This window comes from Papaver somniferum, chromosome 2 (genome assembly GCF_003573695.1).
Source record: "Papaver somniferum cultivar HN1 chromosome 2, ASM357369v1, whole genome shotgun sequence".
NCBI classification, from domain to species: Eukaryota; Viridiplantae; Streptophyta; class Magnoliopsida; order Ranunculales; family Papaveraceae; genus Papaver; species Papaver somniferum.
The window spans coordinates 82,296,942-82,369,030 of record NC_039359.1 but is presented as its reverse complement, the minus strand read 5'-3'; the positions used below and the strand labels follow the sequence as shown (position 1 = coordinate 82,369,030).

Here is a 72,089-nt window from a genome sequence, read left to right as displayed (position 1 = left end):
CATCTTCGCATCTCGCAGCTCAGAGTCACAGAACATCAAGACTCGATGCATTCGCCTCACACCCTAGCACCCGAGCCCTACCACCTAACCAAACACGCCCCCTACCCCAAACACAGTCGAGCCTCTCCTCCATCTTCTCCACAGCAGAGAACCACCGTACACCACCACCTTCTCCACCTCTGCCACCAACTCACTGCCACCACCACACCTCCACCATCATCACCCTATCACCCAACAACCAAAACCCATCTCACCCCTAGCCCTCTAGTTCCCTATTTTCTCATTTTTTCACGCTTCTCTTCCTGAAACCCTAGGCGTGAAAAAATTGATAAATTAGGTAACCTAGAGTTGCAATTAGAGCATGGGAATGGAGTAGGAGCAATTACAAAGCATGGGTCGACGATTTCAAGGACCAATTTCACAGAAATTAGGTAAACCTAATTCAACTGATTTTTGGGAAGAACCCTAATTTTGTATTTAGGGAAATTTTGTTGTGGACTATATATATGGGTGTGGGTATGATGTAAAAAACATGTTGGGATTAGCCTACATCCAGAACTTCCAAGTTCTGTTAATGTGTTATGCTTATGTTCATATTCCTGTTAATGTGTTAGCCTGTATCAGTTCATTTTCCTGTTAATGTGTTATGCTTATGTTCATATTCCTGTTATGCTTATGCCCAAGTTCTGTTAATGTGTTAGCCTGTATCAGTTCAGTTTCACATTCATGTTATGCTTGTTTCCTGTTAATGTGCAATGTCCTGTTATTTATGTTCATGTTATGTTAATTGTTAATGCCTGTTACTTGTGTCCTGTTAATGCTTGATTTCATTCCTGTTGATGTTTGTTAAATGTTCCTGTTGTGTTTAATGTATTGTTACATTTGAAGGAATGCTAGGTTAGATACATCTGTGAAGCTTTGAACTAATTGTGCAATGGCAAGAAATCAGTGCTCATAGCAAGCTGATTTTCTTGCCATTCTTGTTGTATGCTTAGGTTGTAGTGTTGATTGTGCATTGGGAGAAACTAGTGCTTATAGCAAGCTAGTTCTCTTCCATTCTTTTAGTATACCTCTTGTTTGCCTGTATGCTGCCTTAGTATTGCTTCATGTCAGTTTCTCCACAACCCTGCCCTTGGCCTTAGGTCTTGGTTCATTCTTGTGTTGTTTTCTGTTGCTTTTGCTTTGTTTTGCTTTTGTTCACTGATTGTTTTGTTTTTGCTGTTTAGTTTTCATTTGTTTTCTTCCTTGTTTTTGCCCTGTGCAGTCTTAACTGCTTATGCTTACTTCTTTTGGCTTGCTGCTTGTACATTCTGTTGCGTGTGCATTCTGTTTTGCCTTTCATTCCCCTGCAGCACTTGTGCTGCTTTTGTGCATTGCCTTCCCTGCTGCCAAGCTGCAGCTGCCTTTCTCTTCTACTGCAGCACTTGTGCTGCTTTGCTTTTTCTATTGCTGCTGCCACTCCTTGCCCTGTAGATGCTGTTGCCTCCTGCATCTGAGCCTCTGCAGCTGCTGCTGCCAATCCACTTCTGTGACTGTTGCATTGCTGCTGCTTGCTTTGCTCTCCAAGGCTCACTTCACAACTGAGTCCAAGGCCCTAAGCCCAATTCACAGTTGAACTGTTGAGCCCAAAGCTCAAATCAGTTCACTGAAACAAAGCCCAGCTTTCAAAGATCAAGCCCAGTTTCTAAAACAAAGCCCAATTACTGTGAAAGACCATTTCACTGTTAAGGTGAAATTGAGCCCAAAGCTCAATCAAAGGACCAAAGCCCATTTGCACTTCAAAGATAACTGAGCCCAAGCTCAGTTCATTTTATCTTTAACAAACTCACTAAGCCCAATTCATTCAAAGGGCATTCAAACCCATTAGCACTCAAAGCCCAATCTAAGCCAAAAGGCTTCTAAGCCCAAAGCAAACTAGGAACCCAATTAGCTAAAACGCTTCCAAAACACACCCGATCTCTGTGGATCGACCCGTACTTGCACGAGCTACAACCGACGACCGTGCACTTGCGGTTATAATTTGTAGGACCTTTTAGAAGCCTACCAAGTTTTTGGCGCCGTTGCCGGGGATAATTTTTAGGACTTTCCGGGGCCCAACAAGTTTTTGGCGCCGCTGGGGATTGGTGCTGTGTTTTTCTGTGTTTTGTTTTATTAGCTATTTTTGCATTTCACTGCATAGCATTTGCATTTGCATCTGCTTCACTTCATTTGTGTGGACCTGCTGTTCTGAACTGTTTTTCCTCTGCTGGGACGCCACCAAGGAAAGAACCAAGCCCAACTGGGTTTTTGCAACAATATCAGAGCAGCTGGGCTGTGCTTAAAAGGTAACCCATTTAAGAGAACCCGAATTGTGGGCTTCCAATTTTTTAATTGTGGGCATGTAATATTAAATCCAATTTTTGGGCTTCTCTTATTTTCTGTTGGGTTTGTAATAATTTTTGTGGGCTTGTTTAAATTCTTTCATTGGACTTGTATTTTGGACTCTGGGTTTAAACCCAGCTGAGCTTGTAACCGATTGTGGGCTTGCTTCCACTCAAGAGTGGACCTCGAAACCAAAGTTTTAAAACAAACGTCGGGCCTTAACCAACTGGGCCAAATTAAACTTTCAAAATTAAAACTTAGTGTTTCGTGGGCCGCAGCCTTTCCATTCCATTAGAGGACAAACAGGGCTTGCCATTCAAAAACCAAAATTTTCCAAAAAAAAAAAAAAAAAAATATTTTTCTCTCATTTCAGTCCAATTTTAGTGTTTTGAAACTTTCCATGTCTCTACACTTTTTCTTCTGGGTTGATCCTCAACTCTTTAGATTGTTAGTGTATGGTGAATTTTTTGTATATAATCCAGTAGATAAAAATTTTTTTTTAAAAAAAAAAAAACCCTTTTGTTCCTTTTGTATATATTTTGCTAATCCAATATGATCTCGGCTGAAATATGTTGGATTTTTGCCTTGAATAACGGAGTTTTAATTCTGCTTTCGCCGAAATCGGGTATTCTCTCTCCTTTTACTCTACTCAGCATGTCCCTTTCCATATGTTGCATCTTAATTTTTTCCATATTTTGAAACATTGAGGACAATGTTTAGTTTAGGTTTGGGGGTATAGAGTAGATACCATGATAATATGCTATAATTGAAAACGAACTCCTTCTTATTTTTGAAAAAATTGAAAAATTTCAAAAAAAAAAAAATTAAAAAATTAAAAAATCATAAAAATGGAGCTCATTTACCTTGAAATGTTGACTCTTGTGCAAATATGTAATTATTAGGAGTCTTAGTCTAGATATTTAGGCACCCTGATTCTAGCACAATTCACATAGTGATAAGAAATTTGCACGCGCACGATCTACCAATACATGTATGGCCTCGATCTTCAAGGTGTTGGATAGGAAGTTACGATTGCCAATCACTTTAGAATACTGAACGAAACTTGACTAGCTTGTTCTTTGGTTGGTTGGGATAGAAGGTGGAGGTTACATTAAGAAAGACAACCATCGAATTTAACTGGGTGCATCAAAAAGGGCTACCTCTTGCAAAGTGTCATGTAATCTTTTGTTTCCTTTTGTATATGTATCAAAAGTGTTTCCTTGTTGAAAAAAAAAAAAAAAAAAAAAAAAAACGATGTTTATATTCAAAAAAAAAAAAAAAAAAAGAGAAAAAAATATCAGAAAAATACAAAAAAAATCAAGTATTCCATCATCTCTTGTTCCAAAAATAAAAAGAGAATAGTCAATGTAAATAAGAGTCATGTAAAGAGTTATTTTGTTGTTTTTTGTAATAAGCAAGGAGGGTGTATGTCATTGATGTACAACGCGAGCAATTGTGAAATACCTCCAACTCATTCACAATTCTCGTAAAGTCCGGACAGCTAGCTAGATTTCGACCTCAGTTCTTAGCCTGAGAAACTATCTCTTGGTGATTAGTAGTCATGACTTCAGATCTTTCTTTACACATGTGTAGATACACTTTACACTCTTATCACATGTCTTTTTTTGTTATCAGTGCTAGAATTGTGCCTTCGATAGCTAGATTGACATCTCCATTTTGCTGTGAGCTTTAACTGTTTTGCACATGTCACGTTTGATGGAATCTGAGCTTATTTTGTCCTTAGGTTTTGTAGGCACACCTCTGGTAAACCTTCACGAGACTTCAACTCGTCCACTAGGGACACTTAGTGGTTTAAAAGGCTTAGTGCATACGCTAAATGCATTCGAGAGACCAGCGACAGTGGTATAGTTAGGATTTCCCTAGTTTTGTTTTACTTGAGGACAAGTAAAATTCAGGTTTGGGGGTATTTGATGAGTGCCAAATATTGTATATATTTATCCCTTTTTGTTGGCATTTTAACTCATCTTTTGATCATTAATTCTACATTTTATCCCATATTCTGTATTTTCATTGTTTTCAAGAATAAATATTTTTATTAATTAATTCTGCATTTTTAGGTAATAAATAAAGTTCGGATGAGTCGCGGAGCGAAAAGAGCAGAAAAGTAGTGAAAAGCCGGGAGAAATTACGCAAGGAAGCCGCGAAGAATGGTGCGCACAACCTCATTTTCTACACACAAAAGCGCCTCCGTTCTCAGCCGTCAGATCAGTTCCCAGAAGCATCCGATGGTCGCTCCTTCATAGAGCATCAAAATCTGAAGTCTCTGCCGAGCACCACAGCGCTGAAATTCCAAGCCTTCAGATTAGATGGTGGTTGAATCCAACGGTCGCTCCATTGCTGTTCATCAAAGTTTGATATCTCCGCCTAACACTACAACACCTAACTCCATCTGGCATCGTTGATTTTGTTGTATCATATAATCTAGCGGTCGCTACAAGCTTTCCTCCGCATCACCGTCCGATCTACCTACCATCTTCGCATCTCGCAGCTCAGAGTCACAGAACATCAAGACGATGCATTCGCCTCACACCCTAGCACCCGAGCCCTACCACCTAACCAAACACGCCCCCTACCCCAAACACAGTCGAGCCTCTCCTCCATCTTCTCCACAGCAGAGAACCACCGTACACCCCACCTTCTCCACCTCTGCCACCAACTCACTGCCACCACCACACCTCCACCATCATCACCCTATCACCCAACAACCAAAACCCATCTCACCCCTAGCCCTCTAGTTCCCTATTTTCTCATTTTTTCACGCTTCTCTTCCTGAAACCCTAGGCGTGAAAAAATTGATAAATTAGGTAACCTAGAGTTGCAATTAGAGCATGGGAATGGAGTAGGAGCAATTACAAAGCATGGGTCGACGATTTCAAGGACCAATTTCACAGAAATTAGGTAAACCTAATTCAACTGATTTTTGGGGAAGAACCCTAATTTTGTATTTAGGGAAATTTTGTTGTGGACTATATATATGGGTGTGGGTATGATGTAAAAAAATGTTGGGATTAGCCTACATCCAGAACTTCCAAGTTCTGTTAATGTGTTATGCTTATGTTCATATTCCTGTTAATGTGTTAGCCTGTATCAGTTCATTTTCCTGTTAATGTGTTATGCTTATGTTCATATTCCTGTTATGCTTATGCCCAAGTTCTGTTAATGTGTTAGCCTGTATCAGTTCAGTTTCACATTCATGTTATGCTTGTTTCCTGTTAATGTGCAATGTCCTGTTATTTATGTTCATGTTATGTTAATTGTTAATGCCTGTTACTTGTGTCCTGTTAATGCTTGATTTCATTCCTGTTGATGTTTGTTAAATGTTCCTGTTGTGTTTAATGTATTGTTACATTTGAAGGAATGCTAGGTTAGATACATCTGTGAAGCTTTGAACTAATGTGCAATGGCAAGAAATCAGTGCTCATAGCAAGCTGATTTTCTTGCCATTCTTGTTGTATGCTTAGGTTGTAGTGTTGATTGTGCATTGGGAGAAACTAGTGCTTATAGCAAGCTAGTTCTCTTCCATTCTTTTAGTATACCTCCTGTTTGCCTGTATGCTGCCTTAGTATTGCTTCATGTCAGTTTCCCAACAACCCTGCCCTTGGCCTTAGGTCTTGGTTCATTCTTGTGTTGTTTTTGTTGCTTTTGCTTTGTTTTGCTTTTGTTCACTGATTGTTTTGTTTTTGTGCTGTTTAGTTTTCATTTGTTTTCTTCCTTGTTTTTGCCCTGTGCAGTCTTAACTGCTTATGCTTACTTCTTTTGGCTTGCTGCTTGTACATTCTGTTGCGTGTGCATTCTGTTTTGCCTTTCATTCCCCTGCAGCACTTGTGCTGCTTTTGTGCATTGCCTTCCCTGCTGCTGCCAAGCTGCAGCTGCCTTTCTCTTCTACTGCAGCACTTGTGCTGCTTTGCTTTTTCTATTGCTGCTGCCACTCCTTGCCCTGTAGCTGCTGTTGCCTCCTGCATCTGAGCCTCTGCAGCTGCTGCTGCCAATCCACTTCTGTGACTGTTGCATTGCTGCTGCTTGCTTTGCTCTCCAAGGCTCACTTCACAACTGAGTCCAAGGCCCTAAGCCCAATTCACAGTTGAACTGTTGAGCCCAAAGCTCAAATCAGTTCACTGAAACAAAGCCCAGCTTTCAAAGATCAAGCCCAGTTTCTAAAACAAAGCCCAATTACTGTGAAAGACCATTTCACTGTTAAGGTGAAATTGAGCCCAAAGCTCAATCAAAGGACCAAAGCCCATTTGCACTTCAAAGATAACTGAGCCCAAGCTCAGTTCATTTTATCTTTAACAAACTCACTAAGCCCAATTCATTCAAAGGGCATTCAAACCCATTAGCACTCAAAGCCCAATCTAAGCCAAAAGGCTTCTAAGCCCAAAGCAAACTAGGAACCCAATTAGCTAAAACGCTTCCAAAACACACCCGATCTCTGTGGATCGACCCGTACTTGCACGAGCTACAACCGACGACCGTGCACTTGCGGTTATAATTTGTAGGACCTTTTAGAAGCCTACCAAGTTTTTGGCGCCGTTGCCGGGGATAATTTTTAGGACTTTCCGGGGCCCAACAGCCACCTAACGTATGGCCACTTTTGGCCCAATGCCAAGCACTAATTTTGGCCGAACCTAAACTATGCCAAAACCCTAGTTTTGTCCGCCCCCAAACAACGCCAAAATCCTAGCTCGGTCGCGCCCAAACTACTCGTGGCAATGTCTTGGATGCGATGCTAACTCTTGGTCACGACACCAACTTGGATATAAACCCCAAATCATTTGGACACGTCACACGTAGCAACATGCTACACGTTTTCCACGAAAACACTCGAGAAACCAAAACATGTCATAAACTGGGGGATGCTCATCAGGTTATTTCTCTGGCGGTTTACAGCGTGCGGTGTACACTACGCCCGTTACAGGAAAGTGTCATAAGGGTGAGGCGGTTAGTAAATACAAGAAGTAATGGTGAAACGTTTCCTTCATTATGGAAACATCAATTCCAGGCGTTACCCGTTACCATTTTCTTCCATTTACTCAATCGTTTCCACTTCTTACGAGACCAGGGTACGTTTCGTTGCGATTTGTATAAATAGGTCTCACATATTTCCACCAAATACAAGTTTTGGTCAGGAGAATACAAAACTTAGAAATCACTTGTTAGCTTTCCACTTTCTGGTACAAGTCGTCAAACAACTACTCTTCCCGAATCAACTATTCTGGTCTCAACACTCTCTTCGCTTCCCTCCCTAGACCAACCCTTCTCCTTCACTTTGTGATCAAAGCAAGTCTGGAACGACCATTTCTTGGTCTAGGCCGGATTTGTACATATTGATCTCTCGAATCAAAGTACTCCCTTGCAGGTACATTGTTTAGGGTTTAAACTCGTCTCACCCACACACTCAAAATTATCGAAATCAGCAGAAACCGTTTTCACCCAAAACACTTATATACTTCTCCACTGTTTTGTGACCTATTTTTTCTTCTATTACGATCTTCCAATTAAACTTATATCCTCCACATATTCATTTTCTTCTCTAGAGTTTTCAGAATGATGGAGAATGATTTTATCAACATCTCAAAGTTCTAATGCTGCATTCCTAAACTTAGCAGCAATATCAGTAACCAAACTCTCATTTGCATCCACTATAACACTCGAAAAACTTGATTATTCAGATGAATATGCTTCTTTGAGATTATACTTCTATAACAGTCTAATCCTAGTAAATTACAGGACTGATTTGATTTCTGAGAGATATTTATACAAAATACCCATGATTGAAAATTCCTGAATAAATATATGCCTTTTCTTCGGAGTAATTTTCTGAAATAGTTTTAGAAAGTGGATAACTGTGGTTGGACGAAATAAGGAAAATAACAAGTTTCAGAAATACTTTGTCACAAATTTTTTGAATTTTGAATTTACAGGCAATTAATGCGGCCTTTCCTGTACCGTGCTTTTTCTTAGTTGAAATGGTAATGGAGTTTTCCCATCAGGACTCTCGTGACAATCTCTATACACCCATATGCTTCCATAAGCTCCATAACAACATTAGCAAACAATGAAATCACAACCGTAAACATGGTAAACACCATTTGAGACAATACTGACTGCAAACACATCGGGAAATAAAAATGAAATTAGTTAGACATAATCAAAGACAAACAAACTTAAAAACTTTGCAAGACTAGTTTTAAGAGAACAAAGAACCCAAACAAGTTAAATCGTTTAAACACTTCTTAAAAAAGATTGAGAAATTAAAAACAGTTTTAAATCATAACCAGAGACTTAAATTGAAATCACAAAAGATGAGATAGAGGTACTGAGTTGACTCCCCAGGCAACGCGGTCCAGGGACTATTCCATATTCATTTTTTTTTTGGGTCATGTTTACAATGGAATGAAATTTTGATGGTTTTTCTAGTTGCAATATAAAAACTAGTTAGTTCCCATGTTATCACCAGGGTTGCCATGTTACTCTGACGTCCAATCATCCTCAAATGTCTCCATGTGGACTCACTATAGTAATAGTATAGTTTTTAAGTGTTAGCAAATGATTTGAAGAACAAAAAAGAAGTAAAATAAACAAAAAAAAAAAGAAAAAAGAAAAATAAAATTAAAGAATGTGATACACTTTCTTGATACAAGTTAAAGGATATGCCATTCATCCCATTTGTTCACATTATATGCGACATTATGGAAGCCGCGGGCTTAGGATTTCTCCACCTATATGAGCTCTTAAGCACATTCTGTACTCGATTTCTTTGCGGCTTGATTTTCCGCCATGAAGCAAATTCGGAAATTATTCCGCTCAAGCGGTTTTTTTATCGTTAGAAAAGTGCTATCACCTTTTTGTTTTTGTTTTGTTGTCGAGGCCAAACAATATTAAATTGGTCACGGTCTTAAGGCTTCATATCCCATCACATGAAAGCACAAAAGGTGAATTGGTATGAGTTTGGTACTATATTTAATGCAAGTATTGAATAAGAAATAGTATGCATCAATCATCAGTTAGAACAGATGGTACAAAGACAAAATCAAACATAATACCAATGAGTTGTATTTTAGCATTTGTCGACATCCAAACGTCGGCAACCAAAGAAAAAGCCGATAAGATGAATCAGTCCAAGACTCCAGTGAATTTTAAGTTTTATATCAGTTCATCACTTCAAGCAAAACAGCTCATTTTGAACCATTTTCTTGTAAAACCTTCTTCTCTTTTTTCAAGACGAGGCTATTTTGCTGTAAACTTAGGATAAACATAATATTTTCCATGAGCAAGTTGTGGTGGCAACATTTAGATTTAGCTGATAATGATCTAATGCCCCACCCACAACATGTCCATATCAATGGAATTTAATCATGTGCAGTGTTTATATAACATCCACAATAATCGTTGTCAATGACGAGTCTGAAAAAAAGATTTTGTCGCTATTGACCTTCTTATCAAAAGAAAAGAGAAGAAAAAAAAAAAAATTTCTATTGAGCTTGACTAACAACTACAGACACTGTACTTTGATCGTCGTACATAGTCGTTAACTCGATTTAAGCAGCTCAAACATTTATGATCTAGCATGTTGCTCAAGCATTGTTAAAATAACAACATCATAATAAACTGTTGTGAAAAATGTTAGTAGATTAAAAATGCTCAAAACGCACGTGAACAAAAATGATTACGTCGGTCTATTTTAATTATTTTGCCAAGTTATGCTTGCTCTTTCTTTTTCTTTATTTAATTACGAAAATTCTATTGTTGAAATTCGCAAAATTACAACAAAGATTAATCGAAACTGACTAAGACCAACCACAATTAAGTAAAAGAAACCTGAACTAACCCAACAATTATCTTCCCTTTATTCATTCTTGCACCCTTCTTGGAAAGCTTATCAACAGAGAAATTTATTTCACTTTAACTGTGACGAAATACTATACTCAAAGCATTCATAATTTTGCATCATCTTGTTTCGGCAAACCAAGGGATAATTTTCCTTGAACAGACAATAGAACAAGGATATTTTCCTTTGAACAAACAATAAAATTGTCTTAGAACCAAAAGTAAAACACACGTTGTGATAATGATGTGAAACATCCCGTTTCCCAGCACATATCAAAGTCATAACTTCATTTTTAACTACAAGTTACCCCTAAATAACCAGCAGAAGTACTCCAGGAAAGCACCTTTATGATCTTTTCTAACAAATCCAAAGCCAGCCATATCAGGATTAATTGTATAGAAACATTAGGTTTCTTAGTTTGGGTCAATTTTCCGTATTAACATGGGTTACATAAATTTACCATGGCTTCCTAATTGTGATGGTTTCGTAATCCAAGGAAACTAATACTTGGGAATAAAGTTTGTGACTCCTATATAAGGAGGTCTAGGCTACGTGTTTAATCGTGGAATTCATTCCACCTCTTTGGGGTATTATGTGAGGGACTATTAATGATGGAATGAGTACATCGTTATGGTTCTTATGGAGTGTTTATCGATATTTAGAGATATGTCATTATGGAGTATTCGTATGAAGTTATTGGTAGAAAAATCTTATTTGAGGAGAAGATCATCTTGGTGGTGCTGGAGTAAACTATTAGTGTTGAGCAGAAGACTTCCATAATAATTTATGTCAGGGTGTTTGCAGAGAAGATTGTCTCATAGTGGTAGATAATGTGGTAAACATCATCTCATATAAGGGAAGACTATACTTTAGAGTTATAGAGCCTTTGTAAGAATTTCTTGTATTCGATCATATTGTGGTGAGTTTATGGATTGGTTAGTCTTGTGTGATTTCAGTTAGTGATTGATAGACGCATTTATGTGTCTAATTTGTCCTCAATGTTCCGTATTGTTAGTACTCGATTTCGTACTTATTATGGTGTTTTGTGTGTTTGTAGGTATTTTTTGGGAAATAAATATTGTTGGAAAATTCAGCTCGAAAAGTTGCTCAGAGCACCCCTGGAGGACAATTGTTATTCGGACTCTCACTATTGGTTAAGGGGAACCTCAGTTCGACACCTGCTATTCGCACCCCAGTTCAGGATAGGGGACACCCCTTTTTTCTTCAGTTTGAAAACGTGTTTTGGCGGGAAATATTGGCAGTGAAGAACATAATTTTGATTCGATTTCTAGACATCTTAGGAAGAGATTCAATGGTTGTTATTCATGGGGATGACTTTATGGAGTGTAACAGACATGGTATTATTGATATTTTCGGTTAAAATTGGCTACAATCTCGTGTGGAAGAAAACAGAGGAGTGAACAAAACACGGTTTTTCTGGTGGATGTGGCGTGAAGATATCAGCCCTGCACGGGTATACAGCCTTGTAAACATATTTTGGAGCGTGTAAGGAGTGCGTTTGGATCAAATCAAGGCTCGAAAGTTAAAAAACAAGTAAGAAAATATTCCCGAGAATATTTTCCTTAATGTCGAGTAATGAAGAATCATTCGCAGTTATGAAGGAGAGTTCTTGTGCATGACAGACTATAAAAGGTGTAGAGGATCAGTAGAACAGGGGACGAAGAGTTTGGGAGATTTTAGAGTAACAAGAGAGGAGATTCTCAAAACTGAAGTTTCCAAAAACGGGGATCTCAAAAGAAGAGTCTTCGAGCTCCCCGCCTTCACAAGAAGAACTACTAGGTTTGTCACTAATCAAACGACCTAGAGTGTTTCTTTTCGAAGCCCGTTTAAAAACTTCGGGCATACACTAGAAAAAGAAAATCAAAAATAAAAGTCCTAAAAAGGAAGAGATGTTCTATGCAAACACAAACAAGGCTGACTCCACCACAACAAACTTACTGATTTCTAGCAAACAAAAAGCTTGATGGCTCCACTTAGATTGTTTCTAGACCAGCTTCTAATCCTTCGAACGGGAATTCGTTACAATTTAAGCAAACCCCTCTGGAATCAATCCGAGTTAAAGTAAGTTGAATAGAGGCGAGGGAAGCTCGGTGGAGCTTTGATACCCAAGTCCTCACCGGTATTACAAGGCGCCGCAGTCACGCATTCAACTTACAGAAACCGTCAAGAACTTCGAAGTATGCTTAAAAGAGTAACCAATATTTTTCGAATGACTTTCCTGTTAAGCTCGTTACCTTATCGGTCTCGTTCTAGACCGAACAGTGCGAACAATAAAAGGACCCGTCCACCAAGAACGTAACTTCCCAGGGAAAAGATGCAAGCGGGTATCACACAGAAGAACTTTTTGACCTGGACAAAATGACTTTCTTAAGATATTTCTATCATGCACAAGTTTCATTTTGTTCTTATACTCCTTAGCATTATCGTATGCATCTCTACGAATCCCTTCCAACTCATTGAGCTGGAGTTTCCTATGGACTCCTGCCTTGTCGAGTGAAAAATTTAGCTGCTTAATAGCCCAATAATCTCTATGTTCTAACTCAACAGGTAAGTGACATGCCTTGCCATAAACAATCCGATAAGGCGACATTTCAATGGGGGTCTTAAACGCAGTACGGTAAGCCCATAAGGCATCAGTAAGCCTAGACGACCAGTCTTTCCGATTAGGATTAACTGTTTTCTCTAATGTACGTTTTATCTCCCTATTGGAAACTTCTACCTGACCACTAGTATGTGGATGATACGGGGTAGCCACCTTATGTGTAATACCATATTTTTTCATCAAAAGCCTAAAAAGTCCATTACAAAAGTTCTACCCTCCATCACTAATTATAGCTCGCGGTGTACCAAAACGTGTAAGTATATTATTTTTCAAGAACTCAATCACAACCCTATGGTCATTGGTTTTACACGCAGCCGCCTCAATCCACTTAGAGACATAGTCTACAACGACAAGGATGTATAAGTTACCAAAAGAATTAGGATACGGACCCATAAAGTCAATACCCCACACGTCAAAGACCTCCACAACTAAAATAGGGTTCAAGGGCATCATGTTCCTACGGGAAATGGTTCCTAATTTCTGGCAACGTTCACAAGTCACACAATAACTGTGGGAGTCTTTAAACAACGAAGGCCAATAGAATCCACACTGAAATATCTTAGCAACAGTTTTCTTAGCACTATAGTGACCCCTACAAGCATGATCATGACAAAAGAACATAATACTGGACTGGTCACTCTCAGGTATACATCTCCCAATAATCTGGTCTGGACAATACTAATAAAGGTCATCCCAAAAGAAGTGCTTAACCTCAGCTAAAAACCTAGAACGATCTTGTTTACCCCAATGTTGGGGCATTCAACCAGTAACAAGATAGTTCACTATATTCGCATACCAAGGTAATTGGGTAACAAAGAACAATTGTTCATCAGGAAATATATCCCTTATAGGAAGGGAATCATCAGGGGAACTAACAACTAGCCTAGACAAGTGGTCTCTACAACATTTTCGGCACCCTTTTTGTCTCTAATGTCTGGAAAAAACTCTTGCAACAAAAGGATCCACCTAATAAATCTAGGTTTTGTATCCTACTTAGACAAAAGATATTTCAAATAAGCATGATCAGTATATATGATGATCTTAGAACCTAAGAGATAGGGTCTAAACTTGTCTAAGGAAAACACAATGGCTAACAGTTCCTTCTCGGTAGTGGTATAGTTCAACTGGGCATCATTCAGAGTTTTGCTAGCATAGCAAATCACATGAAATAATTTGTTTTCTCGATGACCTAGCACAATACCAATAGCATAATCTGAAGCATCACACATGATCTCAAAGGGTAGGTTCCAGTTGAGTGCCTGGACTATGGGGGCAGTAGTGAGTAAATTCTTAAGCTTCTCAAAAGCCTCTAAACAAGCATCATCAAAGACAAACTTAACATCTTTTGTAAGAAAATTTCAAAGAGGTCTAGAAATTAGGCTAAAATCCTTAATGAATCGATGATAAAAACCTGCATGCCCTAAGAATGACCTAATATCTCTTACGGTTTTTGGGACCTGTAAAGTCTTAATAAGGTCAACTTTGGATTTATCTACCTCTATACCCTTAGAAGATACGATATGCCCTAAAACAATTCCTGAACGAACCATGAAGTGACATTTCTCCCAATTAAGCACTAAATTCTTTTCCTTACACCTAGTCAATACTAGTGACAAATGATGCAAGCACTCATCGAAAGACGAACCAAACACTGAAAAATCATCCATAAAGACTTCTAAGAACCGTTCTACCATGTCAGAAAATATGCTCATCATGCAACGCTGAAAAGTCGTAGGGGAATTACAAAGCCCGAAAGGCATGCGTCTATACGCAAAGGTACCAAAGTGACAGGTAAAAGTGGTTTTCTCCTGGTTTTCTGGGGCAATAACGATCTGATTATATCTAGAGTAGCCATCTAAAAAGTAGTAGTGACTATGTCCAGCTAATCTCTCTAGCATCTGGTCGATGAAGGGAAGGGGAAAGTGGTCCTTCCTAGTGACCTTGTTCAATTTCATATAGTCAATACAAACACGCAAACCCGTGGTCACTCGGGTCGGGATTAACTCATTGTTATCATTCTGGACTACAGTAATACCGGATTTCTTGGGTACAACCTGAACGGGGATGACCCACTTATTGTCTGAAATGGGGTAGATAATGCCTGCATCTAACAACTTAAGGACCTCGTTTTGAACTACCTATTTCATATTAGGGTTTAGTCGACGTTGAATCTCCCTAGAAGGTTTGGTATCACTCTCTAAATAGATCTGATGCATACAAACAGTGGGACTTATACCGTTAATGTCAGCTATGGTCCACCCTAAAGCTTCCTTGTTGTTTTGAAGAACGGTTACTATCCTACTTTCCTGGTCACTATCCAAGACGGAAGAAATAATCACAGGTAAAGTCTCAGATGGGCCTAAAAACATATATTTCAGGGAATCTGGCAATGGTTTTAGGTCCAACTTAGGAGGCTCTTCTAATGAAGGAACTAGGGTAGACTTAGAAACTGGTAGTGATTCGAACTTAGGTTTCCATCCATTACTAGTATCTAACAAAGGGGTTGAATCTAACAAAGCATTCACCTCATTAATCACATTATCATCATCAAAATCAATCCCAAAGTGATCTAGGCATTTCTCTAATGGATATCCTAACAAAGTGTTTGGTAATGACTCCTCGACTAATGTTCCTATCATGTTCACCTCTTCTATGTTCGAGTCATCTAGTTCATAGGGTAGCTTACTAATATTAAAAATGTTCAACTCAATAGTCATATTAACAAAAGACAACTTCATAATACCATTACGACAGTTAATGATCGCATTGAATGTAGCTAAAAACGGGAGACCTAAAATTACCGGTATCTGGTTCTCTGGGTCAGGGACAGGTTAGGTATCTAGGATAACAAAATCCACTAGATAAATAAAATTGTCAACCTCTATGAGAACATCCTCGATCACACCACGAGGAATTTTAACGGACCTATCATCTAACTGAAGTGTCATCTGGGTAGATTTCATCTCACCAAGTCCTATCTTAAGGTACACATGATATGGTAGTAAGTTCACACTAGCTCCTAAGTCAAGCAACGCTTTCTCAACGCGGTATTTACCTATTGTGCAAGAAATGGTAGGGGACCCTGGGTTTTTATAATTAGGAGTAGTGGTATTCTGAATAATAGAACTCACCTGACTAGCTAGAAAGGCTTTCTTCTGGACATTAAGCTTTCGCTTTCGCGTACACGTATCCTTGAGAAACGTGGAATAAGAGGGAATCTGCTTAACTGCATCTAGTAGTGGAAGGTTCATAGTTACCTGCTTAAAGACCTCTAATATATCATTAAAATTGGACTCCCTCTTAGTTGGAACTAGCAGCTGTGGGAATGGGGCTCTAGGGACAAAGCCGGGCTCAATATGACCCTCATTGGTCTCTTTAGAGACTCTATCAGTCTCCTAAGTTTCTGGTTCAGAAGGGTGAACTACAGCATGTTCACTATCAGGCATGGAAACCTTGTTGTCTATCACTCTACCACTCCTAAGGGTTTTAATAGCATTCCCATGATCAGATGGTCTTTCACCTATTTCATTAATTCCTCTAGGGTTGGGTTGAGTCTGACTAGGAAACTTACCTCTTTCTCTTAAAGACTCATTTATCTGACTAACCTGGGTTCTCAACTCGGAAATAGCCTGAGAGTTAGCCTGACCTATTCTCTTATTTTCTTCTAAAACTTGAGAAACAGATTGCTGAAACTGCACAGTGTTACGAGTTAACAAAGCAATAGACTCTTCTAAACTCATAATCTTCTTATTCGAAGGGTTCTGAAACTGTGCCGGAGCTGAAGGATTCTTAGTATATCCAAAACCTAGGGGAACCTGAGCGTTACTAGACTGACCTTGATTCTGGCCCTTGGACCAAGAAAGGTTTGGATAGTTTCTCCAGCCAGGGTTATGGGTTTCTGGTCCTTGTTTGCTAGGAATCAGTAGGTTTGCTGTGGTGGAGTCAGCCTTGTTTGTGTTTGCATAGAACATCCCTTCCTTTTTACAAATTTTCTTTTTGATTTTCTTTTTCTAGTGTATGCCCGAAGTTTTTAAACGGGCTTGGAAAAGAAACACTCTAGGTCGTTTGATTAGTGAAAAACCTATTAGTTCTTCTTGTGAATGCGGGGAGCTCGAAGACTCTTCTTTTGAGAGCCCAGTTTTTGGAAACTTCAGTTTTGAGAATCTCCTCTCTTGTTACTCTAAACTCTCCCAAACTCTCCGTCCCCCGCTCTACTGATCCTCTACACCTTTTATAGCATGTCATGCACAAGAAATATCCTTCATAACTGCGAATGATTCTTCATCACTCGGCATTAAGGAAAATATTCTCGGGAATATTTTCTTACTTTTTTTTTAACTTCCGAGCCTTGATTTGATCCAAACGTACTCCTTACACGCTCCAAAATATGTTTACAAGGCTGTATACTCGTGCAGGGATGATATCTTCACGCCACATCCACCAGAAAAACCGTGTTTTGTTCACTCCTCTGTTTTCTTCCACACGATATTGTAGACAATTTTAACCGAAAATATCAATCATACCATGTCTTTTACGCTCCATAAAGTCATCCCCATGAATAACAACCATTGAATCTCTTCCTAAGATGTCTAGAAATCGAATCAAAATTATGTTCTTCACTGCCAATATTTCCCGCCAAAACACGTTTTCAAACTGAAGAAGAAGGGGTGTCCCCCTATCCTGAAATGGGGTGTGAATAGCAGTTGTCCAACTGAGATGCCCCTTAACCAATAGTGAGAGTCCGAATAACAATTGTCCTCCGGGGGTGCTCTGAGCAACTTTTCGAGACGAATTTTCCAACAATATTTATTTCCCAAAAAATACCTATAAACACACAAAACACCATAATAAGTACGAAATCGAGTACTAACAATACGGAACATTGAGGACAAATTAGACACATAAATGCGTCTATCAGTGATTCTTTAATATATACACATTGTGTATATTGGAGGATGTAGACAATATATACACATTGTCTATATTGTGGAGCCACGTTAAATCCATGAGCGCTTTACTTATTGGTTCTTTTGTTTATGACTTGGATTTTTGTGGTTCTCTTTCTCCTTATCTCATGTTAGATCGTAGTGAGGTTCATGGAGCAATTCGAGAAATCTAGCATTTCTTGTTGGCTAGTATGTTTCCATAAGATTAGCATATAAATGGCTTTGGACAACTAATATAATAAAAAATAGGTATTAGAGCCAATTGTCCCAACATGATTGCCTTAAGAAACTCCATCACAACACAAAAAAAACTAGATTTGAATAAGGAAATTTGAAACATACTTCAATTTGTGTTGCACACTTTTCTATTTTTTATGCTAAAGAACTAAAGAATCTGTCAGTTATACACGGAGTTCCCCATCTAACATTTAGTCTGATTTTCACAATATTTTTTGAAATAAATGAAGAATTCTTAACTTCACCTTCTCTAAGTGAGGATGAGCAGCATCATACATAATCTTACATCCTACGTCCAGATTTCAATTATAGATATACCACAACTCTTTAACAACTGCACTTTGATGTTTTGGCCACTTTAGTGCATCTTCAAAAGAGTGAGGAATTAGGAAAGTAAAGATTCCACCCAACCATTGCCACAACAACTGGTTGAACATGCAAAACCACATAATATGCTCAAGGTGATCTTAACAACTACTGCATAAATAATACTAAAATCCTTATCCTTCTTTCTCACATTCTTCTGTAGCACAAACACTATTTACAGTAATATTTTTCAAACATTACTTGAAAGAAAATGGTGGATTTTGGGATTCTTTATCTTATTTATCCCAATAAACACAACCATCTTTAGTTTTGAACTGCAGCAGCAATAAAAAAATTGCCAGAAATATCACCAATCCAAAATTTATAATTTACACCATCAATTATGCTAGGAAGATCTCCCAGATTAATTAACTTCAACATGGGAGTAGAAATCTGCCAAGTTCCATGATATATCAAATCAGATAATTTAAATTCGTTATTGGATAAAGTAATCATCAGGAAAACTAGTACTAATAGATTTATCAAGAAAAAAAAACCTCTATCATACTTCCACACATCCTTCCAAAACTGAAAATTTCTAACGATCAATTACCCATCAAACATCTTGCATCAAGTCCATAACCCCCTTAAGCCTTGACCATATAGAGAACAATCTATATTAAGTCTTTGAATACCCATACTTGTTTTGAAATTTAGCTAGCATGAACCGAGATCATTCATCTAAAACGGTCAAAAGTAATGCACATCATCTTCATAAGCATAATTTTAGTCACAATTTCTAATCTCATTAAATATCCAACATGTTTAGATATACATCAGCTAAAGGGGCATACACACCTTCTCCCAACTATGAATTTCTTTTGCTGGAAGTTGTAAAAAAAGAAAATATATACATCTTCTACTGTAGCTTTGAAATTCTACAAAGAAGTCCATATTGTCCCCTTGTATGACATCACTTAGTTTCTATTACCACAAAAAATCTTTACATCCTTACTCCATTCAACTACTTTTAAATAACGAAAGCTTCAGTTAAATACCGAATAGATTTTTTTGAAGATGTGAAACCTGAATCAAATTAAAACTAATTGATAACATCATTCTTGAATCGCACAATTCCAATGCCATATTCATATTTTTAATGTTTATCAAAAGCATCAATTTGGTAAATATCATGATAGAATATCTTTTGATCAAATTTATTGAATTTATATGATTAGTTTTTATATGGTCAAAAAATAACTTGTTTGTACATTTTCATAAATGCAAACTATCAACCATAAAAGTGGTGTTTTAATATTATGCACAATCCTCTTATGTGCAGGAAAAAACCCTAGCTTCTTTTAAATATTGTGCACATGGAGCTTCTAGGGGAAATCCTGGAAATGCGGGGTTTGGATTTATATGAAGAGATTGTAATGGTGGAGTAATAGTAGATGCAATAGGAGGTTTAGGAATTGCAACTAATTTCCTAGCAGAAGTGATGGCAGTGCTCTGTGCAGGTGAGTGGTCTATCTCAAACAACTTCTTTAATGTTATGTTCAGATCAGACTCAAGTGCAACAATAGCAGCATTTAAATCTGGTAACTTGCCATGGATTTCTACAACTAGATGGAATAATATTTGCTCCAAACTTCAATGGGAGTTTACTCACATTTAGAGAAATCAACTTCTCAGCTGATTCACTAGCAAAAAGAGGAGCAGGTTTAAATAAGGGAGACTACATTGTTTACATTGGAAGACCTTCATTCCTTACCAAAATAGAAATTCCATTTTTTCCTTAGTTTATATTTCAATGATGTAAACAGGCTGGCTATGAAAAAGCCCAGTTGAGTGCCTAATGGGATTTGGTTGTATTTGTTGAACTTTTTTTGATTAATAAAATTTATATTACTGAGCAAAAAAAAATTAAATATTGTGTACACTCCTCTTATGTGAAGGAAAAAAAACCCTAGCCTCTTTCAACCCGTTGTTAAGATCTTGGACTAGATCTGAACAAGCATTTTCCGTTTTCTTGAGTTTTGATGATAAATTTTATGTTATTTAGTAATATTTAATACTTTATTTTTATTGTCTACAATTTAATGACGCTTCTAGTCTGAATTAGGAATGATGCTTCTATTTTGCTTTAGAGACATTCAATTCGTGGATTTTTGAAGTATGACGACTTTTCTGGACTCTTTCTAAGGCGATTTTAGGCCTATTTTAATAGCATCAATCTCTTCCCCTTCTTCTTCCAATTCTGATACTAGATCTAAGGATTCTAGTTATTGTTCTTGGGATTTTTTGAATCATGTAATTCTACTCAAACAAATATAACGAGTTATTGTTGTAAATACAACGACAAACCCTAATACGGTGTAGAAAAAAGAAGCCAATGAATCTTATATAAGCAAAGGTTCACCATTCAAAGCTTTCCATGTTGATAGACGTAAGATTGCTCAACCCTTTCTAAAGGGTTCCCATATCTCAATCCCTATATCAGATGATGAATACCAACTAGGAGTTCATGAATGTAAAAACTATTTGATAGTTCTGCCTAATGTGACTTCTCCTTTGAAGTTAGCATACATTCAAGCAAAGTTTAAAACTATTAGGTATTTGAAACCATGGACGATCTATCCACTTGGAAGGAGTTTTATTTTTTCAAATTCTCTTGTGACTATGACGTTCTCCATGTGATATGTATGATCTCTGTATCTTGGTGACTACTATATATTATAGAGGCGGAATTAAGAATAATAATATACGAAAATCAGAAAACGGAAAACACCATAAACCAGTTTCCAATAGAATATCTTCTCTAGATTATGAACAAGAAAACGATTATAATTCTCTCATTGCTACGCTCACAATCTCTCTAGGTAAATAACCTTAAACTATTTGCTAAGTTTGCTTTTACAATAACTAATTGCCTCACAAACTTATCTCAAGGTGATTTGTCTCACAAACCTCCCTCTCTAGGTATCACAAACCACACTTTTTAGATGTCCTTATCTAATAGTTAAACATCTATATTATAGCTTTTGGTTTGGTTTCTCAAACCTTCTAGGACTCCATTTTCTTATTTAGGAATAATTTTATTTCTAGGAATATTACCTCGTATAGGAATATTTCCTTGTCTAAAAATATTTCCTTAGTTAAGAATAATTCATTTTCTAAGTATATATTTCCTTATCTATAAATATTACCTTGTCTAGGAAATATTCATTTTCTAGGTATATTTCCTTATCTAGGAATATTACCTTGTTTAGGAATATTTCCTTATCTAAGAATACTGCCTAAATATCAGTATTCCTTTCCAAAGTATAAGTCTATCCTCAATATAACTTGAGGACTGTTAAGTTCCCAAAAGATGAAAGATACACATATATCATGGGACTCCCCTTTAATAACTTGAACTCCTGTGAAAGTTAGAACTGGAGATAAGGGAACTCGAGTTCCTTTCTCCTTGCTGAACCATCTCTCCTTGCTGGGAACTTGACCTTCACGTAAAATTAGAAAAGCAACATTCTCTCCTTGTCTTGTCTTAGTCAGTCTTAGCTCCATAATGCAATTATCCTCGATTGGTTCTTCTCGTTCAAACCACAAGTCTCCTACACGTGGCAAGATCATCTTGTCATCCTCATATCACCTTGTAGCGGTGGATCAAACAACTTCAAGTGTTCGACATCAATAACCAAGAACATTCTTTCCCCATCTGATCGTTCCTTATCTAACTTCAACATATATCATGGTCATCTTGTTCTTCTAACGTATTCCAATTTTCGAGTAGCTCATCAAGTTGTTTGTAGAGAGATATAGTGAGGACCATAAAGCACAAGAATCTTCCCTAAAAGAAACGAACCTTGCTCTGATACCAACTTGATATATATAATCTCCGTACCTTGGTGACTATTATAATAGAGGCGGAATTCAGAATAATAATAGACGAAAACTAGAAAACAAAGAACCAACATTTTCAGAATCTAAATAGGCAAGCTACACTGTCTGATCATGTAACTTACGGTGACGATGTTAATTCATATGGTCATGGATAAATCTCCTACTAATGCTATCCCCAGTAGTAGTGTTCTCACCGATGTATGGAAATCATTCGAAAATGCTTGTATCTACTCTACTTTCAGTGGCGGAACTGGAAATATAAAACAACCCTGGCTTGAAAATTTTTATACCCCTGGCTTAAGCGTATGATTAGTACACTAAGTTTGGGCTCATTAAAGTTAGGCAGTGAAAAAATGTTTTTTTGTGGGTTTAGGGGTGGCTTCAGCCAGCGGAACCCCGCATGTACCTCCGCCCCTGTCTACTTTTGACAATGAAAATTCTATTACTCCTGGTAGCAATGACGTAAATACTGTGACTCATTTATTCTTGAAAGAAACTGGCTGGGCAGACTTATTGCCAAAGAGGTGAGATTTATTCATAAAGAGAAAGAAAAAGAGAAAGGTTCTCCTAGAAGTTGAACATGGTTACCAGTGCAAAGACTAATAAATTTAATATGCCAACTATGTATAAAGATGATAAGGAATATGATGACTAATAGATTTAATATGCCAATATTTTCATCATCGCCGTACTAGAGAACATGAAGATTGAAGATGCGCATTCTCCTTCATCGAGCGGTTTTCAACTTGTTTTGTGCAAAAAGAAACTAAAACAGAGAAGAGCTCCCGAAAAGAGATGAGACATTTTACATGAGTTGGTTGTGATTTCTCACTTTTCTGGCTTTTTTTTTTTGATGGAGGTTCAGGCTTATGCCTCCTATTCAGCTTTCCTTTTGCCTTTTCTGAATCAATTTTTCTCAGAATTTTGCCGAAAAAATAAAGGTATGACGACGACTCCCAGCCACTAGATTCTTCGAATAAACAAACACAATTCTAAAAATAATTCCGCTAAACATTATACAGGTACCTCTCAAAATACTGTTATGTTATTGTTATGTTATTTTTCGCTCACGAGATTGAAATATCAAGCGACCCTTATTTAGTGAATGTGCACAGAATCTGATTTCAATTTTTGAAACCCTCCTTAAACCAATTTTAAAACCAGTCAAACCAGAGATTAATGCCTCTTCAAAATAGGAAACAAATCTAATAAAAAAAATTTCTTCAAAATAGGAATAATAAATATTGCACAGGTGGAAAACCAAAAAAAAGAAAGAAGAAAACCCTAAAAAAAGAAAGAGGAAAAAAAAAAAAGCGAGTAAAAGTAAGAATTTGCAGTGCTGTCAACAGTCTACAGTCTACACACTCCATTCTCTCAAAACTAGTCTTACCTCTCTTTTCACACAAACCAATCTCTCCTCCTCCCAATCACAGACAGACAGTGGTGTTTCTTTCTCTTCCCCACCCCCACCCAAAAATTTCATTACTTTCCTTTTCCTTTCTCCAAATTATGTAAAACCCACCTTCAAAACCTAACCAAACAATCAAATTCTCCACTTATAGAGAGGGACAGAGCTAGAGACAGACCCTTTACCCACCATGGCTCAATTGTTCAGAGATAGAATTCTGGGTGAATCAAAAAGAGAAAGTATGAGGATTTCCACAAATGGGGTAGCTAAAAGTTTTTCAATTAGGGATCTACCATCACCATTTGGAGAATTAGAGAATGATTTATCTGATTCAGAACTTAGAGAAACAGTTTATGAGATTTTTGTTGGTTGTTGTAGATCTTCAGGTGGGAAACCATTAACTTACATACCACAATCTGAGAAGAATAATCATGAAAGATCACCTTCTTTTTCTTCTAATTCTTCTTCATCTTCATCAAATTTTTCATCTTTATCATTACAGAGATCACTTACTTCGACTGCTGCTAGTAAAGTTAAGAAAGCTCTAGGTATGAGATCTAATAGTAATAAGAAAAGTCCTGGGAAGGAAATTAGTCCAACATCTAAGTCTAAGAAGCCTGTTACTGTTGGTGAGCTTATGAGGATTCAGATGAGGGTTAATGAAGCTACTGATTCTAGAATCAGAAGGGGTTTGTTGAGGATTGCTGCTGGTCAGGTGAGCTCCAATTACTATTTTATTTTATTTTTGGCCCTTTTAAAAAAAAAATTAAAGTTTTGGTTTTTAGTGGTTTGGAATTCATGTGCTGGTAATTTGGGCAGTGAGCTAAATTAGGTTAGAATTTAGGGAATTTGATTGTGATGCATTTATGTTCATGTTTTAGTGATTTGGGTTGGTGGGTTTGGGTATTTGTGTTTTGCAATTGGTGGAAATTTTGGATTTTGATGGTGAAGAATGTATGTTCTTGTTCAGTATTTTGGCAGTGAGCTAGTTGAAGATGAGTGAGTTATGATTTGGCGAAGAGAGTTTTGTAGTTTGTTGTTCTAAGTTTCTGTGTCTTTAAATGCCTTGTGTTTCTTCTTTATAGATGGATTGTTTAATTGCTTCTCATTGTGTTGTTGATTGAGTTTCATTCTTTTATCAGTTTCTGGTTTTCTTTGCTAAACCATGTTCACATGAACTTATTAGTCTCAAAGTTGTGTGGGAATCTTGGCTGAGACAGTTAGCAGCATCAATATGATATATCTTCTTTGTACACATTCTAATAGAGTGTGGTTCTTGGTTTGATTGCGGCATCTCTATTTTTATGCCTTTAATTTTATTCTGATTTACATGATCTCGCATGACACGTTTGCGTTGGTAAATTGTTAGCCAAATAGTTTTCATGTATTAGTTTTGAATGAACACCTGATTCATGCAGTTTAAATTCATTAGACTTTCCTTTGTGTTTCATTCTTCAATTCTAGTCAACCTAAGCTACGCTAGTTTGTTTTCTTGAGGAATCTTATTTTTATGGATTGAACTTTTTAGCTAAAGTGTGAATTATAATAGCGTGTATGTGTTCATAACAGCTTGGAAGGCGTATCGACTCAATGGTTCTTCCACTTGAGCTATTACAGCAGTTCAAATCAACAGATTTTCCTGATCAACAGGAATATGAAGCATGGCAAATGAGAAACTTGAAGGTACTTGAGGCTGGTCTCCTCTTGCATCCTATTGTCCCGATAGAAAAATCAAATTCTGCAGCACAACGTCTTCGTCAAATTATACGAGGAGCCTCAGAAAAACTCATAGAGACCGGAAAAAATAATGAATCGATGCAAAGCCTTCGTAGTGCTGTAATGCCTCTTGCTTCAAGGTCCATTGATGGATTTGGCTCCGATGCATGCCATTGGGCGGATGGATTTCCATTAAACCTTCGCCTATACCAAATGCTTCTCGAAGCTCTTTTTGACGCCTATGATGAAACATCAATCATCGAGGAGATAGATGAAGTTCTGGAACTCATAAAGAAGACTTGGGTGATTCTAGGAATGAATCAGATGCTTCACAACCTCTGCTTTACTTGGGTTTTATTTCACCGTTTTGTTGCAACTGGTCAAACGGAAAACGACCTTTTGTTTGCTGCTGATAATCAGTTGGCAGAAGTAGCTAAAGATGCAAAGGCAACAAAGGATCCAGTCTACTCCAAGATCTTGAGTTCAACATTGAGTTCAATACTCGGTTGGGCGGAGAAAAGACTACTTGCCTACCACGACACGTTTGATCGTGATAATGTTGATTTAATGCAGAGCATTGTATCTCTTGGGGTATCAGCAGCCAAGATTTTAGTGGAAGATAACTCTCACGAGTATCGAAGGAGGAGGAAAGAAGAAGTGGACGTGGCTAGGAACAGGATAGATACATACATCAGGTCATCAGTTCGCACTGCTTTTGCTCAGGCAAGTTATATTTGCTAGTTTGTCAGAAAATTATTAAAACAAAGGAAGTTTATATAATCAGTGGTTCTTCATTGCTATTGAATCTTCTTTCGCTATAATCTTGCGTCTGAGTTCAGATTATTTGGTCATGTTTGTATTTATTTATAAGTTTCCACAATAAATGTCTAAGTACCTAAAATCACATAGTGGGGTGATTGATGTCTTCTTTATCCACGTTGAAGTAAACTTGGATATAGAAAATCACACCCATGCCTATAAGGTGATGAGAACTCCTTATAATGAGTCAATACATGTCCTCTACATCTATGTAAATGTGAAACTACTTTCAAATTCCAAGTATTACTATCAACTTTTGTATGGGATTTACAACTACAGAACGTCTTTGATTTTATCTTACGACAGATAATGGAGCAGGCAGATTCAAGCAGGCGATCATCAAGACACCAGCCAAATTCTCTTCCTGTCCTTGCTATCCTTGCAAAGAGTGTTGGTGAACTTGCGTGTAAGGAGAAGGAGGTTTACAGTCCAATATTCAAGAGATGGCATCCTCTTGCAGCAGGGGTGGCTGTTGCTACCCTTCATGTTTGTTATGGGAATGAGCTGAAGCAATTCATTAAAGGGATCCAGGAGCTAACTCCTGATGCAGTACATGTGTTGAGAGCTGCGGACAAGCTGGAGAAAGATCTTGTGCAAATTGCAGTTGAAGATTCAGTGGACAGTGACGACGGTGGAAAAGGGATAATCAGGGAGATGCCTCCTTACGAGGCTGAAACTGCAATGGCCGATCTGGTTAGGGGGTGGCTAAAGACAAGGGTGGACATGTTGAAGGATTGGGTAGATAGGAATTTGCAACAAGAGGTTAGTGACTGCCAACTCCTTTCAAGGTGCTATTTCTGTGTTCTTTGCTCTTACTGGTGGGATAAGTTGCTAGTTCTCTGTTTCACTTTTCAGCTACTATATTTATTTGATATGCTTAAAATTGCATTATTTGCTTGTGGATATTATAAATAGTAAAAGTGGATTAAGTGCTCCATCACTCATACTTTAGCTCATGTAATCCTTGCCCTACATCAGTCTTTAGTTAGCATGTCATATAAAGGGATGCATCAGGCTCTATGTAGTAGCAATTCATTGACCAAACAAACACTAGCAAAATACAAGAGAGTTGGGTTTGGCTGTCAATGCACCTGCTTTGATTGAGAAAGAACCATCTGGAAAAAGCACCAAAAGAATATTTTCCAAAACTGTTCATGACGATATGCTACGCCAATTGACACAGTATTCATGCAGCATAAATAGTCTATCTTTTCACCTGGTCAATGTCATGTGTTGTACAGGGTGAGGGTAATCTTATAGGACAGGCAGTTCATATATACCATAACTTAGTAAACTCTGAAACATCTGGTGCTGTAAAATATGGTTTTACAAATCTAAGCATACCAAGCTTTTCATTGTGGCGTTTCTTGGTAATTCCTCCTTAAAGATTTTAACCTTTTCATAGCTGTGTGAAGCTTAAAGTGTCAGCAGTTTATGATGGAAGATGATACATATGATAACATTAGAAAATCTTGAAACTTCTGTGATGCATGTGAAGCTTTAAAGTGTCAGCAGTTTATGATGGCAGATGTTACATATGATAGCATAGAAAATCTTGAAACACCTGTGATGCGACTAAGATTTTACAAAACATATGCACTTCCCTAGATGGTAGTTCGTTGTTAAATCCTTACCAGTATTGAACTTTTTCCCAGTTGCATGAGTCGGACACTAAATTATTAGAATGGCCTGCGAATCTCATTCTCATGAAAATTCATCTTTGATGTAATGACTACATTGGTGATGGGCATGACTTCTGAATGGAAATTAGTTCTTGTTTATTTATTTTCTGTTTGTTCTATATGTTACTTTTCCTTGGGAAAGTTGTATCCTCTTTGCGGTGGAGTAGTAAAAAAACTCACCTATTTGTGGCATTAACAAACACCTTTCAGTGTAGAAGTAAAGTTAGCCAGCTTGTATCATAGTTTTCTCAAGTTTCCTTGTCAACTATGTCTTTTCAGGTGTGGAATCCTCGGGCAAATAAAGACAACTTTGCTCCCTCGGTCGTTGAAGTCCTACGAATGGTGGATGAAACCTTGGATGCATTCTTTCAGTTGCCAATTCCAATGCATCCAGCCTTACTTCCTGATTTAATGACTGGCCTCGACAAATGTCTTCTGCATTACATTTCAAAAGCAAAATCTGGATGCGGTAAAATGCTCACCAATTTCTTCTCTCCTAGCTTTTAAAATTATTGTATAGATTGTGTAACTAGCCCATGTATTTAATATCTTGCAGGATCACGGAGTGCTTACATCCCCACCATGCCAGCATTAACAAGATGTACAATAGGATCAACATTTGCATGGAAGAAGAAAGAGAAGCTCCAAGCCTCTAAAAATAGGAAATCTCAGGTTGGAACAATGAACGGAGAGAACTCCCTTGGGATTTCGCAACTATGTGTTCGTATGAATACTTTGCAGCACATCCGGATCGAACTCGAAGTTTTGGAAAAAAGAGTTATCACGTATCTTAGAAATGCTGAATCGGCTCAACCGGATGACATTACAAATGGAATAGGGAAGAAGTTTGAGCTCTCCCCAGCTGCTTGTGTTGAAGCAATACAGCAGCTCAGCGAGGCCACAGCTTATAAGGTAGTTTTTCATGATTTGAGCCATGTTCTTTGGGAAGGTCTGTATGTTGGTGAGCCATCATCTGCTAGAATTGAACCTGTTTTGAAAGAACTCGAGCAGAACCTGGAGTTGATATCAGAGACTGTCCACAGTAGAGTACGTACACGTGTGATTACCGACATAATGAGAGCTTCCTTTGATGGGTTTTTAATGGTACTTCTTGCTGGAGGCCCTTCTCGTTCATTCTCTAAACAAGATTCTCAAATTATAGAGGATGATTTCAGCTCTCTTAAAGATCTTTACTGGTCTAATGGGGATGGACTGCCCGATGATTTAATTGACAAGTGCTCAAAAACAGCTAGAGATATCCTTCCACTTTTTCAGTCTGAAACAGAAAGCCTAATTGAGCGATTCAGACGTATGATGTTGGAGTCTTATGGTCCTGCTGCTAAAGCCAGACTTCCGTTACCTGCAACATCAGCACAATGGAATCCGAATGAACCAAACACGTTGTTACGTGTTCTGTGTTATCGAAATGATGATGCTGCTTCCAAGTTCCTTAAGAAGACTTACAATTTGCCAAAGAAACTGTAATGTCATTGAGGTCTAGCACATGGTGAATCAGGCAAGAGTCCAGCTGTGGCGACAGCTCTCGTAAGGGTGCACCGTTTATATCTGTTTATATGTCTTATTTTTTACGCCCCTACATTTAATTATATTGTTTCTTAGCCCTCTAAAATCAAATTGACCGTGAAATTTTTTCTTTTTACTCTTTCATCATTTTTTTTCTACCATTGTTTGCTCTACCAGTTCCAGAAGTGATTCCAAGCCAAGATGTGTATATTCAGTTTCTTTCGGCGGCTGTTTTTTTAAACTTGTAAAAGAGGGTGTTGATGATCTGATGATTTCAAGTTTTTACTTGTTGAGTTGGCTTTTCGTTCTTGACCATTGATTCTTTGTTGTGTTATGTAATATCTACACCAGTCATGGGACATTTTGACATCATTAATCATGTTGTAATAACTGTTCTATGTTTTCAAATATTTTGGACAATCCAGCAGGTTTGGTTGTAGCTTGTTCAGGTCAGGCTGTATTTTAGGTAGAGCAAATATTAAAATTGCTCTACAATAACCTACACCTAGAAGGAACTCTGGTGCTTCAATGACTTGAGGAACTTCTTCTACTCTCCCACTTTGTGCAGGTGAGCATGTTTAGCCCATCTAGTCAGTTGCACTTGCATCAGTTGAATCTAGCTACTTAGGGACTTTAATCATGTATTTGGTGCATCTGAGCAAGTTCAACTGTATTGGGGTGTTATGGCACTGAAGGGAAGCAACTTCATATTTCAGGCAGAAAATTCATCAAGAAACATATCTGAATCATGAGCATATTCTATTATTCAACACACATACATAGTTTATATCCTGCTTATACACTTATTATAAACTTGAGCATAGCACACCATAACTGTGACCTGCCTACCTCAAGGAGGAGCAGGGTTGTGTAAAAAACATGCATCTTACTGGAAATAAGTGATCAGTGGCTGCTACCCAAGGTCAGTCCTTGGGAGACCTTAACTGAAGCTGGCCTAGATGAAACAGCTTCCCACCATGCCTTAACATGAGGCCTAGAATTGATCAAATCAGCATGTGGAGTCTTCATAATATATGCAATATAAGGAAGGTGATTAAGATCAGCTAGTGTATAACAATCTCCTGCAAGATATTTACTGCTGCTAAGCCTCTTTTCATAAACATCAAGAACTGTCCCGACTTTCACGACGTTCTCATCTATAGTCTTTTGATCTGGAGCCCAACCTCGCAGAGGAGCGATAAAGATGTTAAAGAAAATTGGTCCCATTGTAGGATTGAATTGCTGAGATTCTACTTCACATCCTACAAGTACTTTTGCAAAATCATCAAGATTTCCATGTTGGAGTAAATCTGTCCCTTGATTTTTGTATTTGTGCGCGATATAGTTGTTGATGGCTCTTGATTCTGCAACCAAGAAAATATTGTCATAAAAAAAAAGAAGATTAATCCTTAAGATTGGATAGAACGAACAAGAAGTGCTCACCAAAAAGAGTGATATCTCCATCTTCAAGTACTGGAATCTGACCAAATGGATTCTTGGAAATGAAATCAGGGCGTTTGTGTGCTCCGGTACCAAGATCAACTGGACAAATCTCATACTCGACGTTTTTCTCTTCGAGGCAAGCCCTCACTCGAGCAGTACATGTTGAAAAAGGAACTCCGTGAAGCTTTAGAGGTGCCATGATTTATAGTAATAGTTGTTTTTGAAAGAAGAGTAAAGAGAAGTTTGAGTTTAAGGAAGTGTATGAAGGATATGCAACTGAATCTCTCATTATATACAGAGGATGAAGGATAGACTAGGGACCTTAGAGTAGAAATCTAGTTTATCGTTTTGCGAATTATATAATGGAGGTTGAGTTTGATGACGACCATAGTGATATCATCTACAAATGTTTGATTTCAGTTTTTTATTTAGTTGAAGATAAACAAGCAATTTCAATGAAGTCGGGCAATTCTCATGCCTTTAGTTGACCGCAATCCAAAAAAAACCACCATCTACGTTGCATGCCTAAAAATAAGTCAAATTGAAAAAATAAAATAAATGAAAATATTATTTTTTCTGAAACAACAGGAGTATGAGTATAAAGATGTGGTTGTATGCGGCTCTTGCATACGCGTGCTACTTGATTTTGGGAAGAATCCGAATCAGTATAGAACACAGTGGGTTTTTCAAGCCTATAAATACCAGCAACAAGGGTTATTGTAATAGCATATAAATTATGGCTAACAACAAAAAAGATGGTCTCATTAATTTGAATTTCCTTATTCCGTTAGGTTTAGGTTGTGCAGGTTTATGGGTTGCATTACGAAATAGAGACAGGCTGATTGCTATTGAAAAAAATCATGACAAGTTTATAGAAAGGTTCAACTCTCTAGAAGAAAAACGTATAGAAAGATTAAACTTTCTTGAAAACAAACAAATAAAAAGGTTCAATTCTTTGGAAGAGAAATATAATAAGATGGTTACTCGCATGGGTGAGAAGACTAAGAAAGACGAGGAGAGATTTGAAGCAATAGAAGGGATACTCTACGTTCTAGGATGGCGTTCTTTTAGAAAATAGCTTTTCAGTTTTCTTCTACTCTGGATGGTTATGTATTTTGGTTGAATCTAGCTATACGAAGTTAAATGCTCATGGGTTTTTAGAATTTTTCTCTACACAAGCGCAAACATTACCTTTTCCAATGCAAAATACACTATCTCTTATATTTTTTTATTGTTTTTTTTCTTATCATTCTCAATGCCAATGATTGACTGTTATCTTGTGCATCCAAAACCCCCATATAAGAAATATGTATAGTTTGATACCCATGTTTTTATTAGTTACTTGGGTGTTTTAAAATGCTTTTCAATGGTACAAAGTTTACGTATATCCGTTGTATAGTTTGAGAGAAATCAATGTGAGGGTAAAATACCCGATCGCCACGTGTCATCATCTCAAGAGATGATCTCATGATGAGACGATAAGAGAGAAGCACCAGATCATAATCCATAAAGTAGTTTTGTCTGAATCGAGACGCCTGCTACGATGTTACATGAATGACGTGTGTAAAGAGTGGTCTAATCAACTCAGACGGTCAAGTCTAAAAAGGAGGACCGCATTTAATGAAGGATCAGAAGAAGCGTGAGCGAGTCTAAAACACCCCAGAGAGCTCGTACGACCTATACCATAGCCCGAGAATGATGTAGCACGAGGTTACCTGAGAAGAGCAGCACGATGGTGTATAGGGCGAGATAACTCGGAGAGGAACCCAACATACCATCACGAGGGATAGTATAGAAGCTCGTTCGAGGCCCTGAGGAGATAGACGACAGACTCCATATACTCGGCGAGGCCAGACCTTCACGAGTCTTATTCTGTCTATAAATACCAGTCCATGTAGAAGGAGATGGAAAACTTATGTAACATTTTGAATGGTCTTTCTATAGAGAATTCCTGAGAAAGATCTAGAAAGAGAGAGAATAAGAAGTCTAAGTGACATTTGTAGTTCTTTTAAGGGTAAAACCTTATAATCAATAAAGAAAACATCTTCTTTCCCGTGGACGTAGGTCTTCAAGGCCGAACCACGTTATATGCTTGTGTCAATCTTTATTTTCCATGTTCTTTACATCTTGCTCATCTTGAATCTTGAATGTTTGAGTAGTTTATAGCCTTTATATTTACATGGGTGTAGTCATCAGAAAAGATGCAACTACAATCAATTCAAAATTTTGCTGATTATTATCCATAAGCGTATAGTTGTAAAAAATACTTAAAAATACTCACCACTCCTCCTTAAAAAATTGTACAAACTTGAACTAGGTCATCTATTTAGGGACTGAGGGAGTATTTATAGTTTTGGACCAGGGGTAAAATAGTCATTTCATAAAAAGTTGAGCGAAAAGGGCATAACGGTCTTTTTGGGATTTCTCTTAATACTTAATTGTCAAAATATTTGAGTGCTATATTCCATAGCTGAATTCCTAAAATTACCCAAACATCAATTTCCATTCTCAGCTGAATGATGTAGTTCATTACAGTGTCTGAACAAAGCTACACACGAAAGTACTTATTGAAGCATCATAGCTATGATCACAAAATCAGATAATTATCGTGCCAGACATAAAAACTGTAAGAATCTAGCAATTTTGTGTCAAAATTTGGCCATTTTGCTCAATTTCATGTGAGCATACAAAATTTGCCTACTTCACTCAATTTTGCGAGAGGCACAATATCTAAGCTCCTATTAGCCAAATCCTAGATTGGTCGAGCTTGAAACAAATAAATCCATCCTTGGTTGCTTCAAAATCCCTAGTATGGAAGAGGTTATAATATAAACCCTAATTAAGCTAGTTGTGACTGATTTAGACGGTCTCTGCAACTCGGCGATTGAAACAGTGACTTTTTTCTCAATTTTTTTTTGTTTTCTGTGATTCATCGTCATCAATTCAGGTGAAAATCTTGATTCAGTTTTTAGTTAGAGTAGCATTTAAACGTTTGTTTCAGGTGATGTCTAAAAACTAAAATCGATGGAGGAATCTTCAAATTCTCGATCGGAATCTGAGATTTCACAAAGGTTTAGATCAGATAATTCTTATGTTCCTATAAATTTACTGCTGCTAAGCCTCTTTTCATAAACATCAAGAACTGTCCCGACTTTCACGACGTTCTCATCTATAGTCTTTTGATCTGGAGCCCAACCTCGTAGAGGAGCAATAAAGATGTTAAAGAAAATAGGTCCCATTGTAGGATTGAATTGCTGAGATTCTACTTCACATCCTACAAGTAATTTTGCAAAATCATCAAGGTTTCCATGTTGGAGTAGATCTGTCCCTTGATCTTTGTATTTGTGCGCGATATAGTTGTTGATGGCTCTTGATTCTGCAACCAAGAAAATATTGTCATAAAAAAAAAGATTAATCCTTAAGATTGGATAAAATGAACAGAAAGTGCTCACCAAAAAGAGTGATATCTCCATCTTCAAGTACTGGAATCTGACCAAATGGATTCTTGGAAATGAAATCAGGGCGTTTGTGTGCTCCAGTACCATGATCAACCGGACAGATCTCATACTCGACGTTTTTCTCTTCGAGGCAAGCCCTCACACGAGCGGTACATGTTGAAAAAGGAACTCCATGTAGCTTCAAAGGTGCCATGAGTATTAGTAGTAGTTTACGAACAACTAATAAAGAGGAGAAGTTTGAGTTTTAAGTGTGTGAAAGAAATGTAGCTGAACCTCTCATTATATAGAGAGGATGGAGGATAGACTAGGGACTTCCGAGTAGAAATCTAATTTATCGTTCTGCGAATCATTATTTAATGGAAGTTAAATTCGATCATGGCCGAAATGATATCATCTACAGATGTTTGATTTGAGTTTTTTATTTAGTAGAAGATAAACACGCAAGTTCAAGGTAGTCGTCCATTCTCATGCCTTAGAATTAGTTGAACAAACGTAATTTCAAATAAAACTATTCATAAAAACCCAAGGTGACCAAACTTGTGATACAAAAACCCCATTCAAATGTTGGGATTCATTAAAACTCCATCTTAAACTAAATTGATACAAAAATCCTAAATTTTAAAAAATTGATACAAAAACCCCAAATTTCAAAATTGGTTTCATCAAATTTTATGATGAAACCAAAAATTGGTTTCGTCAAATTCTATGAGGTTTCATCAAATTTTATGATGAAACCAAATTTTGGTTTCATCAAAATTTTGTTTTTTTGGGTTTTTTGTGTTACTTTTTTTTTTGGCGGGTTTTTTGTGGATGGATAGTGACACCTTTCGGGTTTTAACTCGTGGACCGTAACAGAAAAGAATAATCGTTCGAAACCCCCTAAGGCCTATTCATATGCACATGCCAAAACATGGTATTTGGCATATATGCACCCACTATGGGTACCAAACTGCCAAACTCGTATGCCTATATGCCAGTCCTGGCATATAAGCATACGAGACAGAGTTTACATCGAGCGATAGAGAATCCATCGTCCGATGGTCTTTACATCGCTCGTCAGTCATAAAACCGCTAGCGTCAGTCCAGCTGTCGCTCGACGCCATGATTATCGCTGATTAATTCATCATCCAACGGATGCAGTTTTTCATGATTATAATCTATGAAAATATTATGATAAGCACCCGAATTCATCATCCAACGGCTGCAGCTTTTGTAATTCGATGTTGGGTTTCAGATGCAAGGGATATAGATTTGAGATATTATGTTGAAAGGTAAAACTAGTTTTTAATTAAAAGATAGTTTTCGTTAATTAAAATAAAAAGATTACATTTGAAATATTTAAACTAAATTATGCAAATAAACTAATGATTTCCTTGACCGTTTCTTTCTTGACCAAAGACCCAATTACCCACATTTTCTGGGTCAAGGGTACTGTTTAACATTTCAGTTATCGAGCCTGGTTCGGTTTGAGACTGTCTTGGTGGTTGGGTCTCATCAGAATCAGCAAAACCTTGGAAATTAATAGGATGCAAGAGAACACGATACAAATCTTGAACTGCGTGTTGTTGATATGGTGGAGGAGTTTGCTGATATAACTGAAATGTTGATGAGCTTGAGGCAACTGGAGTAAACAAATTCGTTTTCCTAATACATTCTAAGTTCGCACCACTTCCAGGAGTAATTATGTCCATCTGTGCCGGAGTTGTATCCATGCAAACGTGTTCATCAGCTCCACGTTCTACTTCAGTATCTAACACTAGGTTTGGAGTAGAACTTTCTGGTACCTCCTGCATACGACGTCTCAATCTTCTTTCACTTCCACGACTTTGACGACTTACAGTTGGACTCATTCTTCCACCACTCGGACTCAAATGAGTCATTCCTCTACCAGTGGGACCCATTCCTCTACCACTGGGACTCATTCCTCTACCACCGGGACTCATTCTCTTACTACTACCTGAACCATCACAACCTTCAAATCCTTGACTCATGTCAAACATCATGTTATCCCTTTGTTTTTGCAACTCCTCCAAGTGAAATCTCTGAAATCCCTGAAGTAGAGCTTCATAATTGTTACACCGAGTCTGATACTCCACCGGTGTGGTATTGGCCCCCCAGTATGGATAACTCCGATCAGGTGCACTGGAAGTAATTGGATAAGTAACAACCTCTCCATATGTGGTGTATATAGTCTGTACCTCCCAAGAAAATGGTGGCATAGTTGACGATGCACTTTGAGAAGGATATGCAAATGCGTCGCCCGTCTCTGGTGGAGGTTGGGAAGGAAGATAGTCATCAACAAGTGGCATCTTACCTAAAGCTGGGAAATCAACTCGACCCAAAATTTGCGGTTACATAGCAATATTGGGCTTGTAAATAGTATCAAACCAAAATAGGTAATCATTTCTATTCGTTGTCTCCTGGATCAATTGATCAGCTTCTTTCCAATGATGACCTTCCCTTAACAATTTGAAGTAGTCATCTGCAGAAATCTCAGAACTTTGATAGGGTTTGTCGGATATAATTGATCTTCTTTGCAACTGAAGAAGTTGTCTTTCACCATAATACCAAACATCCTTTTGACAAATAGGGCTGTATAACACGATCCTTGTAAGGCTTAGCTGAAACATTCTCTGAGCTTGTTCTTCTTCGAACTCAGGTATTCCTTCATATGGATGGGGGATAAAGTTATGGCTTGTTCTAGCCAACTGCTGAATCTTATGAAGAATAGTAGTGTGTTGACCATATTCAATCTGTACAGGTTGCCAATTCTCGGAATCGTACTTCCTTATGATCGGAAAAACATTGATATGATTCTTAAGATAAGGTTCCGCAACACGGAACCATGTATACCACCGATACTGCAAATGATAACATAATTGGTTATTAAATTTTCCATGTGAAAATAACAAACAAATATTTGGAAAAATATTGGTTCTTACCTTCAGAACGCCCCAAAAAGCATTAAAACTCTCTCTGACACACGTCGAGCAATCACCGAGATTCATGTAAATCTCTAGTAAAATCGCAGTCCCCTAATCATATGTTGGTGTTTGCTCTAAATCTTCTAATGGTTCGAGAAAACCAATTAAGACCAATGAGCTAGCATTTGGAAATAGACATTGGCCTAGTGTCCACAAGAAAAACACCCTTTCGAGCTCCTCATAATGGTTAGGGAAAAAATATTTATTACCAGCTATCCTGTTCTCATTCATTATCTTAGCATAACGTTGTAATTTTTTTTTTCAACCCAGCCACTTTTAACCCTCCCGCTTTTATTTGTCTATGTGCTGGATTTCCTTCTAATTCACTAGAGTATAAAGAAAGTATTTGTTTCCATTTGTCTTATGCCAACCAATTTCGTGTGTTATACGGAAGTAAGTTTCCCTCACATGGAATTCCAGTTAACATGTACAAATATAACGGGGAAACTTCTATTAACAATAATTATTCATAATTAGCGTATGTTGATTTTTACAAAACAAAATACATAATTTAAAAAATAAATTACTGGAAAAAACTAACTTACCGCATTCAAAGTCCTTGAAAAAGAACGTGTTTGTAGTTTTCCACCATCTTTCAAATATAACTTGAACACCTTGAGTCCGGTGGTTTCTGGGTTGAATAAAATACATATTTCTCCAAGGATATCTTCTAACTCTCTATTGAACAACTGGGGGAAGTAATTCATAAATCCTATTTAACTCAGTCCATCCACCTCTTAGAATTACCGAATTAACTCGCTCTTCATGATCAGATAGGTGATTAGAGAATACCTTCACCGGCTATTTGTCTAACATTATTAAACTTATAATTTGTATCCACAACAAAATTTATTCCACTGGCTGGGGTACTAGTACATCCTTTGGTTTTTCTGTTTTTTTTTCTCTCCATTTTTGTTTAAGAATGAAAGAAGAGTTGATAATGGAAAAGAAGAGTTCAGAAGGGAAAAGAAGAGGATAAGGGATTGTGAAGATATGGATGGTGTTGGTGCGGAATTTATAGGCGTTAGAATACCAAGCAGTGGCGATTTTGTTTATAACGCCAGCGATTTGGATACCGCTCGCTAGAAAGTCTAGCGCTAATCGGTTCTCCCATATTGGCGCAAATGGTTTTCCATGCCACCTGACATGCCAAACACCATTTTTTTGGCATGTGCATAGGAAGAGGCCTAATATTGTAGGGTGGTAAGAAAAACCCAAAAAAATCTACTCGTTCCGTCCCAAATTAGATGAGCTAGTTGTAGTTTGCACAAAAATTAAGGGAAAGAGGAAAGATGAATCATGTTTAAGTATTTTTTACAATTATACCTTTATGGATAATAACTAGTAAAACTTATAAATGATATATCTCTTAAATTGTACCATGCTTTTTCGTAAATTTTATACAGTTGAAAAGCATTTTAAAACACCTGCATAACGAATATAAACATGGCTACCAAATTATACATATTTGTTTGTAATAATAATAATCAATTAAAATGGTAGTTTTAGAAAAATCCCCTTGATTAGAAAAATAATATATTATCAGACAAAATTAAAAACCAACTAGTTCATCTAATTTGGGACTGAAGGAGTATATTATAACAAGAAGTGGTGTCTATGTGTCCAGGAAACAGGGACGACAGAGGTTGGACGAATTGATTTTTCAAGGAGGACGGTCGGTATTATGCCTCAACTCAGATAACTCAACCCAACGACATCTAATTATGTTTAGGAGAAGGAAATCTAGACGTTATACTGTTGTCTCGGACTCTCGGTCTGTATTAGTATTAAACCATCTTTTCTGAACTCATGTATCTAAATGTTGAAAACTAATTCCCTTACTAATCAGTAATTGTTATTGAATAAAAACATGACATTGATATTATATAATTATTAAAGTTTTCTCTCAAACCTTTGCCTTCTCTCTGACTCATCTTTTATTCTTTATCCTTTGATCCATTATTCTTTCCACGCTAAAATAAATCCCAACTTTTGAAACCCCTGAAAATGTCAAAGAACTTTCCTCAACTAAAATTGAGAAGATCGAAGTAGAGGTAAGGTACAACTTCATTGTAAATTGAATTTTAGGGGTTTTAGTTGAAGATAGTTGGGGGTATCACTAATTTTTATAGCAGGAGAGAAACAAATAAGGTGATTTATTTGATTAAGAAGTTTCATTATAAATGTAACCTTTGTAGTTCTCTTTTCTAACTTAAAAACATAAGTAAACATTAGTATCATAATAATAGACATTTTTTATGGAAAAAAATGTTAGAAATTGTTCTTGATTTATGATGAAGATTTTTTTTGAGATAAATGTTCTGTAAGAAACTTCTTTCATGCCATAATCTCACCTAATGGAACTTGACTTCAAGATAACCTTCTGACATGTAAAAGTTATACAATGATGATCCTTGCATCACCCTAATGTTTATGTTTGCTTGACTTTTAAAATAATCCTTAGATTGGATTTGCTAAGATTTTTACTTTTTGCTAATTAATGTATCATAGAAATATGATGCCTGTAATTATTCCAATGATTTCCTTGGACCTATATTATATATACTATTAATGATAACTTAACTATGGTGTTGGAGACAAGGACATCTTAATCACTAAGGGTCATTGGGAATTCTTTAGAATATAATTCATGCAACCTAGTATTATCACAATGTAGCGGTGGTAAGCCAAGGTACTCTTTAAATGTTGATGTAAAAGTAAGACTATCCTAGTTTAAGGTAAGTGTTTGTACTTTGAGTGAACATTTTTAAGTTCCGTCAACTTGCTGTAACCTTTTGGGAAGTGAGGTAGTGAACTGCGCATCATAAGTCAACTTGATTTCAATTAAGTATCGTTAGCTATGTGCGGAAGACATAAAAGGCGTACTCTTTTAATAAGTCAATTATGTTTGATGCAAAACATTTGTATCACTGACAATAATTACATTTATCTTTTAAATTTACGAAGAAATGAATTTATAGGTGTGTTTTACTGATGTTAGAAGACAGCCTCTCAATTACCACATTTTGTTCTCATAGTGTTTTCGTAGTTGCTCTATGACTAATTAGTTTGGTGTTATTTTCAAATAACATGGCGTAGATTTTTTTGGTTCACTTTAGACTTTTCATGACATATAACGGTGCCAGTTGGTCCAATAAAGTTGATACAATTTTTTCGAACATTTTACAAACTAAGAACCAAAGGTTTTTCATGTTGAAGTCTGTTTATTAGATCGTAATCAATCCATGTTAAAATATTCTACTAAACTTTATTTACACGCAAAAGAGAAATTTCCAACTGAATGAGTTTAGTTTTAATGAATATTTTTCTTCACATGATTAAGTACATGGTATGTCGAAATTAGTCAACATTTATGACTAATACGATTTATAAGAATTGTGAGAAACAAAACCTAAGGCCATGTTTGGTGTGGTTTTTAAAAACCATTTTTTGTTTTTAAAACGGGGAACAGAATGAAACATGTTTCCTGAAAATGTTTCTTCATCGTTTTCAGTTTTTAAAAACGAAAAAATGAAAACAATATATCATCGTATTTTTTGTTTTTTCTTCTTCTTTTCAAATAAAAGGTATGATCTATGGTAAAAGAGATGGAGGTCTGATTTATTCAAAACTCTGTTGCATGGTTAATTTCTCTATTCAAACCTCAATCTTCTATTCACTTCAATTTCCAAAATAAGATGTTGCTCATTTGTTTTCATGTTGTATAAGAGGATGAAACTGATAAGGGAATTAAACCTAGTGTTGTTGCATATACCATATTGATCATTTATTGCGATTTAAGTCAAATTGATTACTAGTTATATTTGATTTGTAAGATTTTTAAGAGATGCTACGATCAAAATACTATAACATTCACTTCTATGATTAAACAAATGGAAGATTTGTAAAGCACATGGACTGCTTGGTAAAATGACTGAAAGTGATATCAAATAGTAGTTAGAAAAAAATTCATCTTGCATTAGATCCACTAATTATAAAGAACCCACAATCATATTTGAAGTATTTGATGGAGTTCACAAGTATGAATTGTTGTTAGTTATAATTTATAGCTAAGTTTTTTTCTTAGAAAATATGTTTTCTAAAACAGTTTGTAAGACACCAAGAACCATTTTCAAATCTATCGGAAAATGAAAAATAAAATAATGGGAAATGAAAACAAGAAATAATGGTATGTTTTAAAAACACTATAAAATAAAATGATTTTCAAAGTTTTATTTCAAAATTATACCAAACATGCCTTAACTTTTACGCACATAACAAAAGAAGTAGAAATCCCAACCAGCTTCTTGTAAACACTTTTCCCTTTCGTATTAAAGAACATTAAATAAAATATCAATTAGTGTAAAAAAAGTATTTGTTTATCATATTATTTATATATATATATTTTTACCCAAATGCATTAAAACTAACCGTTACTTTTCCAAGTGAAACTCTATATGTTCTTATTTTATAGGGTCCAATGATATTTTTTAACCAAATGTACTAATTTTCATATACCATACCGGAAAAATTAAAAGTCTAGATGTTTAATTTGTTTTATCTAAACAAAACCTACATCTTATACAAATAAAAAAGCCATATAACACAAATCGAACGAAGAGGTTGAGCCTCGGCCATACGCCGAGTGATACCTAGTAAATATAATAATAACTTTGCTGGTTGAATGCGACTCTAAAGGTGGACGTGAGTGCTTACAAAAGATATTCATTCGGCTTTTACATGCCAGTGAAAAACCTCGTCTCAAATAGGAAACTGACGTAGTACCCGATTTTGGCAATCCGAATCAGCGTACAACACAATAAATATACAAATAACAAGGGTTATTATAATTTACCCTCTAACTCTCTAACATATGAATGAGACGTCGTTATTTCTTATTCTTTAACAAATTTTCTTGTTAAGTTCTTCGAATCTATTTAGTGTTCTCTTAAAAGAAAATTATTTTGGTTCAATTCACATATAAATTACGACTAACGGCAAAAAGAGTGGTCTCATAAATTTGAATTTCGTTACTCCTTTGGGCGTTGTTTTTGCAGAATCGTGGGTTGCATTACAAAATAAAGACAGGTTGAATACTATTGAAAAAAATCATTAAAAGATTCGATTCTCCGAAAGACAAACGTATATAAATATTAAACTTTCTCGAAGAAAAACATGTAAAAAGATTCAAATCCTTGGAAGATAAATGTCATGAATGGGTTACTTGCACAGATGAGAAGGATAAGTGTTAGAGCATTGCTCGGTCGAACTCACATGTGTTGCTATCTCAAGCATGTTTGTCAATGTTAGTGATCAAAACTATAAGTCTTGATTTCTCGTCTACTATAGCTAAGTCTCGGACTAGGATAAAAAGTATAGTTGAGCTCAAGAACTCCATGGATAATCATCATACAAGACGAAGAACTACTCAAGGAACTGGTGGAACTTCATCGAAAAAAAGGTATGTAGAGACTTGAACTTATCTATCACTCAAAAGTCTATCTACTCTATCTCCTACTTTGAGACAAAAGTCGTTTTTCTATATAGACTTTGATTATACACATTTGCTATTTCGAGCCGAGTATATCTCGCCTATCTATTTCTCGAAATATATGTTGGTAAGCTTTCGCTTTAACCGAATTCATCTTTACCTAGTGAAGAAAGTCATGATATGTTTCAATCACTTTGAAAATGGCTTTGACAAGAAATGGTTTATGAATAACAACTATATAACGTCCTGTAATATTTCAATCATTGAAATGATAGTTTAGATTATATAACCAATGGTGTATATAAGCATTTTTGTGGAAACACACATATGTATAAGTCCTTATTCCTTGAACCGAAGTTTGCGAACTTTGTTGATCAAGAGAACCGGAACAAGAGCCGTGAACTCAGTCCGCGAACCCAGTCCGCGAACTGGCGGAAGTTCTCGACCCGAGAAAATCTACTGGAGTTTGTTGTGAACTCTTTCCGGGAACTTAAGTCCGCGAACCTAGTCTGCGAACTTGAGTTAGGTTATATCTAAAGAAGATTGTTTGTGAACTTATACTTATACAAATTAAGGAATGCATTTTGCAAACCGTGGCTATAAAGTTCATGAACCGATTCAAGTGAATCAAATCGTCTTTGCTTCAATTGTGTCTTGTGTAGTTACATAAGATTTCCTTGCAATTGAACAACTCTCTAACTAGTTCATTTGAGTCATTTGAACTAGTTATGGTGAAGAAGAATATGGTTGATATGAGAGTGATCATATGGCTAACTATTTGGTTAATTATTGTTGAACCAACAAATGTACATGTTTGGGTATGGTTACACAAACCTAAAAACGTGCATTTCATTTGTGTGTAACAAGATAAGTTTTCGATCTAAAGGTTGAAAGATATTAGCTTGAATCTAATCAGGTTTTCATCCAATGGTGAATATTGAATGCTTTGTTACTAATCTAACATTGATTGCAAACCCTGATTTGAAAGACTAAACAAGGAGAACTCTAGCATCTGTGCGAAACTAATCCCCACACCTTACGTGTGATACTAGTTTGTTTGCTAGAGTCGATTGTCTTTTAACTTTTGGTTTCTTCTTAAAAACCAGGTTAACGACTTAAGACTTCATTGGGATTGTGAAGCCAGACCGATACTACTTTATTGTAGTTGTGTGATCTGATCTTGCGTTTTCTATCGTACGAGTACAATCGAAAAGATTGGCTTGAGATTGATATCTCCGATAGGCAAGATATAAAAGTAATCACAAACATCTCCGTCTCATTGTTTGTGATTCCGTAACATCTTGTTTATCTACCATACAATTAAGATTGTTATGAGATGATTGATAATTCTAGGCTGTTCTTCGGGATTATAAGACCGGATTATCAATTGGTTCTTGTTCACCTTGATTTATCAAAAGACGGAACAAAACCTCCTGGGTTTATCTGTGGGAGACAGATTGATCCTTTCAATTGACTTGTCTGTGTGAGACAGATTTGTTTATTTCAAGTTTTCGACTTTGGGTCGTAGCAACTCTTACTTGTGGATGAGATCATCTAAGGGAATCAAGTGCATAGTATCCTGCTGGGATCAGAGACGTACGGAAAGCAACTGTACCTTGGATTAGTGTGGGATTAATTGGGGTTCAACTACAGTCCAATCCGAAGTTAGCTTGGAGTAGGCTAGTGTCTATAGCGGCTTAATACATCGTGTGTTCAATCTGGACTAGGTCTCGGGGGTTTTCTGCATTTGTGGTTTCCTCGTTAACAAAATTCTGGTGTCTATGTTATTTCTATTTCCGCATTATATTGTTTATCTTTATAATTGAAATAATACAGGTTATGCGTTAGGTTCAATCAATTAGAATATCCAACCTCTTGGTTGTTGATTTAAATTGATTGACACTTGGATATTGGTCTTTGGTACCATCCAAGTTTTCTATCTAGTATTTGATAGCAACTCGCAGATTTCTATTTTCTTGAGTATTGATCAAATTGAGAGATTGAGATAATCTAACTCGTTGATATTTTAATAGGTTGAGTCTTGTTGATTCTCTTAAAAGTATATTAGAGTTTGTACATACAGATTTCTACGAGAAATATTGGGTGGTGTTGTTATACCCTCGCTTTTCCAATTGGTATCAGAGCAGGAAAACACATTAAGACCTCATAAGTTTGTGTTTGTAGCGATATGAGTATATGGACAGTAGTGCTACCTCAATAAATGCACTACCAGATCCAGGGATTGCAGAAGTTTCTTCTATAACCGATTTAATAAAATATATAGAAGAAATTCTATCTAAACCTCCACCAGGTTTAAAATCTCTTGAAGTGTTTTCAGGGATTGAAAAGAAACTTGAAAGCTTATCTCTTGATGTTGAGTTATACCTCCAGAAAGAACAAGAATCTCTTGAAAAGCTAAATCAAGTTATGAGGAATAATATTCATGTTGAAGTCGACATTTATTTACTATTCAACGAGAGAAATGCTCCTCCTCTGCGTAATTCAATTAATTGTAACAAACTAAACGAATTACAAGAGGAGTTGAAATCCCAGTCATCTGAGTATACCACTTCAAAGAATGAATCGATTCATTTCTCAATTCCTGACACTTACTATCAAGATAGTAGTATTGTCTTTTTTTATGAAGAAGCTAGGACGTCTCTTTTTATCAAAAGAGTTTCCCTTCGCAGTACTAAAAACTATCTACATAAACTGTTTTTTATAAGTTGGAAAACAAGAAATCAAAAACACAAATTTTTTTGGGTTCTCTTGAAGTTTTTTGATAGACTTATAAAAACAGTTCCTTAGATGTTTCTCAACACTACAAGATGTAAGAGTTGATGGAAAGAAACTCTTTCTTAGTGCCATGGTGAGCAAAACATTGTTCACCTCAATACAGCTTGTTTGTGTTGAAAGTGCATCCTCACCAAGAAATGCCATGTTATGTATACGGTGAGGGAAGCACATGAACTTGGGCACACATATTAAGTTGGGTATGTTTTTGAATGTTTGGTAATGTTGTAGAATTCGATCGGATTCTTTTAAAAAGGTATGTATATAAACTTGAGCAAGTTTTTTATTTGCTTAGAGTACTTATAATGATGTATGTACCTTGCTTATCATTCATTTCTACCTAACTTGATCTGTGTTTAAGGTTCTCAAGTGTTTAGGTTTGAAAATAGTAGTTCGGGATGTTTGGACTTCATGGTACTCCTACCTGGTATGCATAACATCTTTTAAAATCAAAATCCAGGAGTTCAAGTTCTCAGACTTGAAAATTCGTTTTTGTATACTTAACGTCGATATTCGGTAAACTTGTTTTGGCCGTAACTTCTTCGTCTGAACTCGGAATGACCTCATTCTTTTTGCATTCTCTTTTTATTTATATTATATTAAAAATGGAGATGAGAAACCTTGAATTTGGATGAGTTAATATTGGTATTTGGCATGTCTCTTGTTTTTGAGTGTTTTGCTCTGTTTCGTCGCACTTGTTCCACTGCTCTTGGATTTGGGCACTTGGATTCTTGGAGTAATACTCTTATAAGCTAATTTGTAGATTTAACAAGAATGTTGTTTGTGAATCACAAGGAAGGAAGTTCAAGAATGGGCAGTTGTACGCATTGCTATGGGATTCTTAAATATTCACAATCATCCTTTGTGAACTATGGTGCATGGTCGTTAATGATTTTGTATGTTCTTCTTTGTTAAGAAAATATTTTTATACGCCTTCGGTAGCTATTCTTGGTGTAAATCCGGGAGAAAAAGATTGATTCTACCCCCTAAGGAAAAATCATCTTATATGTGCATTACGAGTTTGTCTTGATGCCTAGGAAACTTCTTATGAGAATTTATTATTGTTTTTGAGAAGGATAACTAGAGTTTGGAATAGCCATTATTGTGATTACACATAGCTATGTCCAACGTTTACATCTTCATGTTTTTAGGTTTATTTGTTTAAATTCAAAAATTGTTTGGAAGATGATTTTTGCAGTATTAATCTTTATGGTTTTATGTATTGCAATTTGTTATAAGATATGTGTGTTTGCGTCCGTGAACTATGATTGTCCCATACTTTGTCAAAATTTAAGTCTTTCGTAAGTCGATATTCATGTATTGATAAAATAATGAATGGACTTTTGACAAATACAAAAGTTAAGCCTGTTATGTCGATTATTGATGGAAGATAGGTTAAAATCTTTTGTTTGCAAGGATTATGTCTATTGAATATTGTTATGCAAATAGTGATGGAAAATAGAATGAATCCTTGTGTATTCCACAGTATTGATCTTCCCCGATCCATATTTTATGTGTATACTGCAATACTCCATAAGGTTTTCTTGTGTTGAGTATATGAACGGTTGAGCTAATCTTTTCTTTATGGTTAACTTAGTCGTAGCTCTGTAAGTTCTCTTATGTCGAGCATTTCTAATTAACACAAGGGAAGAATAAATATGTAGTTCACACTACAAATACATATGGTTTTCGGATCATTATGTAAAGGGGAGTGGTTTCCATGTGAGATGGAGTATTGACCAAGGGGGAGTGATACATATCACCATAGTATTGTTGTCGAAGTTGTGATAAAATTGAACTTTGATACTGTGTAATAATACTATGACACTGTATAATAATGATCGAGAACATTGTTTTCTCATTGTTATAGCTACGGATTTTCAACAACGATGATGCTGAACTTACAACCTTTGGGATCATTAGAGTACTTGGAAGTGACGACGATTTCGAGTAATGTTGAATAGGAGCTACTAAAGTTTCTTTATCTTTTTTGTATTCCATATGTATTGATAGTTTTGTCACTAAAATTGACAAAAGGGGGAGATTCTTAGAGCATTGCTCGGTCGAACTCGCATGCGTTGCTATCTCAAGCAAGTTTGTCAATGTTAGTGATCAAAACTATAAGTCTTGATTTCTAGTCTACTATAGCTAAGTCTAGGATTAGGATAGAAAGTGTAATTGAGATCAAGAGCTCCATTGTGAATCATCGTACAAGACGAAGATCTACTCAAGGAACCGGTGGAACTTCATCGACAAAAAGGTATGTAGAGACTTGAACTTATCTATCACTCAAAAGTATATCTACTTTATCTCCTACTTTGAGACAAAAGTCGTTTTGCTATATAGACTTTGATTATACACATTTGCTATTTCGAGCCGAGTATATCTCACTTATCTATTTCTCGAAATATGTGTTGGTAAGATTTCTCTTTAACCGAATTCATCTTTACCTAGTGACGAAAGTCATGATATGTTTCAATCACTTTGAAAATGGCTTTGACGAGAAATGGTTTGTGAATTACAACTATATAAAATCCTCTAAGAATGTTTCTATCATTGAAATGGGAGTTTAGATTATATAACCAATGGTGGATATAAGCATTGTTGTGGAAACACATATATGTATAAGTCATTATTCCTTGAACCGAAGTTTGCGAACTTTGTTGAACAAGAGATCCAGAACAAGAGCCGTGAACTCAGTACGCGAACCCAGTCTGCAAACTGGCGTAAGTTCTCGACCCGAGAAAATCTGCTGGAGTTTGTGAACTCTTTCCGGGAACTTAAGTCCGCGAACCTAGTCTGCGAACTTGAGTTAGGTTATATCTAAAGACGATTGTTTGTGAACTTATACTTATATAAATTAATGAATGCATTTTGCAAACCGTGGCTATAAAGTTCATGAACCGATTCAAGTGAATCAAATCGTCTTTCTTCAATTGTGTCTTGTGTAGTTACATAAGATTTCCTTACAATTGAACAACTCTCTAACTAGTTCATTTGAGTCATTTGAACTAGTTATGGTAAAGAAGAATATGGTTGATATGAGAGTGATCATATGGATAACTATTTGGTTAACTATTGTTGAACCAACAAATGTACATGTTTGGGTACGGTTACACAAACTTAGAAACGTGCATTTCATTTGTGTATAACAAGCTAAGTTTTCGATCTAACGGTTGAAAGATATTAGCTTGAATATAATCAGGTTTTCATACAACGGTGAATATTGAATTCTTTGTTACTAATCTAACATTGATTGCAAACCCTGATTTGAAAGACTATATAAGGGGAACTCTATCATCTTTGCAAAACTAATCCTCACACCTTACGTGTGATACAAGTTTGTTTGCTAGAGTTGATTCTCCTTTAACCTTTGGTTTCTTCTTAAAAACCAGGTTAACGACTTCATTGGGATTGTGAAGCCAGACCGATACTACTTTATTGTAGTTGTGTGATATAATCTTGCGTTTTCTATCGTACGAATACAATCAGAAAGATTGGCTTGAGATTGATATCTCTGATAGGAAAGATGTAAAAGTAATCACAAACATCTTCGTCTCATTGTTTGTGATTCCGCAACATCTTGTTTATCTACCATACAATTAAGATTGTTATGAGGTGATTGATAATTCTAGGCTGTTCTTCGGGATTATAAGACCGGATTATCAATTGGTTCTTGTTAACCTTGATTTATCAAAAGACGGAACAAAACCTCCTGGGTTTATTTGTGGGAGACAGATTGATCCTTTCAATAGACTTGTCTGTGTGAGACAGATTTGTTTATTTCAAGTTTTCGACTTTGGGTCGTAGCAACTCTTACTTGTGGGTGAGATCATCTAAGGGAATCAAGTGCGTAGTATCCTGCTGGTATCAGAGACGTACGGAAAGCAACTGTTCCTTGGATTAGTGTGGGATTAATTGGGGTTCAACTACAGTCCAATCCGAAGTTAGCTTGGAGTAGGCTAGTGTCTATAGCGGCTTAATACATCGTGTGTTCAATCTGGACTAGGTCTCGGGGGTTTTCTGCATTTGTGGTTTCCTCGTTAACAAAATTCTGGTGTCTGTGTTATTTCTATTTCCGCATTATATTGTTTATCTTTATGAAATAATACAGGTTGTGCGTTAGGTTCAATCAATTAAAATATCCGACCTCTTGGTTGTTGATTTAAATTGATTGACACTTGGATATTGGTCTTTGGTACAATCCAAGTTATCTCTCTAGTATTTGATAGCAACTCGCAGATTTCTATTTGCTTGAGTATTGATCAAATTGAGAGATTGAGATAATCTAACTCGTTGATATAATTTTAATAGATTGAGTCTTGTTGATTCTCTTAAAAGTATATTAGAGTTTGTCCATACAGATTGCTAAGCGAAATATTGGGTGGTGTTGTTAGACCCCCGCTTTTTCACTAAGAAATACGAAAAGAGATTTGAAGCAATCGAAGGGATATTCTACGTTTGAGGATGGCATTCATTTAGAAAATAAGAGTAATCTTTTCTGTTCTATTCTTCTCTGATAGAGATGGTTGATTATATATTTTAGGATTTTTTTTGTGTAATACAGGGTTATTGATCTAATGCATGATTGCATCTTCTTCATATATATAATGTGACTTCAATTTATTTAAGAAAATTTATGTATTCGATAAGAAAGGAGCGCGTTAAGGTAAAAGGTCAGTTTCAAGGACTGTTGAAACCAACTGGTGTTGGGAACCTCGAGCAACTTCTCTGACTTTGAAAGCGTGACTAAAAGCTAATGTCATATTCTTTCCTTTTTAGATGGTAACTAACAGTGTGCATACCTTCGTAATTTAAAGAAACAATAAACAATAATATTAAGGTTGGTTAACTGGAACCGTCAAATAGCTAATCTGATATAACTCTTCTGCTTAGTAAAATTCCAATTTCATAATTAAAAAGAAGATGGAAACAACATGGAGGTTTTTGGTATACCATGGACCAACAATATAGCAAATAGAATTGCAAATTATCAAACATGATAATTTGCTGTGTGCGGCTCAATATCTACGTCTAAGGTTGGGTTGCTCGTTTATTCCTAGGTTTCTATCGAATGCTTTGTCCGTTGAGGGACTCAACCTAGGACATTCGAGCTTGCTTAGGCCTCTAATGTCTAGCGGACAATTATAAATAAAACTCCAATATATATTTGTATATTAAACAATTTAAAATCATACTTTCTCTATACTCTAATATTAAACAACCTAAAATAATTCTTACAAATTTCTCTTAATTTGTTATTTAACCTTCCTTCATAAACGTTTTTTTTCTTAACAAGAAATGTATTTTATAGAGTTTGTTGTCTAACGTATACTTAATTTAAAAAAGATATCAAACGCTTTTGCAAAATATTTAATCTTGATCAGCTTGTTCAAGAAACCGACAATCTTAATAGTTGTGACGCTAATAGAATGTCAGGTCGTTTTAATGTAATTGGCAAAGAAAAGAAAACAAGAAATTTTGGGAAGTTATGATGATGCAAAATGAATCGACGCAAAATGAGCGGTGAAACTGAAACTGATAAGGTAAAAATAAATTAAAATTTTCAGTTCATAATAATTTTTTTCTTTTCGTCATTTAAATTGTTTGATTTGCAAACTGGAGCACCGTAAAACCTAAGAAGAGGGGTAAAGACCAGATAATAGTAGTTTCAAGTACGAAGCATGTTATTAAAATCAAACCGTTATAAAACCGTGATCTCTTGGACGCTTATGTTTCACCATCTTAATCACAATGCCATGCTACACCTTATATCTCAAGCACATCCAAAGACTACATGATGGAAATTTTCAAAAGGATGCATTTTTCAGTAAAATGTTTTTCTTCATGAAATTTGGTCTAACAGTAAACCAAACTTGAAAAGATCAAAAATCCGGGGTTGTTCAACGTATGTTAGGAAGCATAATCCTAAACGACCTAAGTTAGGAAATAAGACTTTTAAATGTGCATTTGTAGGTTATTTACTTAACAATATCACTTAAAGATTTTCGATCCTTGATACTTTAGAGATAATAGAGTCTGTAGATGTAAAATTTTATGAAAACTTTAAGAGGAATTATTTTGAAAGTTGTACCTAAAAAGGAGGGAGTACCAAGTACACCATCAACTTTTTCGTGCGACAACATGTATAGACAAAACCTAATACAATTGCAAGGCTATTTAAATTAAATATCCTTGAACAATATGCATACATATTTTTCTCTTATCTATTACATGATCAATATGTCTAAACTAAAAAGTCTTTGAACCTGATTGTGTAAAAGATTTCATGGGCGATCTCACAAATTAACCTGCTGAAAACCCATTCTTACCTAGTATAGAATTCGTGGAGACTAATGAAAACGATGAACATTATGCTCCTAATCGAGATGTGGAAGATACTTCTGAACCTAGAGGGAGTAAGAGAGAAAGAATAAAGAAAACCTATGGTCCAGAATTTATAACATATCTTGTAAAAGGTGTTAAGAATGAAATTGTTAATATGACTGGGTATGTTATGCATGTTGATGATGATCCTAAAACTTATCAAAAGGAAATTCTTAAGAAACTGAATAACATTCAATCAAAATTGCTTATCTTATGGAGAAGAAGCATCAGATTATTATGGCATGCGATTACACTCAGCACAATTATAACGCATTAATACTTCTAATAGTGGTTCATAATAATAAGATAAAAGCATTAAAACATATTGAAAATAAATAAACGAAAAACAAAAATTTGCTAGTTCTTTTTTTTTTCTTTAGACCGATTTTGTGCATACTCTATAACGAATGTGTACACGATATTTCAGTCTCGTCTATTGATTCATTTTTGTGAGTTATATACAATGAGGGATGAACGAGATTCTAAATACGCATGTTGATAGGACCACCCATTATCTACTAGTCGACCGTATCAAAGCCACTTCTTTTAGAAGAGCTTTTGTGAAAATTGATTAGTTTTTTCATTTTTGGATATCAGTAAAAAATGCTTTCTAAGTTTATCCAATAAAACCCCGATACTTTTGGGTAGAATAAAAGGAAGGGGGAAACCTGAATTCTATTATTTAAAGAAAAACATCAATATTCGAAGAATCATCTTTTATTTTTTGTTGGATAATTAATTGATAGGAAAAAAATTGGTTTTTTGTAAATTTCTTTTTTTATTTAAGAATTCACGAGCAGTAAAACCCATTTTTCTATTAAATTACCTCAATAAATTTGAGGTTTGAGGCAATACAACTTGGTGGAGAATAAACACTCCACTTACCATTTACACTTTCATGCATCGCCAATTAGTATAACGAATATGCCAGATGATCAATTACATTTTTGAGGAAAATAAAAATTTCGGATCAACAAAAAATTTCCTTGTGGTCTTGAGCACATGCACCGGCAACACCCTTGTTTAGGAAAAAGATGACTTTAACGTACAAAGCTTTTAGAGGAGACTAGTGTTGAAGATGATTGTCAATCTTTTTAAATCTTATAAGGGTGGTTTCCAAGCATAAAGCATTTAGGCAAGTTTACCACTTTTGCACCCACTATGGGCATAGAAAAATGGCGAACATCACCGGCTAACTGGTATGTTTACCACTTAGCTAGCTGCGATATAGAATCCAATGCTCGGTGGTCTCGATGTCTCTCGTTGGTCATTATAGCGCCTGCGATATAGTGATTATTGCTTGATGTTATTATCGCCGATTCTGAGGTTCATCATTCAACTTTCAAAACTTCATTCATATACAAATACTCAATTCCAAACTAACTTCAACTCACAAGTCACACCTCTTACATATTTCTAATAATTTTACACCTCTTCCGTACCTCTTAAAACTCTTCTAGTTTTTCGTAATATGATTCTACCATGACTGAGTTTATAGAAAATCAACATGCCTCCGAAAATCAAAAATGTGTTGACCGAGTCAATGTGCAAAATGGAAGAATAAACCGGGGTGCAAAATTTATTCTCACCGAAGATTAATGTATTTGTTATGTTTATTTTAACGAAAATTGAATGAATGGTACACATCAAAAAGGTAATAATTTGTGGTAAAACATATTTCTGAAAAACAATGCATAAAACTCTATAATCGAGACGTGAGTGGTTTAGGTGTCATTAAAATCAATAAGGAAGTAAGTTCATCTGATCGGCTAGTGCGAGTCGGTCGAAACATAAGTAGTTGTGAAAGCTTGATGGACCTTGAACAAAGATGTCCGGACAAGTGGCTATACATGAACATGAACAAAATTCTAATATGGAAGTTGATATGAGATCTTAAAAGTTTTTCCCAAATATAATCTAGTCTTATCATTTTAAGTAAAATTTTAATTAATTTCGTAATTCTCAACTTTGGGCTAAATGTAAGTTTTATATTTTGTTATTTTCTTAACTAAATGTATATTTAGTTAAATGAAGTTTTAATTAAGTATTGTTGAATTAAATATATAAGGATAATTTTCAACAATATTTCTTGTTTTAAGTCAATTTTGGAATTCATCAACAACTGAGCATTTTATATAATACTGAACTTCGAATAACTAATAAATAGAGCGTCTTCTTACAAGATATAAACTTGGAGAATAAAAACTTAAATAAAGACTTGAATGAAAAGTTATGATAGTCTTCGACTTCTTGGTTTTTTCATTTGAATAAACTTCCATTCAATGCACTCTTGACAAGATTTTCCTTTGCTTTTTCCCGTTACTATGGTTAACTTTCAAATTTCCTTTGTCTTTACGTTGATTTTCCTTGCCTTGAAGTCTTCTTTGGTTTTAGCTTCATGTTTCAAAAACTTGAAGACTTCTTTTCTATTTTCTCATTTCTTTATAACTGTAAGATATCTTGTTAACAACAACAACTACTACTACAGAAAAATGAAGTTGGGTTTGAAATTCTGGCATTCGAAATTTTTTGAGATTGAGAAAAAAAAATTTATGTAAAAGGTAAGTTTGATAATCACATGTTCATAGGCCACAGGGAAATAGCCGTTAGAGATAGAGTTTCCATCGTGTGAAATAAACTAAATCGCCAGAAGTAAAAACTCTATCGATTGCGTGATAGATATGGTTGTTGGATGGAACATATCATAATGAACTATTTTCCCGTAATGGCGTGTCTAATTTCCAGGCCACCTGATATAGCAATGTAAAACTATACCAGGGTGCATGGTAACCGAACTCATTACTATTGGATTTTACAATATTATGTTTTTCCTTAAAATTTAAATAAACTAATATATTTTTCCTTAAAAATAAAGATTTTTGTTAATTAAAGGGAGAGGAAAACGTGATCAGAGGAGTGCAAAAAGCATAGTCAAATCGCTAACTAGGACCAATTCGGCATAATTTTTTGACTTAGACTAAAATACCCTGACTTATTACACGCATTCCTCCCACAAGTTATATAAATATCTTTTCTTTATTATTGTTTGAAAAAACTGTGAACCCGGAACACAATGTAACTCAAAATAAATAAATAAAAGAACTCAATAAAGATGAACGAGTCAATAATATCAGAAGTTAGAAATTAAAACCATATCAAATCAACAAAGAAAAGGGATGAATGACTTGTAAAAGTGATTATGCTTCATCCAACTATTGACGTATGTACATATTTTTTGCTTGTGTAAAATTGACATTATGGTTTGTGTCTGCACTAAAAGATTCAGTGCGTGGGAAATGGTATAGTAACAAACCAACTGGGACTATCCCAGGTAGCTAAGGATTGGATTCCCAAATTATAAGTTAGGAGTTCAATTCCCGCTGATGTTTGATAAAAAAAAAACCTTTATTGTTGACATTAAAGAGCAACGATAATTACTTGTTATTAGTTAAGTAAGAATCATCAAATTTAGATTTTCATTTTAAGTTCTAGTACGATTTCAACAATTGGACCCGAAAATTGATTAATTGGAAAACTATTATCTCTAAGAATAACATTGCCAAATTGGTTTTTCAAGTATTCTAAAGTTTTGTTCGAGCTAAGAGGAAGATGATATGAATTTTTGAACGTATGTGAGGAATACTTTTGATAAGTATAGGTATTTTTGCCCGAATTTGGAAAATATATCGAGTTGAGCTTACACCGTGTTTGTTTATTCCTGATTCGTCCGAGTCATCTGGATCTGACTGAAATCACATGATTTGAGTCAGATCCAACTCAATATGTTTGTTTTGAATCAGATATGACTCAAAAATATATGAGTCAGTGGTTTGATCCCATGAATCAAGGTATTTTGTTACCTGACTCATACGGGTCCGAATCAAAAATCGACTTGGATCTAACTCAAAATGGAAAACAAACGGTCTGCCATCTGGCTCGCGGCGAGTCAGGAATTGATTCAGATTCAAATCGCGAGTCAGATGCAAACAAAGACGGTGCTAACGAGTCAATTCTTTTTGCATTCCAATGAATCTCATTATTGCTCTCCCTTTAATAAAAATCAATAAGCCACACAACACCTTGCGCGTCCAGTCAACCGCCCATTTTTTTTGTGGATAACAAAAAGCCTGTTCTTTTGTTTCCTCTACCCTAAAATAATTTTGCCTCCCCATAAGAGATTTTCTGGCTCCGCCCCTGCTAGTCTCCTCCCTCTTTTTTCTGTTCTTTTCTTCATGCATCTTCTATAGAGTTAGAGAGTTCCAAAATTTTTAGAATAACCTGTAAGATTAACCCGATTGACATCCAAAGAGAAAATCTGTTCAGTTGTTCATTTTTTTCTATTTGGTCTTTCACTTCACACAAATATGAGGACGAATCCAAGGCTTGTTCTTGCGTCTCTGAGATTAAAATTTGGTCACGACTTAGTTTATAAATGTAGGCTCCTTCTTCCTTCATTTCAAAGGTTCGCTATTCTACTATCATTTCTGCTCTCTCGTCTCCTTCCCTCCGTTCATCTGAATCGGTAAGATTTCATTCTTGATATTAGGGTTTGTAATAGTTTAATTCTTTGTTTTTGATTCTTAAACCTGAATTTAGGGCTGAATATTGATTTGTTTGCTGTTTTCATGGTTTTTTTATCTGTGACTTTCTTGATATGACTAGGGATGAATAGTTTTCGGTTAATCAAATTTCTCTTATTTAGAATTAGGAAATGCTACAAATTTAGTGATGAATTGTGTCGATTAATCAAATTTCTCTCCAAGATTTCTTTAGTGTTTGGAAATATCACCAGCAGGTCCATTGTTTGTGCTGAGTTTTGTGTTCTTGACATGTTTTTGGATGATCATTATGCAAATCTTTTAGTTGATATGTTTCTTCTATCAAATGCAATCATTTGCTTTTCCTCAATTCTATTGTGATTCTCATCTTCATTTGTATTTGTTTTCAGGTTTAGGTGTAATGACTTCAACAAGAAGTCTTCAGGTCAGCCATCACTTCAATCTGAACTCATCATTCCTGAAACACAATAGGAATACAGTCACTCACACATTACAATTTTTACCTTCAAAATCTGTCATATTACCCTCAAAGCTTAGCTGTTCCATGATAACTATACCCAGGGTGCTTGTTGGTCAGAGTTCAAAAGTTTTTCAACGTTCATCTCATACTTTCTTTAGATTCTTCTATTGGTGTGTTAGCTATTTGAGTGCTAAGATGTACAATCAAGTAACCGAGCTTCCAACTGCTGTCAAGACTTTGGTTATTATCGCTTTGCTAAGCGGTTTCATCGAAGAGCTTAGGAAAATCATGTGGGACTATTTCTTGGTACTTACGATGATGCACAAGAATCGGTTCAAAGTTGGCGATACCGTTAGGATTATCTCTAATGGAAAAATGGTCACGGGAGAGGTCAGTGATGTTGATAATTTTCATGTCTCTATTGCAAGAAAAACAGGCGGTGTGCTTGCTGTTCCAAATAAAGAGTTTATCAAGACCCTGGAGAATTTAAGTCAGCTAGAAGTGAAGAAACGGTTTAAGTTCGATTTAGTTGTGAAGATGCACCTCTCAGAGACAGTTGAGGCTGGAATTAGGAGTTGCTTTAAGAAGCTTGATGAAGATACTAAGCTATATACTAGCAATTTTGAAGTCAGAATGCAGAAGTTTGATGGGGAGAAAAATACTTTGGCGCTAAGTAAGTTGTTCTTTGTTCTTTTCCTTTTGAATTACAAATTACTTATCTCGGTTATGATTTCGAATTGACAGATAGTTTTGTATGTTGAAGTTGCAAGTGGCTTGTCTAATTCAAAGGAACAAATATGTCGTGACCAGCGTAAGTTGTCTTTGATACGACTTTCCTTTTGTCTCTGATTTGACTTTCTTTTGTCTTGTCTTTTACCCCGATTCTTATGCTGATTTTCAGGTTACTCTTGCCTCCAAGTTTCTAGATGTTCTGGGGAGGTGTGAAGCTGCTGATTCAAGATGACCCCAAACCCAGATGCATAGAATTTTTGGGCCAACTCTGAATTAGTAATAGTGCATGAAATCTTTTATCACTTTGTGGATTTCATAAGGCTTACTTTTACAAATGTTTGAACTTCATGAATCCCTATAAAATGTACTTTCACTGCATACGACATTTTTGGGTGGACTCTGAATTGGTATCAGTGCATAGTATCTTGTACCACTTTCAGGATTTCACAAGGCTTAGTTTTATGAGTGTTCGGACTTCATGAAGTTTACATGATGTACAGATGCCGTGTTTGCTTATATAAATATACAGAACTTTCTGTAAATTAACTTCCTTTATATTATCTCTTTCAGTTCTTATGTTAGTTCAAGGTAAAACAGGATATAATCTCAACCCTGCTTGTGCCTTTCTGTTACTGCGCTGAGCTTTCACAACTTTTTTTTTTAGTTCCGATTCTTCTTCTTTTTATCATGTTAATGCTGAGCTGGTTGGACATCTTGTAGTTGTTGTATTCCCTGTTTGACTATTAACTGAATGATATCAAATACAGGTTCCCCCATGTTCTGGGGCAACCTAGTCTCATATGTGACTTCCCTGTTTGGTGTTTAGGAATGCTTAAAACATGTAGTGATAATCAATAGTACAAATTAATAGTCTGAACATGTGCGGAAACTGTTTCATCATGTATGATTTTCAATGGTAGAGTTTGAAAAGGTTTTTTATGGCTCTTATGTGCCTAAATTGGTGCACTAGTAGTTGATAATCCGTCTGCAGGTACAACTCCTGCTGCTACTCCCTTGGGTGTCGCATGTGATTCTACACCGACTCCAAACATCAAAGATCGAAATGGGATGAAACTCCTGCAAGCATGTGTCATGTTACTCCATGGCGGGTGCAACTCCAGCTGCTGCATACACTTCAGGAGTTACACCTCTTGGAGGCATTGATATGGCATTGAGGTCTTGCTCCAACACTTGGGGCAATTACGCCTGGAAAATTTAATTTAGTGAGATGGTAAAGATGTTGAAGAGAGAAACAGGCCATTAAGTGACGAGGAACTTGATTCAATGTCTCCACAAGAAGGGTACGAAGTTTTAGATCCTCCATTATTGTACGTTCCAATTAGAACTCTTGCCGGGAAGCTTTTTGCAGCTCTTACTTTACTGGGTAACTCACTTTATCAAATCCCTGAAGAGAACTGTGGGCAGCATTTGATGTTCCGAAAGAAGCACATTGAGGGTTTCCATTCAGGAAACCAGAGAGGATTACCAGTACTTCGAACCACTGCTAAATGAAGGTCCTGAAACTACTGCTTAAGGTCAAGACTCAAGAGCGACATCTTCTAGTTTGGTGGAGGCCCACACTTTAACAGGATATTGCCTTCACTTATGCAACTGATGTTTGAATATCAAGAGCGACATCTTCTAGTTAAGGTTATAGATAGGGATTTGGACAAGTTGGATGAACTTGTACCGAACTTCTTGTGGTGATCAACCCTTTTCTGATAGATGAGGCTATTATGCTCGTGTCGAGGGAATGAAATTATTTCCAACCTGAGTACAGCTCTGGTTTTGCTACGATGATTGCTTCAATGAAGCCTGGTGTTTGTATAATTATGAGTATGTTAATTGTGAGGGCTTTCGGTGTTTCTTCATCTTCTGGACCCCCCCTGCTGCCTTTCTTGAAAGCTATCTGGGCAAGCTCGGCAGTGGTAAAGATTGTTCAGCAGATTTGAGAAGTGATTCCCCACTTGAGGTATCTTGTAAAAATCATAACATTGTCTCTGTTATGAGAACCTAAAGGTCAGGACCATTACTGTAATGTTACTGGCTGCCTGGCCGAAGCTTCTGCTCCATATGGTATCAAAAGTTTTGATTCTGTCCCGAAACCTTTGTGGAAAGGTATCAGATAACACAAGTGAGGTTTTGGCTGCTTTGTTGATAGCAATTGTTATATCATTCCCCTCATGGATGTGATATATGCTAGTTACTAATACCAACAAAGTGTTTCATATTGGTCTAGGGTTCCAGTCTCCTGATGAATAAATGAAGAAAACTGTAGGCAGCTTGTGGAAACAACTGTGGAGACTGCAAACAATTTCCGTGTTGCTGTTATAGTGGGAAGAATCATTGCGCATCTTAAAGATGAGAGTGAACCTTACAGAAGAATGTGTAATGGAAACTATTGAGAAGGTGGTTGCCAACTGGTGCATCTGATATTGATGCACACTTGGAAGAATTTCTTATTGCTGGCACTGTACACGTTCCAAGATGAAACTAGTGAGGATGCTAATGTTATGGTGAATGGGTTGGGGCCATTGTGAATGCCCTGAGGCAGAGTGAAGCCCTATCTTTCAGAGATGTGGTCCCGTTAAGTGGTGTTTGAACAAGGTGCTAAGGTTAGGCAGCAAGCAGCAGATCTCACTATCTAGGATTGCTGTTGTTATGAAGCAATGCCAAGAAGAACAGCTGAAGGGTCATCTTGGTGTTGTCTTGTACGAGTACTTGTGAGAAGATTACTCCGAAGTTCTGGGATCCATTTTAGGAGCTCTGAAGGCAACTAAAGATCTGCTTCCTATTGTGAAGAATTGGTATAAAAAGGTTCCAGAAACTGTATTGATCTTGTCGGTAGGATTGACGATCGTGGAGCAGGAATTTGTTCCTGCTAGGGAGTGGATGAGAGAATGTTTTGAACTTCTGAAAGGCCACTAGAAGGGAATTTCGAAAGGCTACCGTGAACACAGTTCAGTACATCGCCAAAGCCATTGGACCCCAGGTGTCCTGGCAACATTATTGAACAACATCAAAGTACAGAAGCTTCAGAACGGCTGTATGCACAGCTGTACCTATTGCAATGATTGCAGATACTTCTTTTTTTGCGTTCACATTTCTGCGTTTCCCTCGTGTATGACACTATGACTTAGGATTCTGCACCTAAACTTGCTGATCTTGTTACTCTGACTCCCAAACTGTCAAAGATCGAGATGGGCATGAGTCGTTTCACTCCAGTGCGGGATGCAACTCCAGATGCTGGGTATCAGCCCCTAGTAGAGCTGATATCAGCCCCTAGTAGAGCTGATATCAGCCCTTATCAATCATGGGAAAATGGTTCACTTTTCAAGCAACGAAACTTGATTATATTAGAGTGGATCTAAATGTTGATCTTGAAGTTCAAGATGAGTCTAGTGGTTGTGGGGTTAGATGATATGATATATAGCGTGGAGGAAGGGCATGTTTGGCTTTCTCTTCGCATATATGATCCCCACACGTTTGATAACTTGACTTTTAACTCTCATGGATGGAAAAGTTTGAATTTCCGCGTGTTAGGCATATATTACCATAAATTGGAATTTCGGAACATATTTCCACCGGATTTTGGGGCATATCCCCAATTTTCACTGTAAAATACCAGCAACAAAGAGTTAAAAGAGGGGAGACAGGGAGACGTCGCTTTTTTTAATCCACACTAAATTTACACGTAAGTCCCCGCCAGGACATCTGTCTCGTTTATAATCAAAGGAAAAAAAAGAAGAGGAAACGTGTTTTTTACGGTGTAAACCCTAGATGTTGGTATTCTATTTAGAGTTCTTTAGAGAGAACTATTAATACGCAGATTAATGGCTAATGACAAAAAAATTAGTCTCGTAAATTTCGTTATTCCGTTAAGTATTGGTTGTGCAGGTTTATGGGTTGCATTACAGAATAGAGACAGGTTGAATTCTATTGAAAAAAATCATAACAAATTTATAGAAAGGTTCAACTCTCTAGAAGAAAAACGTATAGAAAGATTCAACTCTCTTGAAGACAAACAGATGAAAAGATTCGATGCTTTAGAAGAGAAATATAATAAGATGGTTACTCACATGGGTGAGAAGACTAAGAAAGACGAGGAGAGATTTGAAGCAATAGAAGGGATACTCTACGTTGTAGGATGGCGTTCTTTTAGAAAATAGCTTTTCCGTTTTCTTCTACTCAGGATGGTTATGTATTTTGGTTGAATCTAGCTAATTCAAATCTAGCCATAATTTATATGAAGTTAAATGCTCGTGGGTTTTTTGAATTTTTCTCTATACATGCGCAAACATTACCTTCTCCAATGCAAAATACACGATCTCTAATATTTTTTTATTGTTTTTTTTTTATCATTCTCAATGCCAATGATTGACTGTTATCTTGTGCATCCAAAAACCCCATATAAGAAATATGTATAGTTTGATAACTATGTTTTTATTAGTTACTTGGGTGTTTTAAAATGCTTTTCAATGGTACAAAGTTTACGTATATCCGTTGTATAGTTTGAGAGAAATCAATGTGAGGGTAAAATACCCGATCGCCACGTGTCATCATCTCAAGAGATGATCTCATGATGAGACGATAAGAGAGAAGCACCAGATCATAATCCATAAAGTAGTTTTGTCTGAATCGAGACGCCTGCTACGATGTTACATGAATGACGCGTGTAAGGAGTGGTCTAATCAACTCAGACGTTCAAGTCTAAAAAGGAGGACCGCATTTAATGAAGGATCAGAAGAAGCGTGAGCGAGTCTAAAACACCCCAGAGAGCTCGTACGACCTATACCATAGCCCGAGAATGATGTAGCACGAGGTTACCTGAGAAGAACAACACGATGGTGTATAGGACGAGATAACTCGGAGAGGAACCCAGCATACCATCACGAGGGATAGTATAGAAGCTCGTTCGAGGCCCTGAGGAGATAGACGACAGACTCCATATACTCGGCGAGGCCAGACCTTCACGAGTCTTATTCTGTCTATAAATACCAGTCCATGTAGAAGGAGATGGAAAACTTATGTAACATTTTGAATGGTCTTTCTATAGATAATTCTTGAGAAATATCTAGAAAGAGAGAGAATAAGAAGTCTAAGTGACATTTGTAGTTCTTTCAAGGGTAAGACCTTATAATCAATAAAGAAAACATCTTCTTTCCCGTGGACGTAGGTCTTCAAGGCCGAACCACGTTATATGCTTGTGTCAATCTTTGCTGTCCATGTTCTTTACATCTTGCTCATCTTGAATCTTGAATGTATGAGTAGTTTATAGCTTTTATATTTACATGGGTGTAGTCATCAGAAAAGATGCAACTACAATCAATTCAAAATTTTGTTGATTATTATCCATAAGCGTATAGTTGTAAAAAATACTTAAAAATACTCTCCACTCCTCTTTAAAAAATTGCAAACTTGAACTAGGTCATCAATTTAGGGATGGAGGGAGTATTTATAGTTTTGGACAAGGGGTAAAATAGTCATTAAAGTTGAGCGAAAAGGGCATAACGGTTTTTTTTGGGATTTCTCTCAATACTTAATTGTCAAAATATTTGAGTGCTATATTCCACAGCTGAATTCATAAAATTTACCCAAACATCAATTTTCATTCTCTGCTTAATGATGTAGTTCATTACAGTGTCTGAACAAAGCTACACACGGAAGTACTTATTGAAGCATCATAGCTATGATCACAAAATCAGATAATTATCGTGCCAGACATAAGAACTATAAGAATCTAGCAATTTTGTGTCAAAATTTGGACATTTTGCTCAATTTCATGTGAGCATACAAAATTTGCTTACTTCACTCAATTTTGCGAGAGGCACAATATCTAAGCTCCTATTAGCCAAACCCTAGCTTGGTCGAGCTTGAAACAAATAAATCCATCCTTGGTTGCGTCAAAATCCCTAGTATGGAAGAGGTATAATAGAAACCCTAATTAAGCTAATTGTGACTGATTTAAACGGTCCCTGCAACTCAGCGATTGAAACAGTGACTTTTTTTTTCAAAATTGTTTCGTTTTCTGTGATTCATCGTCATCAATTCAGGTGAAAATCTTGATTCAGTTGTTAGTTTGAGTAGCATCTAAACGTTTGTTTCAGTGATTTCTAAAAAACTGAAATCGTCGGAGGAATCATCAAATTCTCGATCGAAATCTGAGATTTCACAAAGGTTTAGATCAGATAATTCTTATGTTCCTCTAAATTTTAGTCCATCAGTTTTCATACCTGATGAGATTATTGATGAGAGTGTTAATGAATGGAGGTTTAGTTTGATTGGTAGACTTGATTTCGTGAAATTAAAGATATCAGTTGCAGAAACTAGTTTAAGGAAACAATGCACTGTTACTGGCAAATGTCAATTTATTCATACTGGTAAAGGATTCTTTATTATCAAACTAGAGAATCAGGTTAATATTAAATTCGTGTATGAGGGTTTCTTGGAGGTTGAATCTCAATATCTAAAGCTTCGATACTGGGAACGAGATTTCAAGCCTGAACAACAAAAATCTTCAAGTGCTTTTGTATGGATGTTATTTCCTGGTCTTAGTATTGAGTATTGGAAAGAAGATATTCTTATGTCCATGGGTAAAGCAATTGGTAGACCAATTCGGATTGATCCTACAACATTGAAAAGATAAATTGAATACTATGCTAGTATCTTGGTGGAAGTTGATCTCTCAAATGAAAATCCAAACAAAGTTGTGGCAGAATCAAAGTATTGTAAATTTGAGCAAGAAATTAGAGTATCTAATCTGCCCAAATTTTGTAGTAAATGCGAGATTGTGGGTCATTTGGTAACTGAATGCAGAGTAGCAAGAAAATAAAAAAATCAAGGTGCTAAACTGAATACACATCAAATAAGGACACTCCCAAAAAAGTTACAATGCAAAACTCAGGTGGCTTTGATATATGTTTTCCTTCTGGTGATAAAAATTTGGAGTCAAACTGTAGTATAGAAGAAGTGGATGCTATAGTTCCACCTATTATGAATGTTACTCCAACAATTGATAAGGAGAAAGGATTTACTGGTCTTCTGGAATCACCTAAGGAGTTTCCTTCTTTATCTGTGGATAAAATTATTGATGTGGGTGCAAGTGTGCATGCTTTACATTCAGTTGTGGAAATTCCTTCTAGTGTAACAGCTGTAGAGCAAATAACAGAACCAGTTGTATCAACTGAGATACTAACTGCTCAAGTCTTATCAACAATAAACACTGAAGTAACAAATACAGATGGCTGGAAGGAAGTAACTGGTACAAATACAAATTTCAGAAAAGTGGATACTTCAAATTCAGGTAAAGGTTTTGTCTCTCCAAGTAAATTTCAAGCACTTATTGAGGTAGCTGAAAAACAGGATCATATTTTTTCTAAAGTGATCAGCAAACCTGTTAAAGGTAAGAATGTTAAAGGTGTTCCTAATGTTATAACTAGAAAACAAGCTAGTACTTCAGTCAAATCAAATGTTAATATGGAGGTACAAGTACTTCTCAAGTAACTCAATCCCATTACTGGAATATCAGAGGCTTGAAAAGAATTCAAGCCAAAGATAAACTGAGAAATTTAGTAAAAAATTTTAGTCCTTCTTTATTGTGGGTAGCTGAACCTAAAATAAAAGTATCTGGTGGTGGAATTAAGAGTTTGAATTTAGTTGGGATGAGTAAAATGATCATACACAATTCTAGTGATACTGCAAAGGGTAATATATGGCTTTTTTGGAATTCTTCTTTATCTAAACCAGTAGTGATTTCATCTTCAAGTCAAGCTATTACTGTTAAAGTGGGTGATGTTATGGTTACTGTGATTCATGCAGCAAGCATTACTGCAGACAAAATAGTTTTATGGGAAGAGATGATAGAAATTAGTCAAATGAACTATCCATGGATGATAATTAGGGATTTTAATGTTGTGCTGAGTTATGATGAAAAAGTTGAAGGAAGAAGACCACTCAGAGTATCAATGCAGGATTTTAGAGACTGTCTAGAGTCTTGCAATTTAATTCAATCCACAAGAACTGGAATCAAATATTCTTGGTGCAATAATAGAGTTGGTAAAAAGAGAATTTTGTGTGATCTTTATAAAGCATTCTATAACCTTAAATGGTTGGAAAAATATGATGGTTGGTCATACAAAGTATGTGTAAAAGGAACATCAGATCATGGTCCCCTATTTGGTTCTATTGTGAATACTTGTAGGCCTGTGAATGCCCCTTTTAGGTATCAACATATTTGGACTTCTCATCTTGGTTTTATTGAAGTGATAAAAAATGCATGGAATGAAGCAAGTTCAGGTAATCCCGCTTTTTGTTTTATGAATGAATTAAAGAGATTGAAACAAATATTGAAAAAGTAGAATTGGGAGGTTTTTGGAGATCTCAGAGTCAAAATAAAGAATACATAAGATTGAGGTACTTGAAGCTTCTCTGTTATCAGATGCAGATCCTGAAAATGTTGAGCTATTAAACAAACTGGTAACAGCAAGGGGGAGACATGAAATTGCTTCTCAACAATATAATGAATTAATGAGGGCCAAGTCAAGAGTGAAATGGATAAAGGAGGGTGGTGCAAATACAACTTTTTTTCATGCAACTATTAAATTAAGGCAATCTCAAAACAATATTACTGAACTGGAAAGCACTGAAGGCAATGTGGTATGTGAACAATCTCAAATTGTAGATATTTTGGTTGATAATTATACAAAGAAATTTGAATATCAGAATATTACAATTCAAGAAGAGATTTTGGATGTAGTTCCTAAAGTTCTAAATGATGAAGATAACAACTTCCTTGATACTGTTCCCACTGCAATGGAAATAAAAGAAGCAGTTTTTAACATGAATGCAAATATTGCTCCAGGGCCAGATGGATTTCCTGGCTGTTTCTACAAGTTTGCATGGGACATTATTGGTGCAGAGTTAATTGAAGCATTACGATTCTGTTGGACTCACATATTTATACCTAAAGGTTTAAACTCTAACTTCCTATTTTTACTTCCTAAAATTCTAGGTGCAAGAAGAGAAGAGCAATTTAGGCCTATTGGTTTAGCTAATTTCATCTTCAAAATATTTACCAGAATCATTACTACAAGAGTAAGTACTATGATTGAAAGACTCATTTCTATTCAATAAGGTGCATTTATTAAAGGGAGGAATATTCATGATAAAATTGTGTTAGCTTCTGAAATGATTAATGAACTCAATATTAAGAGGAGAGGTGGAAATGTTGGGCTTAAACTGGATATAACTCAAGCATATGATTCATTGAGTTGGGAATTTTTGTTTGAAGTACTTAGAAGATTTGGATTTTCTGAAATTGGTATTAGTTGGCTCAGGAAAATATTTGAATCTGCAAAGATCTCTGTACTTGTCAATGGTGGTCCATTTGGTTTTTTTGGTGTTGGAAGGGGTTTTAGACAAGGTGATCCATTGTCACCCATTTTATTCATTCTTGCAGAGGAAGTGCTTCGCAGAAATATATCAAAAATGGTGCAGGAGGGTAAGATACAAGCAATGGTGACTAGAGGTAATTTTCAACCTTCACACTTAATGTTTGCTGATGATATTTTCATTTTCTGCAATGGCCACAAAAAATCATTGGATAACTTAATGAATTTATTGAGTAAATATCAAAATTCATCTGGGAAAGTGGTGAATAGAAACAAAAGTAAATGTTTTGTTGGTGGAGTTTCACATGCAATAAGAATTGAAATAGCTGAATACCTGCAAATGGGATTATCTGAGCTGCCTGATAATTACTTGGGGGTCATTTTAAATCCTGGCAGAGTAAAATCATATCAAGTTTGGGAGATGGTAGAATTAATGGAGAAGATGTTAGCTGGTTGGATGGGTAAGCTATTAGCCTTCTCTGCAAGACTAACTTTAGTTAAGAATGTATTATGTACATTCCCATATATAATATGGCTATTTACAAATGGCCTAAAAATGTTATCAAGGAATGTGAGAAAATTATCATAAATTTCCTCTGTTCTGGAGATCATGCAGTCAAAAAGCTAGTTACTATGAAATGGGATCAAGTTAATGCTCCAATAATGGAAGGTGGTTTGGGTTTAAGGAGATTGGAGGTGATGAATAAAGCTTTGTTAATGAAACTTTTGTGTAAAATTGAAACAAAGGAGGTGGAGTGGACTCAGTTCATGAGAAATAAATACAAGATTAAAAATAATGAATGGATATCATCTTACAGACAATCATCAATTTGGCAAGGAATTAAATGAGTCATTTCAGAGGTGAATGAAGGTAAAAGATGGATAGTTGGAGATGGTAAATCAATATCTGTGTGGCATGATACATGGGTCAAGGAATATTCCTTAATTGAGAGGCACGTTGAAGATGATTATGTACAAATGAATAAGGACTTGAAAGTATCTAATCTAATTGTGGATGGTGTGTGGCAAATCCCTGAGCAAATGTTTAAGTTTTTTGAGAAGAATGAAGTTCCAGCAATTGGTGGTGGCACTGACAAGCTAATATGGGAGAAGGATTTAAATGGAAAGTTCTCTGTTGCCAATGCATCTCAACAGATAAGAAAAAAGTATCATGTGATTCCTTGGACAAAATACATCTAAAAGTCATGTATACACCCTTATACTTCTACAAATCTATGAAAATTTTTGAGAATAGCTTGTGCTACTGAGGAAACTGTAAGAAAAAAAGGTTTCTTGACAGTGTTAAAGTGTTATTTATGTGGTAATGCACAAGATACAACTGATCACATTTTATGGGAGTGTACATTTAACACCAAACTTTGGCATTGGCTGGGAGGGATTTTTTTCTCCTTAAGTCCTTCAAATTTTGAAGACGTTCTGAAATTTGTCAAAGGAAAAAGTGGTGCAATTCAAGAAGTATGGTATAACTCTGCATTTAAGATTATGGTTGAGCTCTGGCATACAAGAAATAAGAAGATTTATGAGAATGAAGAACCTAACCTTGAAAAGTTTAAACAGAGAGTATTATCTTATATAAAGGAATGTAGTATAAGAATGAAAGGATCCAGATGGGGGAATACGTATGATTTACAAATATTACATCACTTAGGAATCACATGGATTAAAACAATCATGATAGATGTAAAACAATGCTTCTTCAAAGTTCCTGGAAGAGGACAAGTTCTCATATGCTGTGATGGTGCATCAAAAGGTAACCTTGGGAATGCAAGGCTTGGTTTTGTGGCAAGGAATAAAAGTGGTGGATGCTTAGGTGCTGCTTCTGGTGGTTTGGGGATTGCAACTAACTATCTGGCAGAAGTAATGGCTTTGGTGGTTGCTGGTGAATGTGTAGTGAAGAAAAGGTATGAGAATGTTTGTTTCAGTCTTGATTCCAAAGCAGTTTTGCTAGCTTTCAGTAATGATAGAATACCTTGGATTGTTCTGAATAGATGGAACAATATTAGAAAATTCATACCAAGAATTACTTTCACAATTCATATAGGGAAATCAACTTCTCTGCTGATAAGATGGAAAAACAGGGTGTGCTTCTTACAAGAGGAACTGTACTGTATTGTGAGAACAAGCCAGAATTTCTGAATCAGCTGGAATGTGAAGATAGTATCTACTTTAGGTTTAGCTCCTGAAAAAAGAGATACATTGGTTGATGTTTATTTTTCTCTGTTGAGTTCTGTGTAACTCTGTTTTATGCTTTGGTTCTCATAATAGCTCAATTAATGGGCTTAGTTTGCTAGGCTTTTGATACAAACTGGGTATTAGAATAAAAAGGTCTTGACCTCATTATAAGTTGTATTTTTGTTTATTTTGGTAATAAAATTACATGATTTAGAAAGAAAAAAAGACTGATTTAGACGGTCTAAAATGGATCTCCGCTATCCAACTTGGCCACCCAACTTGGTCGTCCATACTTCTCGTACTCTGGACCAATCACGACCCTCAAACATGGTTAGACGATCTTATGATTCTCGTCCAAAGTTGTACTGATAAGTCTAACCAAGCGCATGAATAACAAATACGACAGACCAAGGAAGCCGCATACGAGAAATGCATGTTCACACTTCCAGCACTTTGCAACGCCTATTAAGTGTTGTAAAGCCATTGCAGTGCTCGAATTTGAAGCAGACAACACTTACGTGTTGAAGATTTCTTGTAATGACTGTAACACATAATAAATGTTGAAAAAACCGTTGCAAAGTTTAAATTTAAAGCAGACAACGCTTTTCATGCGTCGTGATCATCATAGAAGGCATCTGTAACCTTCCTTAAGTATCGAATTCATTCTACTGTTGCATGTGACTAACTTTAACGATTTTATTTCACATGTCTTGTCAAATTCGACTTACGAAGAGAGCCACACACTGATTATAGTCGACTTTCACGTGAGATTCGCGTGGTAAGCCATATTTCTATGAAACTTGACTTACCATCCGTGATTCACCTAGGGTGCATCTCACACGTGATTAGTTAAGAATATTTATTTTCATGTGACTTCACACACATGTCCTGCTACAAACTTGACTACTTCAATATTAATATATCTTCTTCTTCACTCTTTCATAATCACTCGCCATCTCTCACTGACATTATGAACAAGAAGTGTTTGACTCACTCAACAACCACGTTCGTCTTCAGTTATTATTCAGGCATGTCAACACCGATTGACATGGATGGACTCGCACAGCTTTTCAGACTCATCAATTTCGTCTAGCAGACATGGTCACCAATCAGCCTGACTATGCAAGTCATCTTTGACTTCACATTAAATTAGTATTCTCTACTAAAATTACATGAGACATCAATAATGTCACAAATGAGTGTATGTTCATTAGCGTATTGGTTTGGATGTTTACGAAAATGCGGTGTACCAATACAACCATTACGTGGAAGTGTCAGGAAGAGCGTGCAGTTAACAAGAGTGGAGGAGTAGTGGATGTGCAACCGTCAATATTTCCTAAACAATAGCGACACGATTTTATTCACTTTCAAATGATCTCCTCCTTCTCACTACTTCACGACTTCCACTTCCTACGAGATCAGAGTGTACAATTATGACTATATAAAATAGATTCTTCAATCTATTCAAATCAAGTTATTCAGAACATTATGAACACACAAGACACAACTAACAACTTACGGGCCAGTTTTATTTTCTGATACACAGGCATAAACAATCACATCTCACAGAGTCTACCACTCTGATCCCAACACTTTCTCTGCTTCCCTCCCTAAGACCAACCCTTCTCCTTCCTTTGTGACCTAAGCAAGACTGGAACGACCATTTATTGGTTTAGTCTAGAATTATACAGATTTATTTATCAAATCTAAAGTACTTCCATACAGTACATTTGTTTAGGGTTTAGACTTGTTTATCATCAACCCACCCCTTTTATTCTTTTCACCAGAATTAGTTTTTAACCCATAAATAGGCCTATATGAGAATAAGCCAACAGCTACAATACATCTTTCCTCCACATTGTAGAGGGCCCGAACTCGTGCCCTATATCATAGGGATATGGGAAAAATACGCTTTAGTCCAAAAATCAGTCCAAATGAATGGTTTAGTCCAGTCCGAGTCAACTAGGTACAACTTAGTCCAAATATATGGAAAGTACACTAATAACCCTCATTTACAATTTAGTCCAAGTATTTGCATTTTAGTTCAAAATGACTCATGATGATGTTAGCATTTTTAAATAATATATAAATAATTAAAAACAATTTATCTTTCAAACCGCTCGTCCAAAATTCACAAACTTTATATATTCGAAAATCTCTTTTCGAAATCTACAAAAAGAGTACCCATATGACTAAATAATTTTCACTTTTTAATTTTTTTAATTCACACTAGTGTATAATTATGTACACATGGATAACAATACAAAAAATTCAACATTCATGATATCCAAAATGCTACTCTAATCTGCACATATAGACAAAAATATCAACCACGCCAAGTTCTTGTTGTATAATGGCCGGATTTGCATTGGATGGTTTAACAGTTAACCTGCATCCAGGAAAAAATAATAAAACATAAGAAACCACAACTTGAATAAACCACCAAAAACCACATAATAAACAAAGGAAAGAAAACGATCAAAATAAAAATTTAGGCGATTATTAACTTAAATAGACACAATCCATTTGGACCTAACTGCACAAAATTAATAAGGCCTCATACGATCCCACTACAGTGATTTATGACACTTTACTGAAAAAGAGATTATCAAATGAACTTGTTTCCACTTTCACGTATCAATCACTAATGTTAATGAATCATTAGAATTCGTGAGACTAGACACGATGCACCAATTTGTACACACAACTATAATCTTGTACCTTAAGCACCAATAATAGCAACATAAACACTACCACATGCTTATAGCCCCAAAGTTTCCCTGACAAATCAGTGACATGTTGCAAATCAAAGTGAGACATTCTAGG

General features: G+C 36.1%; 4 protein-coding genes and 1 pseudogene across 6 annotated transcripts; 4 read left to right on the top strand and 1 right to left on the bottom strand.

Annotated features, from left to right (window-relative positions):
- The first annotated feature begins 23,604 nt into the window (after positions 1 to 23,604).
- LOC113348198 (protein unc-13 homolog) lies at positions 23,605 to 29,798 on the top strand. Its single transcript, XM_026591903.1, has 5 exons — positions 23,605 to 24,348; positions 25,203 to 26,072; positions 26,475 to 26,930; positions 28,130 to 28,319; positions 28,407 to 29,798. Exons 1-5 carry the CDS (start codon positions 23,824 to 23,826, stop codon positions 29,333 to 29,335), a joined length of 2,970 nt encoding a protein of 989 aa, XP_026447688.1. The 5' UTR covers positions 23,605 to 23,823; the 3' UTR covers positions 29,336 to 29,798.
- A 300-nt stretch (positions 29,799 to 30,098) lies between these two features.
- Positions 30,099 to 34,533, bottom strand: LOC113348197 (glutathione S-transferase F13-like). Of its 2 annotated transcripts, XM_026591902.1 has the most exons (3): positions 34,270 to 34,533; positions 33,938 to 34,193; positions 30,099 to 30,482 (listed from the first exon to the last, which is right to left on the bottom strand). In XM_026591902.1, the coding sequence occupies exons 1-3, from the start codon at positions 34,466 to 34,468 to the stop codon at positions 30,278 to 30,280; spliced, it is 660 nt and encodes a 219-aa protein (XP_026447687.1). In that variant the 5' UTR covers positions 34,469 to 34,533; the 3' UTR covers positions 30,099 to 30,277. The 2 variants fall into 2 exon arrangements, with proteins under 2 accessions (XP_026447687.1, XP_026447686.1); XM_026591901.1 differs by lacking the exons at positions 33,938 to 34,193; positions 34,270 to 34,533 and adding an exon at positions 30,818 to 31,137 and having other exon boundaries at positions 30,099 to 30,738.
- Positions 34,534 to 56,086: 21,553 nt separating this feature from the next.
- Positions 56,087 to 59,552, top strand: LOC113348196. 2 transcript variants are annotated; one of them, XR_003359539.1, is made up of 4 exons: positions 56,087 to 56,452; positions 56,879 to 57,622; positions 57,694 to 57,760; positions 57,851 to 59,552. XR_003359539.1 is itself a non-coding variant. In XM_026591900.1 (4 exons), exons 2-4 carry the CDS (start codon positions 56,890 to 56,892, stop codon positions 57,892 to 57,894), a joined length of 825 nt encoding a protein of 274 aa, XP_026447685.1. In that variant the 5' UTR covers positions 56,088 to 56,452; positions 56,879 to 56,889; the 3' UTR covers positions 57,895 to 59,552. The 2 variants fall into 2 exon arrangements, 1 of the variants encoding a protein (XP_026447685.1); XM_026591900.1 differs by having other exon boundaries at positions 56,088 to 56,452; positions 57,713 to 57,760.
- On the top strand, positions 58,433 to 61,382 carry LOC113351501 (annotated as a pseudogene).
- Positions 61,383 to 64,572: 3,190 nt separating this feature from the next.
- Positions 64,573 to 67,919, top strand: LOC113351500. The gene is made up of 5 exons (XM_026595471.1): positions 64,573 to 65,180; positions 65,267 to 65,976; positions 66,119 to 66,649; positions 66,815 to 67,531; positions 67,687 to 67,919. The coding sequence occupies exons 1-5, from the start codon at positions 64,573 to 64,575 to the stop codon at positions 67,917 to 67,919; spliced, it is 2,799 nt and encodes a 932-aa protein (XP_026451256.1).
- The last annotated feature ends 4,170 nt before the right edge of the window (positions 67,920 to 72,089 follow it).

Coding starts and splice junctions, on each gene's coding strand:
- LOC113348197 (XM_026591902.1), bottom strand. CDS start 34,468: ATGGCACCTTTGAAGCTACATGGAGTTCCTTTTTCAACATGTACCGCT. Junction 34,194..34,269: donor TGGAGATATCACTCTTTTTG/GTGAGCACTTTC, acceptor TCTTGGTTGCAG/AATCAAGAGCCATCAACAAC. Junction 30,483..33,937: donor CTTGATGTTTATGAAAAGAG/GCTTAGCAGCAG, acceptor TTATGAAAAGAG/GCTTAGCAGCAGTAAATATC.
- LOC113348196 (XM_026591900.1), top strand. CDS start 56,890: ATGACTTCAACAAGAAGTCTTCAGGTCAGCCATCACTTCAATCTGAAC. Junction 57,623..57,712: donor GAAAAATACTTTGGCGCTAA/GTAAGTTGTTCT, acceptor TGTATGTTGAAG/TTGCAAGTGGCTTGTCTAAT. Junction 57,761..57,850: donor ACAAATATGTCGTGACCAGC/GTAAGTTGTCTT, acceptor GCTGATTTTCAG/GTTACTCTTGCCTCCAAGTT.
- LOC113351500 (XM_026595471.1), top strand. CDS start 64,573: ATGCAAAACTCAGGTGGCTTTGATATATGTTTTCCTTCTGGTGATAAA. Junction 66,650..66,814: donor TCACATATTTATACCTAAAG/GTTTAAACTCTA, acceptor CTATTCAATAAG/GTGCATTTATTAAAGGGAGG. Junction 67,532..67,686: donor GATGTTAGCTGGTTGGATGG/GTAAGCTATTAG, acceptor GAGATCATGCAG/TCAAAAAGCTAGTTACTATG.
- LOC113348198 (XM_026591903.1), top strand. CDS start 23,824: ATGGCTCAATTGTTCAGAGATAGAATTCTGGGTGAATCAAAAAGAGAA. Junction 26,073..26,474: donor TTCGCACTGCTTTTGCTCAG/GCAAGTTATATT, acceptor ATCTTACGACAG/ATAATGGAGCAGGCAGATTC. Junction 26,931..28,129: donor ATAGGAATTTGCAACAAGAG/GTTAGTGACTGC, acceptor ATGTCTTTTCAG/GTGTGGAATCCTCGGGCAAA.